We start from the raw sequence: 72,089 nt of genomic DNA on the forward strand, positions 1-72,089 counted from the left end.
CTGCAAACTGGGAGCAGTGACAATTCAACTTCTGTTTGAGGGGGAGGAGAGGGGATATTAGCCTAAATTGTGGTTGTGAGGGAAAAATATTCTGGGTTATGGAGCAAATCAGGAGGAAGATAAGGTTCTCTTCTTCCTATGCAGATGCCAGTCCCTTAATGGAGGTAGTCAAAAGGTGGTAAGCTGGGTGAAAGTGAGGTTTGCAGCAGGAAAGAAAGCATGAGTGTTTGAAAGATAGCATGTTGTTGTGTGTAAGTAAAATAGAGATATTGCATGAGTGAGAGAGTGTGAAAATAAAGGAGACTGTGTGTGAGTTGGTGAGGGGTGTTGAAGAAAGAGGCTGTGTGATTGTGACTATGTGCTATAAGAGAGAGAGAATCAGTGAAAATGTGTGTGTGACAGAGGTGGAGTGTGTGAGAGACACTCTGATTGGGGGATCGAGAGAGTGTGTGAGTGAGAAAGAAAGACATCTTGTTGAGGTTGTTGCAGAGCAAGCTCTTCCTCAAAATATACCAGCGCAAAAGGTACTAAGGCTAGATTGTTGAAGATTCTTTCTCAAAACATGTCTTTAGTCCTAATAGTTCACAGATTCCTACTTCAGTGCAAAATGCTTCGTTAACTATACCCAGCAACTTTGCTGCAATGACCTCTTACTCGTTTTCAGAACCAGAACATCTAATTTAATTTATCCTGGAGTACTTGAGGGCTGCAGCACCAACCATCAGTATGCAAGGAGCAATCATCTATGCAGTGATACAGAGGGCCAATAGAATGAGTGACACTCCAAAACTACACATGTTGCTCTCATAAAGCAATGGAGATTAGCACTTCAGTGCTCTAGTTGTAACTCCATGTGATTGTATGTAAGTCTCCTCAAGCTTGGCTATCAGCAACACAGAGGATTTTACAGAAGAAAGAGATCACATTAAAATAGTAGAACATGCTTTCCTGCTCCTCTGATGCTGCTTGACCTGCTGTGTTCATCCAGCTCTACAATTTGTTACCTCAGATTCTCCAGCGTCGGCAGTTCCTACTATCTCTGAAACCATATTTGCGAAGTGTTATTTTTACTGCAATAATATTGACACCCAACCACCCAAAGTGATTTTGTGCTTCTTTATTCTTTCTTCTCCTATTGCCTTGTATTTAAATCAAGTAAGTCTAAACTTACTCTCTTCTGAACTCCATCGGATAGAAGAATCAACTGCCCTCTTTTCCTTGTGAGACAACTCACTCAATCCACCTATCAATCTGATAAGCAATCTCTGAACCTCTTTGAACACACTTATATCCTTCCTCAAATGGGGAGATTAATAATGTAAACAGAACTCCAGATGTCACCAATGTCTTGTATAACTGAAGAATAACCTCTTTACTTTTGTACTCAATTTTCCTTGGAATAAATAATAACATTCTATGAGTGTTCCTAATTATTTGCTGTAGTTGTGTGCTAACCTTTTGCTAATCATGATAATCAGTTGCCTAGGGTGACTGTCTATTTGAGTTTGCACATTTTCCCCATGTCTACATGAGCTTCCTCCAGGTACTTCAGTTTCCTCCTGAAGTCCAAAGTTGTGTAGTTTAGGTGGATTGGCATGCTAAATTGCCCATAGCGTCCAGGGATGTGCAAGCTAAGTGAACTAGCCTTGGGAAAAGCAGGGTTGCCAGGATGAGGTGGGGGAGTGTGGGTCTGGGTGGGATTCTCTTCAAAGGGTCCCTGTGAACTTGATGGCCTGCCTCTGCACTGTAGGGATTATACGATCCTATGTATTGGAGCACTCATATCCCTTTGTTGCTCAGGACTCTGTGATCTCTCACAATTTAGTTAATATACTTTTTTTTATTCTTCCTGCTGAAATTAATCATTTCCCACATTATCTGCCACTTACCAGACATTTTCCCACTCACTTAACCTATCTATATTCCTTCATAGCTTTCTTACTTCCTATACCCGACTTACTTACTTTCCTGTATACCTTTGTGCCATCAGTAAATTTAGAAACCATGACTTTGTCCCTTTTATCTAAGTCAGTTATGGGAGTCATACATTAGGCTGTAAAGGCATTTGAGGAAGTGCACAAAAGTTTCACATGAATCATTTAAAGGGTTCTTCTTCAATTATAGAGAGAGATTGGAGATGTCTGGACTTTTCTTTCTTGGAGAGGTTTAAGCGAAGATTTGGTAGAGGCATTCAAATTCCTGGGGGAATCTAGACAAAGTAGACAGGGAGAAGATTATCCTATTGATGGAAAGATATAGAACTTGAGGGCAACGTTTAAAGGCAATTTTGGCAAATGAGGTTTTGCATTCAGGAGGAGACACTGTTACATGCAATGAGTGACTGGGATCTGGAATGAGCTGCCTGAGAATGTGGCTGCAAGTTTAATCAATGTTTTTAAGGATTTGGAATAGTAATTGAAAAGGAAGAATGTCTTTGCCTACACATAATGTGCATAGTAATGGAAATAAGTGAAATGCTTTGAGAGGCCATTGGTTTATTTTATGCTGGAATAATAAAGTGGATCTGTGACAAAAACAGAATTTTCTGGAGAAACTCAACAGGTCTGGCATCATCTGTGGAAAGAAAACAGAGTCAATGTTTCGAGTCTGCTGACCCTTCTTCAGAACTGTTGAATCAATGACTGCAAACAAAAAAAAATGCTGGACTCACAATGTGTTGCGCAACATCCATGGAGAGAGCAAGGCTATTTTTTGAGTCTAGATGACTCTTCAAGGCTATGATGAAAACTCACCTAGACTCTAAACATGAGCTTGCTCAGTTCTGAGGAAGGGTCACCAGACCTGAAACGTTAACTCTGATGTTTCCTTCACAATGCTGCCAGGCTTGCTGAGCTTTTCCAGCAACTTCTGTTTTGTTCCACTGTGATTTTTCGCATTTTTTTGTTTTCAGTACAGTTGCCATCATCTGCAGTAATTTGTTCCAAAATTGTGGTGAATCTATGACTCTGTTATGCGCTGTGCGAGTTCCGATCCTAAATTTTGTTAACTTCCACAACAGCAAATGGAATTAAGGGGTTTATCTTAACTTTTCGGTATAGTTCCAGTCATTCCACAGCTCAAGAAGTATTGGCCAATTCCGCCTCAATTATTGAAGTAGTCAATGTCGTGGGTATCTTCCCAGAATGCAAAGCGAAGCAGACAACTTAGTCACGTGAGATAATAAAATGTGAGGCTGGATGAACACAGCAGGCCAAGCAGCATCTCAGGAGCACAAAAGCTGACGTTTCGGGCCTAGACCCTTCGTCAGAGAGGGGGATGGGGAGAGGGAACCACCTCCTTGACCTGTCTGTCTTCCCTGGATCTGCCTCCCTAACCGGTTCTTCCTCTCACCCATCCCTTCCTCCAGCCCCAAGCCGCACCCCCAGCTACCTACTAACCTCATCCCACCTCCTTGACCTGTCCGTCTTCCCTGGACTGACCTATCCCCTCCCTACCTCCCCACCTATACTCTCTCCACCTATCTTCTTTACTCTCCATCTTCGGTCCGCCTCCCCCTCTCTCCCTATTTATTCCAGTTCCCTCTCCCCATCCCCCTCTCTGATGAAGGGTCTAGGCCCGAAACGTCAGCTTTTGTGCTCCTGAGATGCTGCTTGGCCTGCTGTGTTCATCCAGCCTCACATTTTATTATCTTGGAATTCTCCAGCATCTGCAGTTCCCATTATCTCTAACATAGTCACGCGGACTAGAAAGCGGGAGAAACCCCAGTGCGCAAGCGCGTAGAGTTAAGTCGCTGGCCGTCGTTTCTGAAGCGGAGGCGGAGAGAGACTTGGCAGAGGATTAGGAGAATTGGGAATCTGGGCGGTGAGATGGGGTGTTGGGGATCTGCCCAGCGGGATAGGGAGATTCGGAAATGAGGATGATGTCGTTATTTATGCTCCTGTTTTGGCTTTGCGGTGTGAAGAGCCGCGGTTACCTTGGCAACCTGCCGCCATTTTGTTTAAGGCACCAGCGGCGATAGGCTCGGCTCTTCCGAGAACAGCAGCAGCATTGAGTGTTTCCTCTGCCAATGACTATCCTGTCCAGCGTCCGCGGCCCGTATTACTGTTTCTGACTTCCCATGCCCAACGCTTCCGCAATGCGTAGTAGAACTTCGATCCAGGTGAACCCTCCGCCTCTCGGATCATCGGTAGAAGCTAGACCTGCCTCCTATTTGTGGCAGTAACTATCGTATCTTAGTAAGTTAGTTTGTTTACATATCTGAAAGCTGCATTGAAAAATCGCGGAGAAAAGGTAGATAAGATAAATGGATGGGTGTAGGCGGCCGTAGTAAGGTTAGCGGGAGACAAGGTAGATTCACAGGTGATGAGTGTGTTCAAGAATGAGTGAAGAAGAGATGGGGCCAGGTTGGTGAGGGAATAGGATGTCAGATAGAGGAGGGGTAGGGTGTCAAATGAGTAAGGTAGGATACTGTATGAGTTGGAACGAGTGGGGTGGCAGATAGGTGAAGCAGGCCGGATATTAATGGGACACGGGCTAGAGTGTCAGGTGGTTGAAGGTGTACCATGAATCTCAGGGCTGGTTAGGAATGTGTTAAGTCAGGAGTAGTTCATGTTAGTTAGGAGTTTGGTTTTGGAGGATTTTGGGCAGTGGAGGCAGTAAGGTTGTTGCAATACTGTTAGCTGTGAATAGAGTGGTCGATGTTATCAGAGATAATGGGAACTGCAGATGCTGGAGAATCCAAGATAATAAAGCAGGCCAAGCAGCATCTCAGGAGCACAAAAGCTGACATTTCGGGCCTAGACCCTTCATCAGAGATATGGTTGCTGAAGGATTACTGCAAGTGTTAATTGTTTTATATCCCCTGAGTGACTTCAGATAATTTACAACCCTCCATATGTCAGATCTTTAAAATTACACCCCTTTATGGGGTCACTTTTTTAAAATATGAATGTTTGTAAGTTGGATGTTCATAAATTAGGGATCCCTCTAATTGTGGGTAAATTAATCTTCTTCTGGTTTGTGAAAATCAAATTAGCAGAGGGTGACAATGAGGAAAAATTCATACGGTGTATCCTAGAATAAAATGTTGTGAATCTAACCAGGTATTAGGCTGTTTTAAGTCTGGTAATGTGTATAATGAATGATTTGGGTAAAACTTCCCAAGGAAACAGTGATCGCCCTGATAATATGGCAGAATTTAGCGTTCAGTTTAAGTGGTAGAAACTTGGATCAAAAACAACCAAACTTATCTCCACTTATCTGGATTCCATTTTCTCCCCCTTGGTCCAGGAACTCCCTCCTATGTCTGTGACACCAGCCATGCTCTTCACCTCCTCCTGAACTTCCAATTCCCTGGTCCCCAATACCTCATTTTTACTCTGGACATCCAGTCCCTACACACCTGCATTCCCCATGCTGATGGCCTAAAAGCCCTCCACTTCTTCCTGTTCTGCACACCTGATCAGTGCCCCTCCGCTGACGCCCTCAACCGCTTATCCGAACTCGTCTTCACCCTCGACAGCTTCTTCTTTAATTCCTCCCACTTCCTTCAGACAAAGGGGGTGGCCATGGGTACCCGCATGGGCCCAAGCTATGCCTGCCTCTTTGCAGGGTACGTGGAACAATCCCTCTTCCAAAGCTACGCTGGCCCTATCCCCCATGTCTTCCTCCGTTACATTGACTTTCAGTGCCACCTCGTGTTCCCACAAGGAGCTTGAATAGCTCATCTGCTTCACTAACACCTTCCATCCCAACCTTAAGTTTACCTGGACAATCTCTGACACGTCTCGCTCCATCCTGGACCTCTATCTCCATCTCTGGCATCCACCTGGAAATCGATATCCATTTTAAGCCTACCGACTCCCACAACTACCTAGAATATTCCTCCTCTCATCCACCTTCCTGTAAAAAGGCCATCCCCTATTCCCAATTCGTTCACCTCTGCCACATCTGCACCTGAGATGAGACATTTCAGTCCTGAACATTCCAGATGTCCTCTTTTTTTCAAAAACCGCAACTTCCCCTCCACAGTGATTGAAAATGCTCTTGACCGTGTCTCCCGCATTTCCTGCAACTCATCTCTCATACCCGCATCGCAATAATAGCCAAAACATAATCCCCCTCGTCGTCACGTCCCACCCCAACAACCTCCAAATCCAACGCATCATCCTCCGACATCTTCACCATTTGCAATCTAACTCTACGACCAAAGGTATTTTTCCCTCCACACCAGGATGTGCTTTCCGGAGGGACCACTCTCTCAGTGATTCCCTTGTCTGCTCCACACTCCCCTCCATCCCCACCGCCCCCGGCACTTTTCCCTGCAACCAAAGCAAGTGCTGCACCTGCTGCTATACCTCCCCCTCTTCGCCCATCCTAGGCCCTAAGAAGACTTTACACATTAACAGAAACAGGTGAACATCTGTTTAATGTGATATACTGTATCTGCTGTTCCCGTATTGGCTGCCTCTACATCGGGGAAACCAAATGGAGGCTTGGGGACTGCTTTGTGGAACACTTATGCTCAGCTCACAACAAATAACTACACCTCCCAGTCGTGAACCATTTCACCAACCCCCCCCCCCCCCCCCCCCCCCCCCCCCACACCTCCCCCAACTCCTTAGACGACATGTCCATCCTGGGCCTCCTCCAGTGCCACGGTGATGCCACCCGAAAGGTGCAGGAACAGCATCTCCTATTTCGTTTGGGAACCCTGCAGCCCAAGGGTATCAATGTGACTTCACATGCTTCAGAATCTCCCCTTCCCCGACCACACGCCAAAACCAGACCAGCTAGTCCCTGCCTCCCTAAACATTCCTGCCACCTCAAGCCCCAACCCCATTTCCTACCCACTAACCTCATCCTGCCCCCTTGACCTGTCCGTCCTCCCTGGACTGACCTATCCCTTCCCTGACTCCCGACCTACATTCACCTTCACTGGCTCTAACCCTGCCTCTTTGGCATGTCTGTCTCCTCTCACCCTATCTTTTCCTTTATCCTTCTTTAACCCGCCTCCCCCGTCTCCCTATTTATTTCAGAATCCCCTTCCCCTCCCCCATTTCTAAAGAAGAGTCCCGACCCGAAACGTCAAGCTTTCCAGCTCCTCCTAGGGCGGCACAGTGACTCAGTGGTTAGCACTGCAGCCTCATAGCACCAGGGACCCGGGTTTGATTCCACCCTTGGGTAACTGTCTGTGTGGAGTTTGCACATTCTCCCTGTGTCTGCGTGGGTTTCCTCTGGATCCTTCGGTTTCCTCCCACAGTCCAAAGATGTGCAGGCTAGGTGGATCAGCCATGCTAAATTGCCCGTAGTGTTCAGGGGTGTGTGGGTCATGGGGGATGGGTCTGTGTGGAATGCTCCAGGAGGCAGTGTGGACTTGTTGGGCCGAAGGGCCTGTTTCCACCCTGCAGGAAATCTAACCTAATCTCTGCTGCTGCTGCTTGGCTCGCTGTGTTCATCCAGCTTTACACCGTGTTAGTTCAGCTTAAATGAGGTTAATTGCAAAGGAATATGAGGCCAGAAATAGCTAGAGTGAACTGGGAAAGGACTTTATCAGAAAAAGACATTGTTGTGATGTATTTTAATATACTCCATTTTATTTTGCAGCAGCAGAGGGAGCAGTGAGAACGAGGACCAGGGAACTGCCGGGAGTTAAGTTTCCCACTTAAAAACTTATCTCATGCAATCAGTGGCCTCCATTTTTTACAGCAGCAGCAGCGGATGCAGTGACGTTGAGAACCAAGGGGCTGCTGGGAAGGTAAGTTCTTCATTTCGGCAGCAGAGCTGAGTGCGAGCAGTCAAATTGCGATCTCGGAAGGTGAGTGAGCTGATTTATTTGGGCAGTGGCTAAACCCGAGATGCTACATGTGTAGTGACTCCCACCCAACCTCCTCTTCTGACCAAAAATAAAGACCCTTGTGCTTTGATAAGGTAAGTGTTTTTCTTTTCTTTATCATGTGCAGATAAGTAGAGTGATTTGGTACAAATTTTTTTCACTTCATTTATCTATTATTTGATATTATAGTAGGACTAAGTTAAGCTTAAGAGTAAAAATGGCAAGAGATCCCAGACCCATGCTATGCTGCTCTTGCTCAGTGTGGGAGCTCAGGGACATGGCTGATGTCCTGACTCCGACATGTGCAAGAAGTGTGTCCAGCTGCAGCTCTTTTTAGACTGCATTGTGGCTCCAGAGCTGCGGATGGACTCACTTTGGAGCATCCAGGATGCTGAGGAAGTTGTGGATAGCATGTCCAGCAAATTGGCTACTTCACAGATTAAGATTGCTGAGGGAAAGAGGGAATCAGTGATCAAAAGACAGAGAAAAAGCAGGAACGCAGTGTAGGTGTCCCTGTGGTCATCTCCCTCCAAAACAGGTATACCGATTTGGATAGAACATAGAACATTACAGCACAGTACAGGCCCTTTGGCCCTCGATGTTGTGCCGCACTGTCGTACCGATCTGAAGCCCATCTAACCTACATTATTCCATGTACGTCCATATGCTTGTCCAACGATGACTTAAATGTACTTAAAGTTGGCGAATTTTCTACTGTTGCAGGCAAAGCGTTCCATTCCCTTACGACTCTCTGAGTAAAGAAACTACCTCTGACATCTGTCCTATATCTTTCACCCCTCAATTTAAAGCTATGCCCCCTCGTGCTCGCTGTCATCATCCTAGGAAAAAGGTTCTCCCTATCTAACCCTCTGATTATTTTATATGTCTCAGTTAAGTTACCTCTCATCATCTTCTCTGTAACGAAAACAGCCTCAAGTCCCTCAGCCTTTCCTCATAAGACCTTCCCTCCATACCAGGCAACATCTTAGTAAATCTCCTCTGCACCCTTTCCAAAGCTTCCACATCCTTCTTGTAATGTGGTGACCAGAACTGTACGCAATACTCCAAGTGCGGCCGCACCAGAGTTTTGTACAGCTGCAGCATAACCTCTTGGTTCCGGAACTCGATCCCTCTATTAATAAAAGCTAAAACACTGTGTGTCTTCCTAACAGCCCTGTTAACCTGGGTGGCAACTTTCGAGGATCTGTGTACATGGACACCGCGATCTCTCTGCACATCTACACTACCAAGAATCTTACCATTAGCCCAGTACTTTGCCTTCTGGTTACTCCTAGCAAAGTGCCTCACCTCACACTTGTCTGCATTAAACTCCATTTGCCACCTCTCAGCCCAGCTCTGCAGCTTATCTATGTCTCTCTGCAACCTACAGCATCCTTTGTCACTACCCACAACTCCACCAACCTTAGTGTCGTCTGCAAATTTACTAACCCATCCTTTTACGCCCTCATCCAGTCATCTATAAAAATGACAAACAGCCGTGGACCCAACACCGACCCTTGCGGTACGCCACTAGTAACTGGTCTCCAGGATGAACATTTGCCATCAACTACCACCCTCAGTCTTCTTTCAGCAAGCCAATTTCCGATCCAAACTGCTATATCTCCCGCAATCCCATTCCTCCGCATTTTGTACAATAGCGTACTGTGGGGAATCTTATCGAACGCCTTGCTGAAATCCATGTACACCACATCAACCGGTTTACTCTCGTTTACCTGTTTGGTCACCTTCTCAAAGAACTCAATAAGGTTTGTGAGGCACGAGCAACCCTTCACAAAACCGTGCTGACTATCCCTAATCAATTTATTCTTTTCTAGATGATTATAAATCCTATCTCTTATAACCTTTTCCCAACACTTTACCAACAACTGAGGTAAGGCTCACTGGCCTATAATTACCAGGGTTGTCTCGACTCCCCTTCTTGAACAGGGCAGCCACGTTTGCTATCCTCCACTGTTGGGGGAAATGGTTTACCAGGGGAAGGCAGCAGCAGCCAGGTTCATAGCACTGGCTGGCTCTGCTGTACAGAAGGGCAGGAAAAAGAGTGGAAGGGCTCTAGTCATAGGGGATTCGATTGTAAGAGAAGCAGATAGGCGGTTCTGTGGTCAAAAAGAAGACTCCCGAATGGTATGTTGCTTCTCAGGCGCACGGTCAGGGATGTCTCAGATTGACTACAGGACATTCTGAAGGGGGAGGGTGAACAGTCAGCTGTCATGGTGCAGATAGGCACCAATGATAGGGTAAACAAAAAGGGATGAGGTCCTACAAGCAGAATTTAGGGAGTTAGGAGCCAAGGTAAAAAGTAGGACCTCAGAGGTAGTATTCTCAGGATTGCTACCAGAGTCACGTGCTAGTCAGAGTAGAAATGAAAGCATAGGCAAGATAAATGAGTGGCTTGAGAGATGTGCAGGAGGGAGGGATTCAGATTTTTGGGACATTGGGACTGGTTCTGGGGGAGGTGGGACTATTACAAATCGGACGATCTACTCCTGGGCAGTACTGGAACCAATGTCCTCGGGGCTGCTTTTGCTAAAGCTGTTGGGGAGGGTTTAAACTAATGTGGCAGGGGGATGGGAACCAAATGAGGTGGGTAGTGGATGGTAAGGAGGTAGTAACTAAAGCCTGTAAGGAACTAGATAGTGAAGTCAGTGTGTCCAAGGGGAAGAGTAGGCAGAGAGCAGATGATGACTGCAAAGGGACAGGTGGTCTGAGGTGCATTTGTTTTAATGTGAGAAGTGTAGTAGGTAAGGCAGATGAACTTAGGGCTTGCATTAGTACCTGGGAGTATGATGTTATTGCTATTAGTGAGACTTGTTTGAGGGAAGAGTGAGATTGGCAACTAAATGTCCCACGATATCGATGCTTCAGGAGGGATAGAGAGGGAGGTAAAAAGGGTGGAAGAGTTTCATTCCTGGTCCAGAGGATATCACAGCTGTGCTGAATGAGGGCACTAAGAAGGACTCGATCAGTGAGGCAATATGGGCAAAGCACAGAAATAGGAAGGGTGCAGTAACGATGTTGCACCTGTACTACAGGCTTTCCAACAACGAGCATGAGATAGAGGTGCAAATATGTAGACAGATTATGGAAAGATGTAGGAGCAACAGGGTGGTGGTGATGGGAGATTTTAATTTTCCCAACATTGACTGGGATTCACGTGGTGTTAGGGGTTTAGATGGAGCGGAATTTGTTAGGAGCATCCAGGAGGTTTTTCTAGAGCAACATGTAAATAGTCCAACTCGGGAAGTGGCCATACTGGACCTGGTGTTGGGGAATGAGCCTGGCCAGGTGGCTGAAGTTTCATAGGGGATTACCTTGGGAATAGTGATCACAACTCCGTAAGTTTTAGAATACTGATGGATAAAGACGAGAGTGGTCCTAAAGGAAGAGTTTTGAATTGGGGGAAGTCCAATGAGAGCAAAATTTGGCATGTGCTGGGGAATGTGGATTGGGAGCAACTGTTTGAGGATAAATCCACATTTGATATGTGGGAGGTTTTTAAAGAGAGTTTGATTAGAGTGCAGGACAGACATGTACCTGTGAAAATGAGTGATATATAGGGCAAGATTAGGGAACCATGGATGACAAGTGAAATTGTGAGACCAGCAAAGTGGAAAAAGGAAGCATACATAATGTCTAGGTGACTGAAAACGGTCAGGGAATGTAGGACCAATCTGAAACGAGGAATTAAGACGGCTAAAAGTGGTCATGAAATATCTTTAACAAACAGGGTTAAGGAAGATCCCAAAGCCTTTTATTCATAGATAAGGAGCAAGAGGGTAACTAGAGAAAGGGTTGGCCCACTCGAGCAAAGGAGGGAAGTTATGCGAGGATTCAGAGAAAATGAGTGAGATTCTTAATGAGTACTTTGCGTTGGTATTCAGTGAGGAGAGGGACATGACGGATGTTGAGGTTAGGGATAGATGTTTGATCACTGTAGGTCAGGTCGGCATAAGGAGGGGGTGTATTGTTGGGTATTCTAAAAGGCATTGGGGTGGACAGGTCCCCAGTGCAGCTGGGACCTATCCCAGGTTCCTGAGGGAGGTGAGAGAGAAAATAGCTGGGGCCTTAACAGATAATCTTTGCAGCATCCTTGAGCACGAGTTGGGTGCTGGAGGACTGGAGAATTGCTAATGTTGTCCCCTTGTTTAAGAAGGGTAGTAAGGATAATCCAGGTAGTTATAGACTGGTGAGCCTGATGGCAGTCGTGGGGAAGCTCAATCCAGGCAAATGCGAGGTGATGCATTTTGGAAGATCCAAGTCAAGAGTGAACTGTGCAGTAAATGGAAAAGCACTGGGGTAAATTGATGCACAGGGAGATCTGGGTGTTCAGGTCCATTGTACCCTGAAGGTGGCAACGCCAGTCGATAGAGTGGCCAAGAAGCATGCTTTCATTCATCAGGCAGGATATTGAGTTCAAGAGTTGGCAGGTTACAGTTACATAGCTCTTTGGATGAAGCACTTTTGGAATACTGCTTACAGTTCTGGTCACCACATTACCAAAAGGACGTGGATGTTTTGGAGTGGGTGCAGAGAAGGTTCACCAGGATGTTGCCTAGTATGGAGGGTGCTAGCTCTGAAGAGAGGTTGAGTAGACTAGGATTATTTACATTAGAAAGATGGAGGTTGAGGGGGGAACCTGATTGAGGTCTACGAAATTGTGAGAGGTATAGACAGTGTGGATAGCAAAAAGCTTTTCCCCAGATGGGGAACTCAATTACCAGGGGTCACGATTTCAAGGTGAGAGGGGAGATATGTGTGGAAAGTTCTGGTACGCGTTGCCAGTGGAGGTGGTAGAGGCGGGCACAATAGCATCATTTTAAGATGCATCTGGACAAATACGTGGATTGGCTGGTAGCAGAGGGATACAGATCCTTGGAAAATAAGCAACTGGTTTAGATAGAGGATATGGATCGATGTAGGCCTGGAGGCCCGAAGGGCCTATTCCTGTGCTGTAATTTTCTTTGTTCTTTGTTATTTTCCTTCACTTTTCGAATTCAGCTGTTTTATCCTTTTTGAAAAAGGCTGTAATGGGGCTTGGAGCTGAGGGGCACTAATGAAGCCTGAATCAGCTGTCATTGAACAGGTTTTTGCTAATCAAATTAGACCTCCATGATCAATCGTTGCATTAATAACACATTTACATTAGAATATTGGTATCTAATAGTGACGTCTGAAGGTATCAAAACATAAAACATTTGGCTTACAGAACGGTCCAGACTGTGGCAAGCTTCCACCAGTGATCGCAGGAGGAGTTTGGCTTGGCAGGAGTTTTGGATGGGACAGTTGAGCAGTAGGAGATCAGGGCCTGGCATGGCCAGGTTGGGGGTTGGTTAAAGTTGCTCTGATGGATGGTTGTCAGGTGTCCAAAGGTTAGAAGGGATTTGGGGAGCTGAAATGTCATTTTAATGCACCCTCTAGCTTTTCCTGGGTAACCATTAAGCTTAAAGAATTGATGTCCTGCAAATTTCATGGACTTTTTCAATGGTTTCTGAATATAGAGTAATTTCTTATTGGAGTTACCTGTGTTGGGATTGCGCATAGTTCTTACGCATAACTCCAGTCCATTCTAATGTGTCCTGTCATCTTCAATCTACATTTGGGATATTGACTGTTTTTCCCTTTATGATGCTATCAGTCCCTGCCATATTTGGCTAGGACCAGTGTCTTTGGTGAAATCAATTAGTTCTGAAAATGAGATAATTGTTCTTATTTTCCTATCTATTCTTGGAATTGCTTATTTGTGTCTTATTTCTTTAATGCTTTTTTGTATGATCTATGTCAAAATCATTCGTCCAGATCTTCCAGCAGTCAGGTAGCTACAGACCAGGTGTACTCTGACAGATACTTCGGGAGCCTTTGAAAGCCAGTGTCTGTCAGGGTACACCTGGTCTGCAGCTACCTGACTGTTGGAAGATCTGGACTGATGATTTTGACATAGATCATGCAAAAAAAAGTATTAAAGAAATAACGTACAAGTAAGCAATTCTAGGAATAGATAGGAAAATACGAAACAATTATCTAATTGTCAGAACTAATTGATTTTGCCAAAGATACTGGTCCTAGCCAAATGTCGCAAGGACTGTTGGCATCATAAAGGGAAAAACAGTCAATATTCCAAATGTAGAGCAGTTACTGCATTGTTATACTTTCCAGTTTACGTTTCCTATGAACACTTACCCAGCATCTGGAACCGTCTGGCAAGTTACTAGCTTTGAGTTAGATTTGAAGCGTCTGGAAGGTGACCCAGGAAAAGTGGCACCAATAGTCCTGGTTGATCTAGAAGTTTGTATCTTCTCTGACGTTCCTTATTGACCCAGACATGCTAATTCTGGGTCTTTTGAACCTTCCCTGTGTAATTCTTGACTTTTCAATTTTCCATGCAGATTTATGCTTTTTCAATATTTCTGACACACTTTGGATATGAGAAGTAAAATTGGTATATTTTGTGAATGGCAAAATGCAAATGGATGTGCCTACCCAAATTATTAATAGCTAAGCCACACAAATCAGAAATCCACTGGAATTCAGAACTGGCGAAGTTGTGCTTTGTTATACAAAGTCTAGAGAAGCAGCTTTTGACACTTAAACCGAAGGAAGATAAATATGCTTTTTGCAAAGTGCGCACTGTAGATCTGTCAGAATGATTAAGAATTGAGGGTGTTTTGTATAAACATAATTGTTTGCCCTGGTAGTATCTGGAACTCACTCCCATATCTTCCTTTTCACAGGTTGAACCTCTGAGCTGACCATCCAGAATCAGCAATGCCGGTACCAAGCAGCCTGATACCATCCCGGTTTTTGACACTTGTGGCTCATTTAGTCATTGTCATCGACATCTTTTGGTCCAGGGTGAGTAAAGAGAATGGCTGAGGAGCTAAGGGCAGAAATCCACAACTCCCTTTAACCCCATCATCAAAATTAATGAAATGCAGCTCCAGTTGGGTGAGGTGACCTGAGATAGGAAGGGATGTGGCCATAAGTAATTTAAACATGAGGATGAGAATTTTAAATTGGCCCCAGTTCTCTGAAACTTCAGATGTAGGTCACAGAGGACATGATGGATGAGTGGAACTTGATGTAGGATAGGATAGAAGTAATAGTTTGAATAAACAGAAGTTGTTGGAGGCTGCAGGAGAACATTGGAATGTGCAGATAATAAAAGCATGGATGAAAGGTTTAGTAGCAAATGGATTGAAGCAGTGATAGAGATGTCAGCGAACAGTGAGACAAGGGAGGAGACGAATGAGGTCAAAGGAGCAAAGTATGGCTCTTCTGGGAGGAAGGAAGATGGAAGGGAAATCCTAGTTAGCATCTTCAGCTTGCATTGACCACTAGTTCCAGATCCACCTGGCAGTTCAAAGTTGCCTCAAACTCTGTCCTCTGTAGATGTAGTAGGTGGCACCTGAGCAGAAACAGGTAACGGGATAAGTTTTATTTAAGAACTTTTGTTTAATTATAAACGAACGCACATGTAGAGTTGGAGAAGAAAACGTGAAATGCAAAGTATCCTTACATTGCTTTGACCTTAAATGTTTGTGTCTATTTAAGAGCAAACATTCTGTTTCCCTTACTTAAGGAAAATCCCAGAAATTGCTGTGTTGTAGCGAGCCACCAACATCTACTTTATGCCTGCCCAAGACACAATAAAATCTTAGAGCAGGCAAATATTTGTTACTTACGGTGTTGGTGATCCGTAATCTGGCTGTAATGTGAAATCATAAATCATGTGTGAGGGACCTGTAATGTCTGTCTTTCGCCTGCGCTCTCTTCTCCCAACACCCCCTGCCCCCATCCTTTGATCTGTGTTCACAATTGTAATATGTATCAGGCAGTACAAAGGTTTCTGCTGTGAGAAAAATAAGAATGCGTTTTTATTTTAAAACAAGAAGAAATTGGAAAGAAATTGCAGTACAGGTCCTCAAGGGTCATAATCTCTGGATTACTGCCTGAGCCACGTGCCAGTTGGCATAGGGATAAAGTTATGGAAGTGAACGTGGCTAAGGGATTGGTGTGGGAAAGAGGGATTCCATTTCATGGGGCATTGGCATCAGTTTTGGAACTGGGGGTATCTGTACTGTTGGGACGGTCTCCACCTGTACCAATCTGGAACCAGTGTGCTAGCAAAAAGGATAAATAGGGTGGTCACTTGGACTTCAAACTTCTGAGTTGGGGGGAAGGGAAAGCGAAAGTGACAGGGAGTATGGAGTTAAATGGAGAGATAAGCAGCAGGATAGCATGTGTACAGGTGGGTTTAAGCTCGAGGAAGACTAGGAATACAGCAAAAAGGAAGGATAGTTTAAGACATAAATCATAAACCTAAATGCTTGTAGTATTTGTAACAAAGTAGATGAATTAACAACACAAATCATCTTGAAGGATTATGATGTGGTAGGCATCACAAGACATGGTTGCAGGGAATTCAGGACTGGCAGTTCAACATCCAAGGATTTACAACTTAACGAAAAGACAGGGAGGTGGGCAGAGGGGGTGGGGTTGCCTTGTTTGTTAATAATGAAATTAAATCTATGGCACTGAATGACATAGGGTCAGAGGGTGTGGAGTCTGTGTGGGTGGAGTTGAGGAACCACAAAGGCAAGAAAACCATAATGAGAGTTATGTACAGACCTCCTAACAGTGATCAGGACCAGGGGTACAAGATGCACCAGGAAATAGATAGGGCATGTCAGAAAGGCAAGGTCACGGTGATCATGGGGGACTTCAATATGCAGGTGGACCGGGTGAATAATGTTACTGGTGGATTCAAAGAAAGGGAATTCATGGAATGTTTACAGGATGGCTTTTTGGAACAGGTTGTGATGGAGCTCATAAGGGAGCAGACTATTCTGGACTTAGTGCTATGTAATGAGCCTGACTTTATAGAAGGTCTTAAAGTAAGGCAATACTTAGGAGGCAGTGATCATAATATGGAAGAGTTCAGTCTGAAGTTTGAAAGAGAGAAGGCAAAATCGGATGTAATGGTGTTCCAGTTAAATAAAGGTAATTACAAAGGCATGAGAGAGGAATTCACGAAATTCACTGGAAGCAGAGCCTAACAGGGAAGACAGTAAAGCAACAATGGCAGGAGTTTCTGGGTGTAATTGAGGACACAGTACAGAGGTTCATCCCAAAGAAAAGAAAGATTATCCGGCGTGTGATTAGACAGCCATGGCTGACAAAAGAAGTCAGGAAATGTATCAAAGAGAAAGAAACAGACTATAAAGTGGCCAAGAGCACTGGGAAATCAGAAGATTGGGAAGGCTACAAAAATAAACAAAGGTAACAAAGAGAGAAATAAGGAAGGAGAGGGTCAAATATGAAGGTAGGCTAGCTAGTAATATTAGAAATGATAGTAAAAGTTTCTTTCATTACATAAGAACAAATGAGAGGCAAAAGTAGACATTAGGCCGCTCCAAATTGATGCTGGAAGGCTGGTGATCGGAGATAAGGAAATAGCTGAAGAACTTAATAAGTACTTTGCGTCAGTCTTCACAGTGGAAGACTTGAGTAGTATCCCAACAATTAAGGAGAGTCAGGGGGCAGAGTTGAATATGGTAGGCATTACAAAAGAGAAAGTGCTAGAAAAGCTAAAAGGTCTAAAAATTGATATATCTCCTGCCCCCAGTGAGCTACATCCCAGAGTTCTGAGGGAGGTAGCTGAGGAAATAGCGGAGGCTTTGGTTGTGATCTTTCAAAAGTCACTGGAGTCTGGGAAAGTTCCAGATGATTGAAAAATTACCGTTGTAACCCCCTTGTTTAAGAAAGGATCAAGACAAAAGATGGAAAATTTATAGGCCGATTAGCCTAACCTCGGTTGTTGGTAGAATTTTAGACTCCATTGTTAAGGATGAGATTCCTAAATTCTTGGAAGTGCAGGGTCAGATTAGAACAGGTCAGCTTGGATTTAGTAAGGGGAGGTCGTGCCTGATAAACCTGTTAGAATTCTTTGAAGAGGTAACATGTATGTTAGACCAGGGAAACCCAGTGGATGTTATCTATCTAGACTTCCAAAAGACCTTTGATAAGTTGCCTTACGGGAGGCTGCTGAGTAAGGTGAGAGCCCATGGTGTCCGAGGTGAGCTACTGGCTTGTCCGAGGTGAGCTACTGGCTTGGATTAAGGATTGGCTGTCTGACAGAAGGCAGAGAGTTGGGATAAAAAGCTCTTTTTCGGAATGGCAACCGGTGACAAGTGGTGTCCCACAGGGTTCAGTGTTGCAGCCGCAGCTGTTGGCTTTATATATTAATGATCTGGATGAAGGGACAGGGGGCATTCTGACGAAGTTTGCCGATGATTCGAAGATAGGTGGACATACAGGTAGTACTGAGGAGGTGGGGAGGCTGCTGAAGGATTTAGACAGTTTAGGAGAGTGGGCCAGGAAATGGCTGATGAAATTCAACGTGAGCAAATGCAAGGTTTTGCACTTTGGAAAAGAGAACACAGGCATGGACTATTTTCTAAATGGTGAGAAGATTCGTAAAGCAGAAGTACAAGGGGATCTGGGAGTGTTGGTCCAGGATTCTCTAAAAGTTAACTTGCAGGTAGAGTCCGTGATTAAGAAAGCGAATGTAATGTTGTTGTTTATCTCAAGAGGGTTGGAATATAAAAGCAGTGATGTGCTTCTGAGACTTTATAAAGCTCTAGTTAGGCCCCGTTTAGAATACTGTGTCCAATCTTGAGCCCCACACCTCTGGAAGGACATACTGGCCCTGGAGCGTGTCCCGCGGAGATTCACACGAATGATCCCTGGAATGGTAGGTTTAACGTATGATGAGTGGCGAAGGATCCTGGGATTGTATTCATTAGAGTTTAGAAAGTTGAGGGGAGATCTAATAGAAACTTAGAAGATAATATATGGCTTAGAAAGGGTGGACGCTGGGAAGTTGTTTCCGTTAGGTGGGGAGACTAGGACCCGTGGGCACAGCCTTAGAATTAGGGGGGTAAATTTAAAACAGAAATGAGGAGACATTTCTTTAGCTAGAGAGTGGTGGGCCTGTGGAATTCATTGCCACGGAGCGCACTGGAGGCCGGGACGTTAATTATCTTCAAGGCAGAGATTGCTAAATTCTTGATCTCACAAGGAATCAAGGGCTACAGGGAGAGTGCAGAGAAGTGGAGTTGAAATGCCCATCAGCCGTGATTAAAAAGCGGAGTGGACCTGATGGGCCGAATGGCCTTACTTCCACTCCTATGTCTTATGGAAACGATAAAGTATGGGTGGAAAGTGAATTGCAATTAAATTTTGGCTACCGGTTTTAAAGGAGGCAGCATGCAAACTTTCATCATCTACTCACTTACATGATTGCAGCATATAATCAGTGCTGAGTGCATATTTGAATGACTGTACAATTGGGAGAATCCCGGGGCAGGGTTCAAAATTCTGAGACCCATTCACAAATTCATTTACATCTGTGTCTCTTGAAGTAAGCCTACACATTTTAAGGAAAGGTGCAGTTTGGCTGGAACAGGTCCAGGAATTCATTATGCAAGTGACTTAGATCTAACAATGCTACAGGAATAACACGTGGCATACATGAGGCTCCATAGATCTCTGATGCAGCACTGGAGGATTTAATGCAGGATATAAAGAGTTCACTGGGGGCCAGGAACGCCTTCAGAGAAACTCAAAGGCTGTGAAAGCAGATAATTGCTGCAGGTCAATGTCGTGTGATTCTCTTGGATCTGGATACAACAGCAGTTATATTTACATTGTATTTTTTAACATAACGGAAGATCCAAAAGACAACAACTTTATGTAGCAAAATTTGGCACTGAGTTGTAGAAGACAACATTGATACAGAGCAGAAAATGCTCAGTGAATGAGTCAAGTTTTGAGGTGAGTTTTTAAGAGTGTTTTAAAGGAAGAATGAGGGGGTGCAGAGGTGATAAAGTTGAAGGATGATTTCCAGAGACAGAATAATTAACATTGGAAACGCTGTACACCAGCATGGGATGAGCACAGGTATCTTAGAAGATAGCAAACCTGAAGGGACTTACCAAAATAGGAAGGGACAATACCCTGGAAGGACTTTAAAATTTGCATTATTGTTTTAAGGTTGAGATGCTGTTCAGCCAGCAGTCAATACAGGTCAGCATCCACATCAGAAATAGGCAAACAATATTTGGTTTGGGTAAGGACATGGGAGCAAAGTTTTGGATGTAAAATTTTATGAAGGCTAAAATAGCAATCCGGAAATGTTATTGACCAGCCCCATCAATATATTTAGAAGATGATCAGAGGATTAGATAGGGTGGACAGTGAGAGTCTTTTTCCGAGGATGATAACTTCAGCTTGTACAAGGGAGCATAACTACAAATTGAGGGGCAATAGATTTAAGGCAGATGTCAGAGGCAGGTTCTTTACTCAGATAGTGGTAAGGATGTGGAACGCCTGCCTGCCAATGTAATTAAATCAGCTCCATTAGGGGCATTTAAACAGTCCTTGCATTAGCATATGGATGATGATGGGATAGTGTAGGGGGAGGGGCTTAGATTAGTTCACAGGTCAGCACAACATCGAGGGCCGAAGGGCCTGTTCTGCACTGTATTGTTCTATGTTCTAAGATAGTCTAGACCCGAACTATTGTTTTATTTTAAAGGTGCATGTGTGTGCATGAGTAAGAGTAAGAGCGAGGGAGGGAGGGAGGGATGTCAGCCATAGCAAGGAGCGAAGTGGTAGCCTTTGACAACCCCTGCAGCTTCTACTACTGAAATGCGAAAAAAAGTGTCCTGATTCTGTGGGCCAGGCGCCAACTCTCCGACACCTCCACCTACTGACCCCTGGATCATTGCCACGCCCCAGACCACCAAACTATCATCTCCCAAGCCATCCACAACCTCATCACTTCAGGTGACCTCCTACCCACAGCCTCCAACTTCATCGTTCCCCAACCCCGAACCACCCGCTTCTTTCTCCTTATCAAAATCCACAAACCTGACTGCCCTAGTCGACCCATTGTCTCCGCCTGCTCTTACCCCACCGAACTTATCTCCACCTATCTGGATTTCACTTTCTCCCCCTTGGTCCAGGAACTACGTTTGTGACACCACCCATGCTCTCCACCTCCTCCAGAACCTCCAATTCCCTGGTCCCCAACAGCTCATCTTTACCATGGACACCCAGTCCCTAAACACCTGCGTTTCCCATACAGATGGCCTAAGGGCCCTCCGCTTCTTCCTGTCCCGCAGACCCGATCAGTCCCCTTCCACTGAGACACCCATCCACTTAGCCAGACTCGTCCTCACCCTCAACACTTCTCTTTCAATTCCTCCCACTTCCTTCAGACAAAGGGGGTGGCCATGAGTACCTGCATGGGCCAAAGCTATATCTGTCTCTTAGTAGATTACGTGGAACAATCCCTCTTCCAAAGCTACACTGGCTCTATCCCCTATCTCTTCCTCCATTACATTGATGACTATATCGGCACCGCCTTGTGCTCACACGGGGAGCTCGAACAGTTCATCCACTTCACCAACACCTTTCACCCCAACCTTAAGTTCACCTGGACCATCTCCAACACATCCCTCACCTTCCTGGACACCTCTGTCTCCGTCTCCGGCAACCACCTAGAAACTGATATCCATTTCAAGTCCACCAACTCCCACAGCTACTGAGAATACACCTCCTCCCACCCACCTTCCTGCAAAACTGCCATCTCCTATTCCCAATTCCTTCGCCTCCACCACATCTGCCCCCAGGATGAGGCATTCCACTCCTGTTTTTCAAGGACCGTAACTTCTCCCAGTCAGTGGTCGAGAATGCCCTCGACCGTGTCTCCCGCATTTCCCGCAACTCGTCCCTCACACCCCCTCCCCGCAATAAAAACCAAAACAGAATCCCCCTCATCCTCACATTCCACCTCACTGACCTCTGGATCCAATGCATCATCCTCCGACACTTCCGCCGTCTGCAATCCGACCCCACCACCAAAGACATTTTTCCTTCCCCAGCCTTATCTCCTTTCCGGAGGGACCACTCTCTCCGTGACTCCCTTGTCTGCTTCACACTCCCCTCCAGTCCCACCTCACCCGGTACTTTTCCCTACAACAGCAAGAAGTGCTACACCTGCCCCTATTCTTCTCCCCCCTCACCCTCATGCCAGGCTCCAAGAAGACTTTCCACGTCAAGCAGATGTTCACTTTGCGTTGTGGCCTCCTCTATATTGGGGAAACCAAGCAGAGGTTTGGCGACCGCTTTGCACCTACGTCGGTTCACACCAAACAACTACACATCCCAATCATGAACCATTTCAACTGTCCCTCCCATTCCACAGATGACATGTCCATCCTGCGCCTCCTGCAGTGCCACAACGATGCTACCCGAAGGTTGTAGGAACAGCAACTCGTATTCCACTTTGGAACCCTGCAGCCCAATGGTATCAAAGTGGACTTCACAAGCTTCAAAATTTCCCCTTCCCCTACCGCACCCCTAAACTAGCCCAGCTCGTCCCCGCCTCCCTAACCTGTCCTTCCTCCCTCCTATCACCCCCTCCCACCTTAAGCCCCATTCCCATCTCCTACCTACTAACCTCATCCCGCCCCCTTGACCTGTCTGGCCTCTCTCTACCGACCTATCCCCTCTCTACCTCCCCACCTACACTCACCTTTACTGGCTCCATCCCACCCTCTTTGACCTGTTTGTCTCCTCTCCACTAATCTTCTCTATCCATCTCCTATCTGCCTTCCACTCTTTCTTTCAGAATCCCCTCGCCTTCTCCCATTTCTGAAGAAGGGTCTAGGCCCGAAACGTCAGCTTTCCTGCTCCTCTGATGCTGCTTGGCCACACCCATCAAGCTGCTTCTATTGTTCCAAATTTCAAAAAAAAGCACAGGCTGCTTACTATACTGGCTTTCAACTAGACAGCTCATCACCTCTGTCTTAAAGTCTCTTTTTTGTTAAAGAAAAGGACAAAATAACCCCTAAAAGTGACAGTATTGTCACCGTTGTCAAAACCAGAAATGGTAAACAATGAACAAAAACAAAGTCGCTGGAAAAGCTCAGCAGGTCTGGCAACATTTGTGGATGAGAAAACAGAGTTAATGTTTTGGGTCCAGTGACCCTTCCTCAGAACAGAAATGATAACGGTTGGATAAGGTTTCAGCAGCCTTTGAGGTGAGGGAGTTGTGGAATCAGGTGATGTTATGCAAGAGGAAGAAGGCAATCTTAGAAATGTTTGTGAATATGTTGTTTCAGCCTTGTACTGTTGCCAGAGATATTGATGGATTCAGCAACTGAGAAATTGAATTTGTAGTAGGAACCAAAATAACAGCATCAGTTTTTCCAGTGTTGTAATGAAAATAGTCTGATATTTAGCAGTGCTTGAGGTAGTGGTGAGGTAGATGCTACATTTTCAAGCAATGTTGATGAAAGGCAGCATGTGTTTAACTAATAGGAGGAGACAAGGAAACGCTGTTGGCAAACAGCAGAGGTGAGTTCGCGGGTGCAGAAAGAGAATGATAATGCAACCCCACCCAACTGGGCAGTGGTGAGTATTAAAATAGGATGATGTAGCCAGATGTGTCAAAGGCTGCCAACAGGGTCAAAAGGAAATGGAGAAATATTTCACTTTTACTTCCAGTCATATGGGATATCATCTGACTTTGGTTAAGGCCACTTAAGAACTGTGGCCTGGACGAAAACCTGATTGGAGTGATTCCAGTATAAAGGTCTGGAGGAAAATGGAAATGGCAACCATAGGTTCAGGGACTTTGGAGCAGAAAAGAATGTTGGAGTTAGTGATAGTTTGCAAGAATGACAGGGATCTAGGGTTAGATCTTTTAGAGGAGAGGGATAGTGGTGGCAGATTTAAAGGAGTGGCACAGAACTTGAGAAGATAGAACCGTTAACGATAGTGGCTGCCATTTTAGTATGGGGAAGGATAATTATGCTGTGTATATACCATACATAAACACAAACAAAAACAGAAATTGCTGGAGAAGTTCAGCAGTCATTTATATATTACAATTTTTTTACTGTATTCTTTTGATTTCTAATGTAAGGGGACTTTTTTTCTCACATTTTTCTTCTTTCTCTTTGGCAGGAGAACAATGTTTTGGCCAGTCTTCCACCCACGTACACCCTTCATCAATATCAAAGCAGTGACACAGAGTAAGTACCATAACACTGGAGAGGATTTTCACAGTGTCACCGTGTACCTTTCCATACTGGCATCCAGCACATTTAGTGGTGTTGTAAACTGACTGTAAGAGTTCCAAGGATGATTGGACAGAGCTTAAGGTTTTTCCATGGCATGTTATTTTTGTGTTCATTCTGTTTGTTTTTGTAATGACCTGAATGTTAAAACTAGTTTCTAAGAAAGAAATTACTTTTCTGGTCAGAGTGCATCAAAACACACTTTAAAAAATGAGGACAGACTTTGCATTATGTGTATGAAATAAGTCAGTCGCCAACTGGCTGCTTTTTTTAATACCAATGAATTTCAGAGTGTTGAGAGCTGTGAACAGGACTGCCATCTACCCTGGTGTCTTTTGCTATAATTATGAAAGACTTGTATACACTTCATGTCTGCACTCCGTCTGAATCAGTAATTACTCAAGTCACTTATGGCTTGAAACCACAGTGAAAATTCAATGATGTCTAATGGGTAATGTAATCTCAGGTGTTTCTGATGTGCATTTTGCCATTCTGGTGTTCTGTTGTGGTGCAGTGGTAATGTCCCTACACCTGAATCAAGAGACCCAGATTCAAGTCCCAATTGCTCTGGTGGGGTGTAATAATATCTGTAAACAGGTTGATTAGGAAAGTAGGTCTCATGTTCTCCATCTTGTCTTGCTCATTTCCATGGTTACTAGATTGGTCCAGTGTAGTAATATATTGCTGGTATTCTGGTGGGTCTCTCTTCAACCCTAAACAGTTTCTGTTGGATTCCGAGCATGTTAGGGAAAGGTATAAGGGATATGTGCCAGAGGCGGGTACGTGGAGTTAGAGATCATGGCTGATCTGTGGCCTTTGAATGGTGAAACAGGCTTGAGGGACTAAATGGCTGATGCCTGTTACTATGTTCCAGAGTTCCCATGACTTCATCACAATAGGCATTGACCTAGGAACTGGAATGTGCTTGAATTCATTTATAAAGCTCTGTTTAAGCAGTTCTACCCACAACATTTCAGGAAAGATATTTGAGCCTTTGTGAGGATGCTTTAGCCTAATAGTTCCAGGGTTGGCAAATTTATCCACAGGGTTAAGTTGAAGAAGCTAATGGTGTCCATTCTGGAGCAAATATGATGAAAGAAAAATTTGCTACCGGTATATCGGAAGTTTGCTGATGATGTGATGGCTAGGGATACAGATATATGTTTTTGAGCAAATGATGCAGGGGGTGAAAGTCTTCTATGCAGGAAGTTGTAATGGCCTGGAAAACACTGCCTACAAGGATGGTGGTAGTAGAGACCATCAGTGATTTCCAGATTTGTTGAATGGACACTTGAAAGAAATAAATTTGCAGATTAGAATTTGTCAAACAGGACTGCTTAGACTGCTATGTGGAGGTTCTAAGGATTCTGAACAAAACATAATGAACTGCAAATGCTGTAATTCTGCAATGAAAGTCGAAATAACTGGAAAAGTCAGCAGGTATGGCAGCAAGTGCGGAGATAAAGCAGAGTCACCATTTCAGGTTAAATGGAAATATAGAAAATAGGTGTAGGAGCTGGCCATTTGGCCCTTCGAGCTTGCTCCACCACTTAGTACAATCATGCAATCTCAATATCCCACTCCCGCCCTCTCCTCTTACCCCCTTGATCCTCTTCGCCACAAGGGCCACACTCAGCTCCGCCTTGAATATTTCTTCTGAACTGGCCCCGGTAGCTTCCTGTGGGAGAGAATTCCACAGATTCACAACTGAGTGAAGAAACTGTTCCTCATCTCAGTCCTGACTGGCTTATCTCTTTTGCTTAGACTGTGACCCATAATTCTGTACTTGACCAATGTTCCGAATGTTCTTCCCACATCTGGCCTGTCCAGTCCTATCAGAATTTTATATGTTTCTATGATATCCCTACTCATTCTCTAAATTCCTGTGAGTACATGCCCAGTTGATCCAGTCTTTCTTCGAATTTCAGTCGTGCTATCCCTGGAATCGGTTTGGTGAGCCTTTGCTAGACACCCTAAATAGCAAGAACATCCTTCCCCAGACTTGAAGACCAAAGCTGCACTCAATGGTCAAGGTGTGGCTTCACTAAAGCCCTGTACAACTGCAGCAAGACACCCTTACTCTGCTACTCAAATTCTTTCACTGTGAAGGCCGGCATGTCATTAGCTTTCCTCACCATCTGCTGCACCTGCATGCCAACCTTCAGCAACTATTCCACCATGGCATGCAGGTCTCGTTGCACTTCACCTTTTCCTAAGTTGCCACCGTTCAGATAATAATCTGTCATCCTACTTTTGGGGGTGAATTGCATAACCTCGCATTTATTCACATTTATATTGGATTTGTCCATTCAGCCAGTCTGTCCAAGTCACCGTGCAGTCTTTTAGCATCCACCGCCACCCAGCTGAGTGTCATCTGCAAATTTGCAAATATTGCATTCAATTCCTTTGTCTAAATTGTTAATGTATATTGTGAACAGGTGAGGTCTCGGCACTGAACCCTGCGGCATCCCAGTCCTCACTCCCTGCCACTCTTAACGCTCTTGTTTCCTATCTGCCAACCAGTTCTCTTTCCATGTCAAAACATTACCTCCGAACAGGGTTCAGTCATCCTTCTTCACAACTGATTATGGCTAGGAAACTTTTGGTGTATATGCTGAAGGAGGTGGGGGAGGCGGGTGCTAGGGTATTCATTTTTGCCATCAGAATGTAGATGTTATGCAAAGTAGTTGCCCACTCTGCGTTTCATCTCCTCAGTGTAGAGGAGACCAAAATGTGAGCAGCAAGCACAATTGAGTGACATGCAGGTTAATTGCTTCTTCACCTGACAGATGCATCTGAGGTCTTGGATCGTGAAGAGGGAGGAAGTAAATTGGCAATAAACCACCTCCTGTGATTGCTTGGGAAGGTGTTTTGGGGGTGTGGGCATGTTAGTAGTAGAGGAGGAGTAGACCCAGAGAGAACAGACCCTGTGGAAGGCTGAAAAAAGAAGGAAGGAGAAAATATATCTGGTGGTGGAAATGGCAGCTTAATGATTTTTTTTTAAATGTGGATGCTGTTGGGGTGGAAAGTGAGGACCAGGGGACCCTATTAATGTTGTGGGTAGGAAGAGAAGGGGTGAGGGCAGAAGTCCAGGAAATGGATTGTACACAGCTTCGGGTACTGCAAGTTAGAGTAGCAGGAATCCTTGCTTGAGGAAGAAGGTGGCAACATCAGAACAGATATGATGGAGACCTAGAAACTGGGAGAATGGAGTAAAGTCTTTATAGGAAATGGGATGTGGTGATGTATAGGCAGACTGGGTGACTGCTTTATGGAATACCTATAATCTGTTTAAAAACTACCTTGATCTTCTGGGGTTGCCTGCCACTTCAACACATCACAATATGTCTGTCTTAAGCTTGCTGCAGTACACCAGCAAAGCTTAACACAATTTGAAAGAACAACATCTCGTTATCCACTTGGAGTCCCTGCAGCCTTCAGAACTCCTATCGGATTCAACAATTTTAGGGTCTGAGCACTTTATTTCATGTTCTTCCCCCATCCCCACGCAGCAGGCCCTGTTGTTACATGTACTACTTTCACCACAGCTAACACATTTTCACCCACTAATGGTTTCTCTTATCAGCTTTTCTTTCTCTCGGCTCACCATTATCCACTCCTTTGTCTGCCCAATTACTATTCTCTGTCTCCAGGCTCCATGTTCACCTAGTGGTTACTCCAATTCACCACCTCCAACTTCAGTAGATATACCAACCATTTCCATGCTATAATCAATTCTGCTTTGGGTCGAATGACCCTTCTTCATCAACTGTTTTCTGTCCACATATGCTGCCAGACCCTGCTGAATTTCTCCAGCTATTTCAGATTTTGTTCCTGTTAGAACTCTATGGCTTTCTTCTGTGCCATGGCTATGAGTCTGAAGCAGATTAATCCAGTTGTATCATGATTTTGTACATGCTACATTTGCACAAATAGACTGGCAGAAAATCATGATAAATTGGTCTTCCAGCTCAGATGGCACTACTTAGCACTGGATAGTATCCTCAAAATCAGCTCAAAACTTGCAGTAGGCATTGCTTAGGTACGGGCTTTGAGAAGCTGAGAGCGGTCAAGCATCATCCACTTAACTTCTAATATGAGTGGGGAGGAATACCCTTGATCTTCAGTGATTCATATGAAGATGACTTAAACGTGATGCTCACTTTTAAGGTAATAAGATTAGTGGTCAATTGAGTTTCCAAAACTGAATTTTCAGTCTCTGATTTGAATAAACTATTTGAATAAATAGTGTGCAAATCAGCTGTCTGAGAATCACACTGAGTCAACTTAAGCAGCTAGGTCTGTCTCATTGGATCCACATGTGCCATGTTTATGCCTATATGTACCTAAATCTTTGTAGAACAGAAGTAGCATCTACTTTAATATTAAACATTGACTTGACATTCAGTTTTGACATCTCAACTTAGACAGTATATGTGGCTTTTGAAGGTTCAGTGATAGTTCAAAAGGACAATTAGGAGAATGATCGACCTGAGTTATGATAAAATTGGGTAAACTTGGATTAATTTCTCAGCCATATCACATCGCATGATCACATGTCATTGTGGCTTGGTTTAGACAGGGGATAATTCTAAATCACAGGCATAAAGCATTTAGCTTTAATTTTTAGACTAAAAAGGAATAAACTATATTGAAATCCAATACATTGTAATTTGGGGTTTTGCCAGTAATGGTTGACATAATTGCAGATTAAGCATGATATGCAGAATGCGACCCCTCTTCTATATTCTCCTGGTGTAAGGCATTTTGCACATCTAATTCCATTTCTTTTCTCCAGAAGTTTGTACAAAAAATTTATTATTTTTTCTCTCCTGAATATTTGCTGATTGTTATTCTTTGCTTTCTTCCAGATTAATTGTGGCATTGTCAGTGACTCTAGGCATGTTTCTAATCGAGCTGCTGGGCTTCTTCTCTGGCGTCTCCATGTTCAACAGCACCCAGAGCCTCATTTGTATCCTTCAGGCATGTAGGACTAAGATTAAAAGAAAGTGTCCTTGAATGTTTGCAACACTGCCACCTCCTGTCACTTTTCCATTTTTAACTGTACATACTAAGAGGGGTTATAGTGTGAAAATAAGTTGGCTATTTTCTATGCAGTCTAAAGATCTGTGTAATTTATTGTGAGCTTTCATCTTCTGTCAATCAATGAATTTGGAGTTGTCAGTTTTAATTTTATCTTGTGGCTTTCAAAGAGGCCACGTTCTAAAAGGTTCAGACCTGCTGTTTGGACTTGGGCTTATGATCTACCTTTCCACTTTGAGCTCGTCATAATCATGAAGTCAGAGTCTGTTTATGTCATCGATTTTCTACATTGTGTTGGCAAAAAAGTTCCCACAATTGTTTGAGGAAAATGACGAGTATTAATAGTTGGACATTATTTGGCAATATAGGCACAAAGCACCAGTTTGTCAGGGGGACATCTTGTACCAAATCTACAGAGGTATTGCTTTGTCACTGTCTGCCAAATTTTAATGTTTCCGTGGTATAGTTATTGTAGCAGATTCCACAAGTAGCTGATGCACCCTGAGAATCTGAAAACCTCTAATTCAGATTTACTTGACAAATAGTTCACTTCTAAGGAGCGTCTCATGTCTGGTTTGTCCTACATGAGGGGTTAAAAGTTTTGTTTAAAACAGTTTTTGTTGTGAGGTGGAATCAGAGTGAGTGAAGAAATTAGTCCTTGGGCCAGACGTAAATATTCAGCATGAGCTGATGTGCCCCCCGCAGACAGAACAACTAACTCGTTTGGGCTGTTTGGCTGAAAGAGAGTTGTCAGGAGAGAGCTGATTGCTGAGGTTGCTGATTGCCGGAGGTAGGCACACAATGTCTTTGCTCTGCAGAATCATGTTTTAAATTTCACGAGTGTTTTATGGCCAATGCTTGGCCATATCATCATCCTGAAAACTTGTGGATTGGAAATTTTTCAAATGGCTATGGGGTGTTGCATTCCCTACTTGGTCTTTCCAAATATGCTTTGGAAAATTGGCCAGACAGGTGTCTGAGTCCAGGTTTCTCTCTTGTAGGCAGTGTTCTCTATCTGAAAAACATAGGGTTGTCCAGCTGCTTTCAGTGCTGTGTCTGTTGCCATGCACTATCCAACTATTTGTAGCACAAGGTGAATTTCTGCTGTTGCCACTCAATAGCCACCTTCCTATGGGACTGTGCAGCGAGGGATAGGAATTTTATTGGTCGTTTACAGCAAAATAGTAGGCAGGCCCTTAACTAAAGAAATAAAGACATAAAGAAGCTAAGTAGTGAAGAAAATAGAAATTGCTGGAAAAACTGAGCAGGTCTGGCAATATCTGTGGACAGAAATCAGCGTTAACATTTCAGGTCTTGTGACCCTTCAGAACTGTTTTGAAGCTCTGATTACTATTTATCACCGATGCATCAACATATTTGGAAACTTGTAGAGCTACACAACTCTTGAATTTTGAGATTGTCAGGGTTTAATTGAATTCTTAGCTGCATGTGGTACTCTAACAGTCACATCTGATGTATACATTGCAATTAGACTTTATTCAAGTTGAGCTCTTATAGGAATTAACATACTATATTAGAAAGAAGCAACTTTCCTCAGCTTTACATGAAGGATAAGCTCATTGCCTAGCTACAAAACAGACAACAAAAAAGCAGAAACCTGTTGCTATATTGGCACTCCCTTTCTATTGATTCAAGATTTCCTCTGACAATGGCGGGCCACATTTCTTTGTGTCACAGCCATCATGCTGGCAAGGGGAATGTGGGTGTACTGCCTATGTGTGTTGCTGAACTCATAGGGAAGCACTTCAGATGAGTCAACTCCAGCCACTGCAATAGGCCATGGGCTAATGTTTTCACACCACGTCTATTTTGACCAACAAATACTAGAATACACTAGTCCCATTTTCTTGCATTTAGTTGATGGCCTATTGTCTCTGACAATTTAAGTGCTTCTTAAATGTTGTGAGAATACCTGCCTTCACAGCCCTCTCGGGCAGCACGTTCCATATTTCTACCAGTCTCTGTGTGTGGGGGAAAGAAACGTCTGTCAGATCTCCTCTTGAACCATTTACTGCGCACCTTAAACTTGTGCCTTCTGGCCTTAGCCACGTTAGCGAAAGGTGAAACATTTATCACAATTCTACTTTGTTCATGCATCACATAATTCTTTATACTTCATTCACATTCCCCCTCAGCTTTCTGTGTTCCAAGAAGAATAAACTCGACCTGTCTTATCTCACATCAGAACTGAGAAGTTTTTTCCCAGGCAACATTGTGGTGAATCTCCTCTGCACCCTGCCCAGTTCAAACATCATTTCAATTAGCAGAATTCGGATAGTGGAGACGTCATGGATAGAATTAAAGACTGTAATGGGAGTTATGGATAGATCCCCGGTGGTAGCTGTATAGTAGTAGATTGTACTGATGTAACGATTACAGGAGCAAGTAGCAAAGACAATGGTCTTAGCAGACAATATCAACTTAAATTTAGTGTGTGAAGTGTAGACTTGCATGCTGTCAAAAATAGTGAATTTCTTGTGTGTTCATTATTTTTTGTAACAGGGACACAATGGATAATGTCACATTTATTCACATTATACTTTAACTGCCCTGCACCAGGCCACTCAGCCTGTCCAGATCTTTCAATAGAGTGTCTCTGTATCCTCCTCACAGTTCACCCTCCCATTCAGCTTTGTGTTGTCTGCAAACATGGACATATTACATTTAGTTCATTAGTATATCATTAGCATTTATTGCAAATAGTTGCGATCCAAGCACTGATCCCTGTGGGACCCCCATAGTCACTAATGCCACTTGGAAAAAGATCCTTTTGTTTGGACCAAAAGTAAGAACTAGAAACAGGAAAAGGCAATTTAACCCCTTGAACCTGCTCTGCTATTTGATATGATGATGCTGATCTCATCTAAATCTCAACTCCACTTTGCTGCTCGATCTCACTAACATTTCATCTCATTACGAATTAAATATCTGTTTATCTTCCAGTACCCACCAAACTCTGTAGTCGTGAATTCCACACATGCATGACCCTTTGAGAGAATTTTCTCCTCCACTGTTTTAAACATGGTACCATTATCCTAAAACTAAGACCTGTTGTTCTAGAGCTAGTAGGAACTGCTGATGCTGGAGAATCTGAGGTAACACGATGTGAAGCTGGATGAACACAACGGGCCAAGCAGCATCAGAGGAGCAGGAAAGCTTGACATTTCGGGTTGGGACCCTCCTTCACACCTGTTGTTCCAGATTGTTTCTTGTCTGCCAGCTAGTTCTCTATCCATGTCAGTCCATATCTAAATCCTGTACGCTTTAACTTAAATGCTGATCTCTTGTGTTGAGAGGATGTGCATATGTGATGGGAGGCTGTTTGCCTGCAGCATCATCTTATAGAACCTCACTCCTGTGAAAGTATCATTGATGTCAAAGCTATTTGGAATATTTGATTTTGGAACAGTCAAAACAGGTTATTGATATGGTCTTTAACCGCTCAGCCAGTTCGACAAGATGGTGTTGAATTTTAAATTTCATGTTATGTCTTTCTTCAGCAAGTTGTTCCTGGAATGACTACCACACTGAAACTGAGAGAAACTTTATGTACACAATCCCAGGAACCACACATTGTCTTATTTTGAGAACAGTCTGTTAGAGAGAAGAAGGTTAAGAGTTGACTTAATAGAGACATACAAGATGATCAGAGGATTTGATAGGGTGCACAGTGAGAGCCTTTTTCCTCAGATGGTGATGGCTAGCATGCGGGGACATAGGTTTAAATTGAGGGTTGATAGCTATAGGACAGATGTCAGAGGTAGATTCTTTACTCAGAGAATAGTAAGGGTGCGGAATGCCCTGCCTGCAACAGGAGTAGACTCGACAAATTTAAGGGCTTAAATGGTCGTTGGATAAACATATGGATGTTAACGGAATAGTGTAGGTTAGATAGGCTTCAGATTGGTTTCACAGGTCAGCGCAACGTCGAGGGCCGAAGGGCCTGTACAGCGCTGTTTTGTTCAATGTTCTAAGATTGCTTCAACTTTATCTTCTCTAGATGGCGGTGTGCTTACCCCATCACATGTCTCAAGCAGATGACTTTAGTACACTCACATTTCATTTATGTTATCACTAAATCAACTTTTGGTAGTTTTATCAAATAGAGCAGTTAGTTGTTTCATGTGTCCTTCTCTAATGTTGCTGTGAGCCAATAGATCATTGCTATATACAACACACTTGTATAGCCTGGCAACTACTTGTTTGTCAATCTTTAAAAGCTAGCTGGTGTATTCTTCCTTCCACATTGCATTGACGTAAGAGTCTGGAGTTTTGAAAGCAGAAATTGCTTTGGCAAGATCAGTTTGCAGAAATTATCAATAACCTTTTATCTATCTATATCTTGAGGTTGGTTGGCTCATCGAACTGGTTTGTTGTTCCACAGACATTTCGTTACTGTGCTTGGTAACATCCTCAGCGCAGCCTCTGATGAAGCATTAGTGTGTTTTCCTGACTGGTTCTTAAACTCTGGGGTCCGTTGAGAAGGATTGCTTCTCCTCCGGTTTTCCTTCGTAGTGGAATGTATATGGGGTCACCTGAACTAAAGACCCACTCCCCGCCATGGACAGGACCAGTGTCATCTACAAGATCCCCTGCAGAGACTGCGAGAAACACTACATCAGACAAACAGGAAGGAAATTAACAACAAGATGAACATAACTGGCTACAAAAAGACTCGACCAGTACTCCCTCATCTCAATCCACATGCACAGGGAGAACCACCACTTCACCTGGGGCGACACCAAAATCCTGGGACAGACAAGGCCGAGTCAAGCACGAGAATTCCTGGAAGCATGGCACTCCACGAAGCATGCTATTAATAAACGCATTGAATTTGACCCCATATATGTTCCACTGCGAAGGAAAACCAGAAGTGAGGCATTCCATCACAACGGACCCCAGAGTTTAAAAACCAGTTGGGAAAACACACCGATGCTTCATCAGAAGCTGCACTGAGGATGTTACCAAGCATGGTAATGAAATATCTGTAAAACAACAAACCAGCTCGACAAGCCAACCAGCTTCAACACCCACAACCCGAGCTACAGATCTACTACAAAACCTTAGAGTTTTTTACTTTACTCTTATCTAAAAATGGTAAACTTATACCTGATTATCTATTCTAATTATTTGTGTTGTCAATTGATATTCTCAATTTAAAATTTACCAGTAGCTTTCCATTCCACCATGCTCTCTGTTTATCATATGTCACTTTGAGAACAGTTGTTAGTTTCCCGTGTTTGATATGTCTCCTCCCGTGGCTTATTGAATCTCTGCTCTCTTTTATCCTTTGCTGTTGCTGGTAGCTCCAATCAGGTTTATAATCTCGTATTTTGTATTGAGAATCATGAACAGAAAGGAAATAACAATCTGCATTTCTTTTAAACATTTTTTGGTCACCAAATGCCTCTATGCCCTACAGCCAAGCACAGTCAGTGCTGAATAATACAATTCAGCATTCTAGATGCTCACAACGAACCCCCAAGGAAAGCAATGCTAAACTGGCCAGATTAGCTGTTATTTGTGATGTATCGGTGTATTATCCTGTCTACTTGCAACTCTACTTTCAAAGAACCATGAACTTGCAACTTTGATTAGATTCCCTACAGTGTGGAAACAGGCCCTTCGGCCCAACAAGTCATCACTGCCCCTTGAAGAATCCTACCCAGACCCATCCCCCTATAACCCACACAGCCCTGAACACTATGGGCAATTTAGCACGGCCAATCCACCAAACCTGCACATCTTTGGATTGTGGGAGGAAACCAGAGCACCTGGAGGAAACCCATGCAGACACGGAGAGAATGTGCAAACTCCACACAGACAGTTGCCCGAGGTGGGAATTGAACCCGGGTCCCTGGCGCTGTGAGGCTGAAGTGCTAACCACCGAGCCACCGTGCCGCTCCGAGGGTCTCTTCGTTCAGCAACAATCCCCAGGACCTGACTATAAAATTATAAGTCCTGCCCTCATTTGCATTTCCAAAATGCAGTGCCTCACATTTATCTAGATTAAACTCCATCTGCAACTCCTCGGCCTTTTGGCCCATCTGATGAAGGTCCTTTTGGACTCTGAGGTAATGTTCTCTGTCCACGACACCACCAACTTTGGTGTCATCTGCGAACTTACTGATCATACCTCCTATAGAACATAGAACAGTACAGCACAGAACAGGCCCTTCAGCCCACAATGTTGTGCCGACCATTGATCCTCATGTATGCACCCTCAAATTTCTGTGACCATATACATGTCCAGCAGTCTCTTAAATGACCCCAATGACCTTGCTTCCACAACTGCTACTGGCAACGCATTCCATGCTCTCACAACTCTCTGCGTAAAGAACCTACCTCTGACATCCCCTCTATACTTTCCACCAACCAGCTTAAATCTATGACCCCTCGTGCTAGCCATTTCTGCCCTGGGAAATAGTCTCTGGCTATCAACTCTATCTATGCCCCTCATTATCTTGTATACCTCAATTAGGTCCCCTCTCCTCCTCCTTTTCTCCAATGAAAAGAGACCGAGCTCAGTCAACCTCTCTTCATAAGATAAGCCCTCCAGTCCAGGCAGCATCCTGGTAAACCTCCTCTGAACCCTCTCCAAAGCATCCACATCTTTCCTATAATAGGGCGCCCAGAACTGGACGCAGTATTCCAAGTGCGGTCTAACCAAAGTTTTATAGAGCTGCAACAAGATCTCACGACTCTTAAACTCAATCCCCCTGTTAATGAAAGCCAAAACACCATATGCTTTCTTAACAACCCTGTCCACTTGGGTGGCCATTTTAAGGGATCTATGTATCTGCACACCAAGATCCCTCTGTTCCTCCACACTGCCAAGAATCCTATCCTTAATCCTGTACTCAGCTTTCAAATTCGACCTTCCAAAATGCATCACCTCGCATTTATCCAGGTTGAACTCCATCTGCCACCTCTCAGCCCATCTCTGCATCCTGTCAATGTCCCGCTGCAGCCTACAACAGCCCTCTACACTGTCAACGACACCTCCGACCTTTGTGTCATCTGCAAACTTGCTGACCCATCCTTCAATCCCCTCATCCAAGTCATTAATAAAAATTACAAACAGTAGAGGCCCAAGGACAGAGCCCTGTGGAACCCCACTCACCACTGACTTCCAGGCATAATATTTTCCTTCTACTACCACTCGCTGTCTTCTGTTGGCCAGCCAATTCTGTATCCAAGCAGCTAAGTTCCCCTGTATCCCATTCCTCCTGACCTTCTGAATGAGCCTACCATGGGGAACCTTATCAAATGCCTTACTGAAGTCCATATACACCACATCCACAGCTCGACCCTCATCAACTTTTCTAGTCACATCCTCAAAAAACTCTAAGGTTTGTAAGGCATGACCTACCCCTCACAAAGCCGTCTTGACTGTATTTGATCAAGCCATGCTCTTCCAGATGGTCATAAATCTTATCCCTCAGAATCCTTTCTAACACCTTGCAGACGACAGACGTGAGACTTACTGGTCTATAATTGCCGGGGATTTCCCTATTTCCTTTCTTGAAGAGAGGAATTACATTTGCCTCTCTCCAGTCCTCAGGTACAACTCCAGTGGACAGCGAGGATGCAAAGATCTTCGCAAGTGGCGAAGCAATTGCATTTCTCGCTTCCCAAAGCAGCCGAGGACAAATCTGGTCCGGGCCTGGCGACTTGTCAATCTTAATGTTTGACAAAATTTTCAGCACATCAGCTTCGTCTATCTCTATCCATTCCAGCATGCACACCTGCTCTTCAAAGTTTTCATTCACTACAAAGTTCGTTTCTTTCGTAAAGACAGAAGCAAAAAACTCATTTAGGGCTTCCCCGACCTCCTCAGGCTCCACACACAAGTTCCCTATGCTATCCCTGATCGGCCCTACTCTTTCTTTGACCATTCTCTTATTCCTCACATAAGTGTAAAATGCCTTTGTGTTTTCCCGGATTCCTTCTGCCAAGCCTTTCTCGTGCCCCTTCCTTGGCTCTCCTCAGACCATTTTTGAGCTCCTTCCTTGCCTGCATGTAATCCTCTCTAGCTGAACTTGACCCTAGCTTCCTCCACCTTATGTAAGCTACCTTCTTCCTTTTCACAAGAAGCTCCACCGCTCTCGTCATCCAAGGTTCCTTTATCTTACCCCTTCTTGCCTGTCTCAGAGGGACATATTTACTCATCACTCCCAACAACTGTTCCTTAAACAGTCTCCACATGTCTATAGTTCCCTTACCATGGAACAACTGCTCCCAGTCCATGCTTCCTAACTCATGTCTAATCGCATCATAGTTTCTTCTTCCCCAATTAAATATCCTCCCATTTTGCCTAATCCTCTCCTTCTCCATAGCTATGTAGAATGTGAGGCAGTTATGGTCACTATCACCAAAATGCTCTCCCACCACAAGATCTGATACCTGCCCCGGCTCGTTTCCGAGCACCAAGTCTAGAATGGCCTCTCCCCTCGTCGGCCTGTCAACGTACTGCGTTAGGAAACCCTCCTAAACACACCTTACAAAAACAGCTCCATTCAAATCTTCTGCTCGAAGGAGGTTCCAATCAATATTAGGAAAGTTAAAGTCACCCATTACAACAACCCTACTACGTCCACACTTTTCCAAAATTTGTCGACCTATGATTTCTTCAATCTCCCTGCTGCTATTGGGGGGCCTGTAGTAAACCCCTAACGAGGTGACTACTCCCTTGCTGTTCCTAATTTCCACCCATACTGACTCAGTAGGCAGATCTTCCTCGACAAAGGAAGCTTCTGTAGCTGTGATACCCTCCCTGATTAGTAGTGCTACACCCCCTCCTCTTTTTTCCCCCTCCCTATTCTTTTTAAATGTTCTAAACCCTGGAAGATCCAGCAACCATTCCTGCCCATGAGAAACCCATGTCTCTGTTATGGCCACAACATCATAGCACCAGGTACTGATCCATGCTCTAAGTTCATCACTTTTATTCCTGATACTCCTTGCATTAAAGCAAACACACTTTAACCGATCCCTTGGTTCCTTCCCAGGAAAATCCTTCCCACTAGCTGGTCTACCTCTTGCTACTGCCTCACCTGCATCAACGCTCACCTCTGGTATACAGCTCAGGTTCCCACCCCCCTGCCATACTAGTTTAAACCCTCTCGAACTACTCGAGCAAACCTTCCACCCAGGACATTGGTCCCCTTCCAGTTCAGATGCAACCCGTCCGTCTTGTACAGGTCCCACCTTCCCCAGAAGGCATCCCAATTATCTACATATCTGAAGCCCTCCCTCCTACACCAGCTGCGTAGCCACGTGTTCAGCTGCGCCCGCTCCCTGTTCCTCACCTCGCTATCTCGTGGCACCGGTAGTAAACCAGAGAACACTACTCTGTTCGTCCTGCTCTGCAGCTTCCATCCTAACTCCCTGAAATCACTTTTTATATCCTCAATCCTATTTCTGGCTATATCATTTGTGCCAATATGTAACACGATTTCTGGCTGTTCGCCCTCCCCTTTTAGAACCTTATACACCCGATCGGAGACGTCCCGGACCCTGGCACCAGGGAGGCAACATACCTTCCGGGAATCCCGATCTTGACCACAAAATCTCCTGTCTATTCCCCTAACTATCGAGTCCCCTACGACGAGTACTTTTCTATTCTGCCCCCTTCCCTTCTTTGCCACAGTGTCAGGCTCAGTGCCAGAGAACTGACTACTATGGCTTTCCTCTGGTAGGTCATCCCCCCCAGCAGTATCCAAAACGGTATACTTATTGCTGAGGGGAATGCCCACAGGGGATCTCTGCACTGTCTGTCTGTCCCCTTTCCTCCCCCTAACTGTAACCCATCTATCCTCGTCCTGAGCCTTAGGAGTGACCAACTCCCGATAACTCCTCTCAATTACCCCCTCTGCCTCCCGAATGATCCGTAGTTCATCCAGCTCCAGCTCCATTTCCCTAACACAGTTTTCAAGGAGCTGTAGTTGGGTGCACTTCCCGCAGATGTAGCCAGCGGAGACGTGTGCCATGTCTCCCACCTACCACATTCTGCAGGAGGAGCAAGCAACTGCCCTAGCATCCATACCCCACTTATCTGAACACCCACTCAATACTAAAGCAGAAAGCTTACTTCAAGTAATAATAACAGATTAATAACAAACTTATATTCAATAGAGAAAGTTTAGAATGACCTTACCTTCTTAACTAGGTTAGAGGAGGAGGGCGGGTGGGAGACTCTACAGTTGTAGAGTCTCGGGTTTAGCAGCCTTGCTGATATATATGGTCACTGCTTTCCTTCCCGGCTGCCCCTCTGGTCCTCGTCACTTCCTCTGCTGCTCCCGCTCCTTCTCTGAAAGAGGAAAAACACCGCTGCCCGCTACCGGTAAGTAATTTTAAAAATAAACTGCTTTACCTTAGCTGCAGTCTTCCGGGTCCGTCTTACCTCCGCTGCTGCTCGCACTCAAAAAAAAATGTTCACAAGCAAGTAATTTAGAAATGACAAAAAGCAGTGGACCCAGCACAGTTCCTTTGTGGCAAATCATTGGTCACAGGCCTCCAGTCTGAAGAGCAACCCTACCCTGTCTCCTATCTTTGAGCCAGTTCTGTCTCCAAATGACTGGTTCTTCCTGTATTCCGTGTGATCTAAATTTGCTTACCAGTCTACCATGTGGAAACGTTGTCATATGCCTTACTGAAGTCCATATAGGTCACATCCACCGATCTGCCCTCATCAATCCTCTTCGTTACTACTTCAGAAAAGCTCAGTCAAGTTAGTGAGATAATAAAATGTGAGGCTGGATGAACACAGCAGGCCCAGCAGCATCTCAGGAGCACAAAAGCTGACGTTTTGGGCCTAGACCCTTCATCAGAGAGGGGGATGGGGTGAGAGTTCTGGAATAAATAGGGAGAGAGGGGGAGACGAACTGAAGATGGAGAGAAAAGAAGATAGGTGGAGAGGAGAGTATAGGTAGGGAGGGGATGGATCAGTCCAGGGAAGACGGACAGGTCAAGGAGGTGGGATGAGGTTAGTAGGTAGGAGATGGAGGTGCGGCTTGGGGTGGGAGGAAGGGATGGGTGAGAGGAAGAACAGGTTAGGGAGGCAGACACAGGCTGGACTGGTTTTGGGATGCACTGGGTGGAGGGGAAGAGCTGGGCTGGTTGTGTGGCGCAGTGGGGGGAGGGGACGAACTGGGCTGGTTTAGGGATGCGGTGGGGTAGGGGGAGATTTTGAAGCTGGTGAAGTCCACATTGATACCATTGGGCTGCAGGGTTCTCAAGCGGAATATGAGTTGCTGTTCCTGCAACCTTCAGGTGGCATCATTGTGGCACTGCAGGAGGCCCATGATGGACATGTCGTATGAAGAATGGGAGGGGGAGTGGAAATGGTTCGTGACTGGGAGGTGCAGTTGTTTATTGCGAACCGAGCGGAGGTGTTCTGCAAAGCGGTCCCCAAGCCTCCGCTTGGTTTCCCCAATGTAGAGGAAGCCACACCAGGTACAATGGATGCAGTATACCACATTGGCAGATGTGCAGGTGAACCTCTGCTTATTATGGAAAGTCATCTTGGGGCCTGGGATAGGGGTGAGGGAGGAGGTGTGGGGGCAAGTGTAGCATTTCCTGCGGTCGCAGGGGAATGTGCCGGGTGTGGTGGGGTTGGAGGGCAGTGTGGAGCGAACAAGGGAGTCACGGAGAGAGTGGTCTCTCCGGAAAGCAGACATGGGTGGGGATGGAAAAATGTCTTGGGTGGTGGGGTCGGATTGTAGATGGCGCAAGTGTCGGAGGATGATGCGTTGTATCTGGAGGTTGTTGGGGTGGTGTGTGAGACCGAGGGGGATCCTCTTTGGGTGGTTGTGGCGGGGGCGGGGAAATGTGGGAGACGCGGTCAAGGACGTTCTCGACCACTGTGGGGGGAACGTTGCGGTCCTTGAAGAACTTGGACATCTGGGATGTGCGGGAGTGGAATGCCTCATCGTGGGAGCAGATGTAGCGGAGGCGGAGGAATTGGGAATAGGGGATTATTTCCCCCACACAAAGCCATGTTAACGATCCATAATCAGTCCTTGACTTTCTGAATACATGTAGCTCCTGTCGCTCAGCATCCCTTCCCACAACTTGCCCACCAATGAAGTAAGGCTCACCGCCCTATAGTTCTCAGGCTTTTTCTGACCAGTGGCAGCATGTTAGCTAATCTTCAGTCTTGGGGGCACCTCACCTGTGCGATCGATGATCTAAGTATCTCAGCAAGGGGCCCAGCAATCACTTGCCTAGTTTCCCACAAAGTTCTAGGGTATGCCTGATCAGATACAGGGGATTTATCCACCTTTATGCACGTTATGACATCCAGCACCTCCACCTCTGTAATATAGACATTTTTCAAGAAGTTGCTGTTTATTTCCCCAAGTTGTCTAGTTGCCATATCCTTCTCCACAGTAAACAATGATTGAAAATACTCAATACAATACTAGGCAATGGCCTATTGGTATTGCTGGACTGTTAATCCAGACACTTGGATAATGTTCTAGCGACCCGGGTTTGAATCCCACCACGGCAGGTGTTGGAATTTGAATTCAATAAATATCTGGCATTAAGGATCTAATGATGACCATGAATCCATTGTCAGTCGTCAGAAAAACCCATCTGGCTAGCTAATGTCCTTTGGGAAAGGAAACTGCCATCCTTTCCTGGTCTGGCCTACATGTGACTCCAGACCCAAAGCAATGTGGTTGACTCTGAACTGCCCTATGGGCAATTAAGGACGGGCAATAAATGCTGCCTAACCAGTGATGCCCTCGTCCATTAATGAATAGAAAAATAAATACTCATTTAGTATCTTCCCCCATTCTCCATCCGTTGCAGTTTGTTGCAATACAATGGAAAATTATGGAGCAGATTCAGTAGGTAATTTAAATGGAAAATTAGATAATTATTTGAAAGGCAAAAATGTGGTTTTGGGGAAACGTCTAAAGAATAGACCTAATTTTAAATGATCAGAAGACATAAGAGCAGAAGTAGGCATTTTCTCTAGCTTTAGTTTTTGTACTCACCCCCCACCTGACCTCTACCACTTAATTATTTACTAGCTTTAGAATGTTATTGGTGTCTTCTGCAGTGAAGATTGATTCAGCAGTTCTCCGCTGCAATTCCTTGGTTCCCCATTACTTCCCAGCCTTGTTCTCTAAGAGATCTATATTCACTTTTGTCTCTCTCTTCCTTTTTAGTCTTACTGTCTGTTTTGATTAGCTCAGTTGGTGGATGGCAGGTTTGTGATGCAATGACTCCAACAGCATGCATTCAGTTCCCACATCAGCTAAACATCAAAGTCCTGCCTTCTCAACCTCATCCCACACCTGAGGTATGGTGATGTTACAGCTTTATTGCGTGCAGTTCTGGTCGCCCCATTACAGGAAGGATGTGGAAGCATTGGAAAAGTTGCGGAGGAGGTTTACCAGGATGTTGCCTGGTCTGGAGCGCAGGCCCTATGAAGAAAGGCTGAGGGACTTGGGATTGTTCTCATTGGAGAGAAGGAGGCTTAAGAGGGGATTTAATGGAGACATACAAGATGATCAGAGGATTAGATAGGGTGGACAGTTAGAGTCTTTGTCCGAGGATGATGACTTCGGCTTGTACAAGGGGGCATAGCTACAAATTGAGGAGTGATAGATTTAAGACAGATGTCAGAGGCAGGTTCTTTCCTCGCAGAGTGGTAAGCGCGTGGAACGCCCTGCCTGCCAATGTAGTTAACTCAGCCACATTAGGGGCATTTAAACAGTCCTTGGATAAGCATATGGATAATGAAGGAAAAATGTAGGGGGAGGGGCTTAGATTAGTTCACAGGTCGGCGCAACATCGAGGGTCGAAGGGCCTGTTCTGCACTGTGTTGTTATATGCCCTATATTCTAAACTGATTGTCAGTCAATCTCTCTCTCGCGCTCTCTGTCTCTCTCGCGCTCTCTGTCTCTCTCGCACTCTCTGTCTCTCTCGCGCTCTCTGTCTCTCTCTCTCATAAGAGTGCAGCCCCACAGGTCTCTGAACTATGGCGACCTGTTTTATTATTCTTTTACCTTTCATGTTTAACCATGGTTGCCTTATCTCGTTCCTAGAATTCATCTTCCCCACAGAGATATAATTTTGGTCGTGATCCTTAACTAATTTCTTGATATTTCTATCAAAGTGCCCGTGGGGAGACAACTTGCCAAATGGCCTCCTATGCTGTGATACTGTGATAATGAATTTTTAGATCCTTAATGGGCGTAATGAATTTGGCTAATGGTAGCTCGGGGACTCAAGCTGATACCATATCTGAGGAGGTGCTGTTTGGCTCTTTCCTATAAATTGTCTGTCAGCTATTGGAACACATGCCAGTGCCTCAGTCACTCTTCTCTTCTTCCTCTTTGAACAATGGCCGTGCAGTACATACTGGTGGATATTTACTTTCTGCAGGTAGGTCATATACCATGTTGATTGTGTATGTGGAAGATTAACCAGTCTAAGTCAAGTTACAATGACCATACCATCATTGCAGTTAGCTGTTTCTTCTAGTCTTCACTGCATTCCAGTTTCTGAAGCCATTTTTCCCAAAGCTCTACACCGCATTTTTATAAGTACAAACTTTTAAAATCGAAAATTGCAGAAAGTATGATCAGATTCAACTTTTTGCCACATAGGTGTGCCACTCATTGGTGCCTCAGTACAATTACAGTACTCTTGATATTTACAACATACCCTCCATTTCAGGCATGTAACCCAAGGACATAATTGACAACATTTAAAAGGCATCTGGATGGGTATATAATAGGAAGGATTACGAGGGATATGGACCAAATGCTGGCAAATAGAACTAGATTAATGTAGAATATGTGATTGACATTGATAAATTGTACATAAGGGTTTGTTTCCATGCTGTACATCTCTATGACACTAATAAAATACAAAATAAAATAAACAAACACATTGCCATTTAAAGATGAAAATCCAAGTAATCAGTTGGAAAAGAAAGCTGATTATTTCAAAGTGATGAGATGTATCAAGGGAAAATAGATTGGAGTAAAATTAAGGAACAGATGTAGAATGTCAATTGGAAATAAAGTTTTCCCCTTAAAGGTGTATCAGAACATCTGCAAAATTACATGACTGCAGGTGCTGCTCACTGAATTGTACCTAGCCTCTCCTGTGTACAGTGAAAATGAAGAAGGGAGCATCAGCATTTAGTAAGAGGCAGGATAAGAACCACAATCTGCAACGATATATGAGGGTAAAACATTCAACCTGCAGTAAATGTGCCTACTCTGCTTAACGATACTTCGATAATGTCGGGTCCAAAAGGAGAAATGCAACTGGATTCCTAGAGGGACAACTCTGAAGCCCAGATTGAGGACGTAACCAAAAACATCGATCAGGCAGAGTGGTAGATGTTGTCTCCATGAACTTTCGTAAAGCCTTTGACAAAGTACTGCTCAATTTACCATGCTGAAAAGTTAGATCACATGGGATTCGGGGAGAGCTTCTCAATTGCCTTCCAACAGAGGGTGACAGATGTCACTGAGGAGCATTCTGGGAGAAATCAGTTCAGTTACCACAGCTGAACAGCAGATCGGGGACGAACCCAGTGTCAAGGATCAGTAAGGGGGAAGAGAGAAATTGAGAAAGGTTGTCAGAAAATTTGTTGTAGCTTTGAAGGTACTTGGTCTGTTTGTAACACTTGCATTGTAATTTAAGTAACCAGTTAATAGAAGTCACTAACAAAATATTTTGAGAGGGATTGCAGTGTGGTGGAAGTGTTGCTGGTTGGTATAAATGCAAGCTTAAGTGAATATCAGACTGCAGTTAGAAATGGGGGCAATGTAAGATTCTTTTACCGTTCTTAGTCTAAAGGGGTAGAGATGGCAGTTAGGGCAGTGGTGTGCTCCTCCTGCCAGATGTGTGAGTGTCCCTGACGACTATGTTTTCAAGAAGTGTGACCAGCTGTAACTCCACACAGATGACATGCTTCAGTTGGAGAAGCAGTTGGGCACACAGAGGAGCATACAGGAGGCAGAGAGTGTCATCGACAACAGTTACAGGTGATCACACTTCAGGTTCATTCGGGTAGATGGGTGACCGCCAGGAGAGATTAGATTCCCTACTGGAACCAGGCCCTTCAGCCCAACAAGTCCACACTGCCCCTTGATATATCCTACCCAGACCCATCCCCCTATAACCCTCACTTCCCTGAATACTATGGGCAATTTAGCATGGCCAATCCACCTAACCTGCACATTTTTGGACCTTGGGAGGAAACCGAAGCACCCAGAGGAAACCCACGCAGACACGGGGAGAATGTGCAAACTCCACACAAGCAGTCGCCCAAGGGTGGATTTGAACCCAGGTCCCTGATGCTGTGAGACTGCAATGCTAACCACTGAGCCACCGTGCCGCCCCGCAGGCGGCAGGCAGGAAGTGCAGGAGTCTCCTGTGGCTATTCCCCTCTCTAACAGGTATTCAGAGTTCGATAATGTTGGGAGAATAGACTCTCAGGGGACTATAATAGCAGCAACCAGGCCTGTGGACCACAGTTGGCTCTGCTGTAGACCAGATTTGGGCAAAGTCCAAGGGAGCGATAATGCTAGGAGGCTTGGTAGTTAGGGGCACAGACATGTGTGGCCACATTCATAGAACATTCGGCACTCCAGGATGGTGTGTTAGAACATAGAACATAGAACATAGAACAGTACAGCACAGAACAGGCCCTTCAGCCCACAATGTTGTGCCGACCATTGATCCTCATGTATGCACCCTCAAATTTCTGTGACCATATACATGTCCAGCAGTCTCTTAAATGACCCCAATGACCTTGCTTCCACAACTGCTGCTGGCAACGCATTCCATGCTCTCACAACTCTCTGCGTAAAGAACCTGCCTCTGACATCCCCTCTATACTTTCCTCCAACCAGCTTAAAACTATGACCCCTCGTGCTAGCCATTTCTGCCCTGGGAAATAGTCTCTGGCTATCAACTCTATCTATGCCTCTCATTATCTTGTATACCTCAATTAGGTCCCCTCTCCTCCTCCTTTTCTCCAATGAAAAGAGACCGAGCTCAGTCAACCTCTCTTCATAAGATAAGCCCTCCAGTCCAGGCAGCATCCTGGTAAACCTCCTCTGAACCCTCTCCAAAGCATCCACATCTTTCCTATAATAGGGCGCCCAGAACTGGACGCAGTATTCCAAGTACGGTCTAACCAAAGTTTTATAGAGCTGCAACAAGATCTCACGACTCTTAAACTCAATCCCCCTGTTAATGAAAGCCAAAACACCATATGCTTTCTTAACAACCCTGTCCACTTGGGTGGCCATTTTAAGGGATCTATGTATCTGCACACCAAGATCCCTCTGTTCCTCCACACTGCCAAGAATCCTATCCTTAATCCTGTACTCAGCTTTCAAATTCGACCTTCCAAAATGCATCACCTCGCATTTATCCAGGTTGAACTCCATCTGCCACCTCTCGGCCCATCTCTGCATCCTGTCAATGTCCCGCTGCAGCCTACAACAGCCCTCTACACTGTCAACGACACCTCCGACCTTTGTGTCGTCTGCAAACTTGCTGACCCATCCTTCAATTCCCTCGTCCAAGTCATTAATAAAAATTACAAACAGTAGAGGCCCAAGGTCAGAGCCCTGTGGAACTCCACTCACCACTGACTTCCAGGCAGAATATTTTCCTTCTACTACCACTCGCTGTCTTCTGTTGGCCAGCCAATTCTGTATCCAAGCAGCTAAGTTCCCCTGTATCCCATTCCTCCTGACCTTCTGAATGAGCCTACCATGGGGAACCTTATCAAAAGCCTTACTGAAGTCCATATACACCACATCCACAGCTCGACCCTCATCAACCTTTCTAGTCACATCCTCAAAAAACTCGATAAGGTTTGTAAGGCATGACCTACCCCTCACAAAGCCGTGTTGACTGTATTTGATCAAGCCATGCTCTTCCAGATGGTCATAAATCTTATCCCTCAGAATCCTTTCTAACACCTTGCAGACGACAGACGTGAGACTTACCGGTCTATAATTGCCGGGGATTTCCCTATTTCCTTTCTTGAAGAGAGGAATTACATTTGCCTCTCTCCAGTCCTCAGGTACGACTCCAGTGGAGAGCGAGGATGCAAAGATCTTCGCAAGTGGCGAAGCAATTGCATTTCTCGCTTCCCAAAGCAGCCGAGGACAAATCTGATCCGGGCCTGGCGACTTGTCAATCTTGATGTTTGACAAAATTTTCAGCACATCAGCTTCGTCTATCTCTATCCATTCCAGCATGCACACCTGCTCTTCAAAGGTTTCATTCACTACAAAGTTGGTTTCTTTCGTAAAGACAGAAGCAAAAAACTCATTTAGGGCTTCCCCTACCTCCTCAGACTCCACACACAAGTTCCCTATGCTATCCCTGATCGGCCCTACTCTTTCTTTGACCATTCTCTTATTCCTCACGTAAGTGTAAAATGCCTTTGTGTTTTCCCGGATTCCTTCTGCCAAGCCTTTCTCGTGCCCCCTCCTGGCTCTCCTCAGACCATTTTTGAGCTCCTTCCTTGCCTGCATGTAATCCTCTCTAGCTGAACTTGACCCTAGCTTCCTCCACCTTATGTAAGCTACCTTCTTCCTTTTCACTAGAAGCTCCACCGCTCTCGTCATCCAAGGTTCCTTAATCTTACCCCTTCTTGCCTGTCTCAGAGGGACATATTTACTCATCACTCCCAACAACTGTTCCTTAAACCGTCTCCACATGTCTATAGTTCCCTTACCATGGAACAACTGCTCCCAGTCCATGCTTCCTAACTCATGTCTAATCGCATCATAGTTTCCTCTTCCCCAATTAAATATCCTCCCATTCTGCCTAATCCTCTCCTTCTCCATAGCTATGTAGAATGTGAGGCAGTTATGGTCACTATCACCAAAATGCTCTCCCACCACAAGATCTGATACCTACCCCGGCTCGTTTCCGAGCACCAAGTCTAGAATGGCCTCTCCCCTCGTCGGCCTGTCAACGTACTGCGTTAGGAAACCCTCCTGAACACACCTTACAAAAACAGCTCCATTCAAATCTTCTGCTCGAAGGAGGTTCCAATCAATATTAGGAAAGTTAAAGTCACCCATTACAACAACCCTACTACGTCCACACTTTTCCAAAATCTGTCGACCTATGCTTTCTTCAATCTCCCTGCTGCTATTGGGGGGCCTGTAGTAAACATCTTCCTGGTGCCAGGATCAAGGATGTCTCTGAGCAGTTGATTGAAATTCTTAAGGTGGAGGGGGAGGATAGAAACCAGAGATCATTGTGCAAATTGATACCAACAACAGAGGTAGAAAGAGGGATAACATCCTGCAGAGAGTGTAAAGGGATTTATGAAAGAGACTAAAATGTAGGAGCACACAAGGGTAGTAGCCTCTGGGTTACTACCAGTGCCGTGTGCTAGTGAGGCAAGGACTAGGAAGATGGGACAGATGAATGCATGGCTAAGAAGCTGGTACAGGGACAGTTGGATCATTGGGATCTCCTAGGACACTGATCTGTAGAAGAGGAACAGGTTGCACCTAAACTGGAGGGGAACCAATGTCCTTGCAGCAAAGTTGGCTAGTGGTATTCAGGTAGGTCACAAGTGGAGGGTTTGAGAGAAGGGTGGATGTTAGGACCAGTTAGTCAAAAAGACAGGAAATGCAGGGACAGGTAAATGAGCACGATGGTACTAATGAGCTGAAGCGTGTTTATTTCAGTGTGAGGAATATTATAAGTTGGGCAGATGAGCTTAGAGCCTGGATTAGTACGTGGGCCCAAAGTTATGACCATTACACAGACTTGGTTAAGAGAAGGGCAGGACTGGCTGCTCAACTTTCCAGGGTTTTGTTGTTTTAGACGAGATGGAGAGAAAGGTAAAAGAGGTGAAGTAGTTGCATTACTAATGAGGGAGAATGTCACATTTCCACTAAGCAGACATACAGGAAGGTTCATGCATTGAGACAATATGGATACAGCTCAAAAATAAGATGGGTGCAATCACTGATAGGATTATGTTTTAGGCTCCCCAACAGCCACTGAAATATTGAGTTACAAATATGTGGGCAGAATATGGAAAGGTGCAAGACCAACGGGCCTGTCATAGTGGGTATCTTTAACTTGCCCAAGTATTGACTGGAACACCCTTAGATCAAGAAGCTCAGATGGGGCAGAATTTTTAAAATGTATCCAAGAAGGTTTCTTGAAACACTATGTGGATAGTCCAACTGGACCTTGTATTGGCGAATGTGCCTGGCCAATGGGAGAAAATTTTGGGAACAGGGATCACAATTCCTTTGGTTTTAAGATAGCTATGGGTAAGGATAAGAGAGGACCCTGTAGGAGGGTACTAAATTGGGGAAGGGCAAATTACATCAGTATTAGGCAGGAGCTACGGAGCATAAATTAGGAGGTGCTATTAAATGGGCAAGTCCACATTTGATATGTGGGAGTTGCTTAAAGACCTACTGTTCAGAACTGACATGTTCCAGGAAGGAAGAAGGACAATATTGGCAAGGTATGGGACACTTGGATAACCAGGGAGGTTATGAAATTAGTCAAAAGGGAAAAAAAGAAGCATATGTAAAGTTTAGAAAGCTAAACCCGGACAGGGTCCATGAGACATACAAAGAAAGTAGAAAAAAACTCAAGCAGAGAATTAGGAGAGCAAGATGCAGCTAAGAAATGACATCGGTAAGTAAGGTTAAAGAGAATCCCAAGGTATTCTGTACATACCTTCTCCTTAGTTATTCCCTTGTTTTTAATGTAAGACCACTCAAGGGATAAAGGAGGGAACTTCTGCTTGGAGGCAGAGGATGTGGGCAAGATCCTAAATTAATAGTTTGCCTTGGTACATAGGAGAAGAATATGGAATACAGTGTGATTTGTGTGGAGCATCCTATTACACAAGGGCATTTTGAAATCAAGAGAGTGGTGTTGGGTCTTTTAAAGAACATTAAGGCTGGATGAGGCCCCAAGCCCAATGGTATCTATGCCAGGTTATTGAGAGAGGCAAGAGAGGAGATTGCTGGGGCTTTGATGAAGGTATTTGTATCCTTGCTAGCCACTGGAGATGTCCTGGAGGACTAGCGAGTTGCTAATGTTGCCCCTCTGTTTAAGGAGAGAAGTGGGCTAATTCAGTAAACTGTAGACAGATGAATCTCACATCAGTAGTTGGGAAGCTATTGGAGAGAATTCTTAGGGATAGGATTTACATGTGTTTGGGAAAGCATGGCTTGATTAGGGACAGGCAGCATGGCTTTGTGCAGGGCAGGTAATGTCTGACTAACTTAATGAATTTTTTGAAGAAGTAACGAAGGCAGTTCATGAAGGAGCAGGATGTTGTCCATATGGATTTTAGTAAGGCATTCAACAAGGTCCTTCATGGTAGGCCCATCCAGAAGATTAAGATGCATGTGTTCCATGGTGACTTGGCCGCTTGGATTCAGAATTGGCTTGCTCATAGAAGACGGAGGTGATGCGAGAAGGATATTTTTCTGGCTGGAGGTCCGTGGCTAGTGGTGTTCCGCAAAGCTCCACGCTGGGACCTCTGCTGTTTGTGATATATATAAATTACTTGGATGAAAATAAAGATGGGTGTGTTAGTAAGATTGCAGATGACAAAGATCGGTGGAGTTGTGGATAGTGTAGAAGGTTGTCAAAGGATACAGCAAGATACAGATCAGTTGCTGATATGGGTGGAGAAATAACAGATGGAGTTTAATCTGAGTAAGTGTAAGGTGCTGCACTTCAGGAATTCAAATTTTAAGGAAATGTATATGGTTAATGGCAGGACCCTGAACAGCATGGATGCACAGAAAGATCTTGGTGTTCAAATCCATAGGTTCCTGAAATTGACCACGCCAGTAGATAGGGTGGTAAAGAAGTTGTGTGGCATGCTTTATCAGGGAACTGAGTACAAGAGCCAATATAACATGATGTGAAGCTGGATGAACACAGCGGGCCAAGAAGCATCAGAGGAGCAGGAAAGCTTGACATTTTTTTCAGAAATGACAAGAGCAAGCATGTTACGTTCCAGCTTTACAAGATTTTGATTAGGTCTCACGTTCAATTCTGGTTGTCACAATACAGGAAGGATGTGGAGGCTTTGGAGCAGGTGCAGAAGAAGTTTACCAAGATGCTTCTGGGATTAGAGTGAAGGGTTAGGGTTATAAGGAGAGGCTAGAAAAATTCCGGATATCTGGAGTGGCTGAGGCTGAGGGGAGACTTGACAAAAGTACGTAAAATTATGAAATGTATAAATATGGTTAACAGTTACAATGTTTTTCCCAGAGTTGAAATGTCTACTACAATAGGGCATTCATTTGAGGTGAGAGGGGGAAAAGTTTTAAGGGAGTTGTGAGCAGCAAGTTTTTTAAAACACAGGAGTGGTAAGAGTCTGGAATGCTATGCCAGGGTGGTGGTAGAGGTAATTATGATAAGGGTGTTTAAGGGACTTTTTGATGAGCATGCAAATATGCAAGAAATGGAGGGATATGCACCCAGGGCAGGCAGAAGTGATTATTTTATTTTGGTATCATGTTCGGCACAATATTGTGGGCCAAAGGGCCCATTTCTGTTCTGTTATTTGGTAAAAATTGGCTTTCAGACTGCAACCCCTTAACTAGATTCTGCCCATTGGACTGGTGACAACAGAAATCCAGAAAAACTAAGACGTGTAGGGAAAATAAAGGCATAAATAGACAGAAGACAGCATTTATACAGAAAGGATTGTTGAACAGGCAGGTGGAGATTTGGGTTTTCTGAAGAAGGGTCTAGGCCCGAAATGTCACCCTTCCACCCAAGAGTACAAGTTACAGCCATGGCAAACTCCCAAATCAATGACAGAAATGAACAGTTAATCTGTTTATGTGCAGTTAACTGACCTGGAAATGTTGGGAAAGACAGTGAAGGGCATCCCTATTATTCTTTGATGTTGCTCTGGCCTCTGACCAGCACTTGTTCATTGAAAACTGTCGTCATGGTATGCCTTAATTTCTCTGCTCCCCTCATCTGTTCTAACTTATCTTCCTCTGAACTGATAACATTCTTGTTTTCAGTTCTAACTCTGACATTGTAATCAGACCTGCCAACAATAAGAGTTGGTGATGTTATCCTTTGGTGTACTGATCTCTGCGTTGCAGAGGCTGACCAAAGCTGGATACCTCCTCCTATGTGCCCCGGATCATGACCCACGAACAAACAAGGCTGTTGTGTCCACCATTGTCACTGACCTCTTTTCATTTGCCAGCCACAACCTCATAGCTTATAGTCACTTAATCCTTTACAGCCCGCTTCTACCTTCTTTTCCCAAAATTCACAAACAGGTCTGCCTAGGCAGACCCAATGTTTCTGATTTATTCTACTCCAGGAACTTATCTCTTCCTACTTTCACTCAACATTTCCTTCCCTTGTCCAGTCCCTTCCCACAATTGTTCCGATGTTTTAATGTCAGTTCCAAGTTGCCCTCATGAAGCTGTCTGCTTCTTCCTTGAGACACAAGCTGAATCATTCACATCCACCAACAGCTTCTGCTGTCTGGCTGAGCTTGTCCTCACTTTCAACAACTTCTTTAACTTCTTGTTCAGATCAGTGATGTTGTTATGTTTATCCATTTGGGCCTCACTTGTTACACTCAGTTTGTAAGCTATGTGGATAATTCCTCGTTCCAGTTCTACTTCGGCCCTTCCCCAGAACTCTTTCTCTAATACATTGATGACATAATTAGTGCTGCTTCCTCTCTCATTTGGAATTGGCAATATTACCAGATTTTAGTTCCAATTTCCATCATTTCCTCACCTTCACCTAGTCCATCTAACTCCTTCCTTTCCCTTCCTCAACAGCTCTGTTTCTACTTCTGGAGATAGCTGGCTACTGATATCCACTAAAACCTCCTGACTCCCACAGCTACCTTTTGACTGCACATCCTCATGTCCCGTATCCTTTAAGAACTCCATTCAGCTCTCCCAGTTCCTCTGTCTCTGTCACATCTGTTCTGGTGATGCCACCTTCCACAGGTGGGCCTCAGAAATGTCCACTGAGGATTCCTTGCTACCGTGATTAACGTGGCCCTAAGCTGTGTTTGATCCATTTCCCATACTGCTGACCTCACCCTTTCCTTCCCTCCGACCCCAGAACAACAGTAGGGATCCCCATGTCCTCACTTTTTTACCCCACAAACATCCCCTTCCAAAGGATCCAAAGGTTCATGTGAACACCAACTGGCTGCAAAAAGACACGACCAATACTCACTCATCTCAATCAACATGGACAAGGAGAACCACCACTTCGACTGGGACAACACCAAGATCCTGGGACAGGCTAGGCAGAGAGAAGCACGAGAATTCCTGGAAGCATGCCACTCCACAAAGCATGCTATTAATAAACACATTGAACTCGACCCCATATACATTCCACTACGGAGAAAACCTGAAAGTGAGGCAATCCATTGCAACGGACCCCAGAGTTTAAAAACCAGTCAGGAAAACACACTGACAGTTCATCAGAGGCTGCACTGAGTATGTTACCAAGCACGGTAACGAAATGTCTGCGGAACAAACCAGCTTGGCAGGCAAACCAACCAACCTCAAATTCCAGTATTGCTGATGACACAAAACTAGGTGGGACTGTAAATTATGAGGAGGATTCAGGGTATCTTCCAAGGCATTTTTAAATCAGTTGAGCAAATGCATGGCAAGCAAAATTTAATATGGCTAAATGCGAAGTTCATCATGAAAAACAGAAGGGCAGAGTATTATTTAAACGATGATGTGTCAAGAAGTGTGGATGTACAAAGGGACCTGGGTGTCCTTGTATACCAATCAATGAAGGCAGGCACAATAAGCAATTAGTAAGACAAATTATATTTTGGCTTCCATTGCAGATTTGAGTTCAGATGTAGGGGTATCTTACTGTAGTCATTTAGGGTCTTTGTGATATCACACCTGAGTATTGTGTGAAATTTTGGTTTCCCTACCTAAGAAAAGATGTCCTTGCCATAGAGGGAATGTTCACCAGGCTGATACTGGGCTTGGCAGGACTTTACAATGAAGAAATTGGTTTGTATTCACTATAGAAGGATGAGAGGGATCTGATTGAAAAGTGAATATCTAAGAGGGCTGGATTAACTGGATACAGGGAGGATGTTTTCCCTGGCATGTAGTGTCTAGAACCAGGGGACACAGTCTTAAGGTACAGGGTAGACCATTTAAGACTGAGATTGGGAATTTCTACTCTAGAAGGCTAGGGAGGCCAAATCATTAAATATGTTTAAGAAAAAGATGGATCAATTGTTTGATTTTAAGGACACCAAGGAACTGGAGAGAAAGTGGAAATTACTCTTTAACAGCTTTCTGACACTTGTTAGTCATAATTCTTGGAATAATGATTTTACTTCATGATCTTTTGAGACCAAATCTTTCCTTATCACTGTCATCATCTGACTGAATTTGTTAAGACTTGCTCTCATGTCTTGTAAGTTTGCCCCCTTCCCCTTCATTCTTGGAATTCTCAAAACTTCAAAAGATAGTGTTACCTTTGCAACTTCCATTTGGAATGCAGCTTGCATAGGTTCTTGCCATGACGTCCTTGACAACATACTCCCTTCACGAGGTTTTGCACTTTGAAAAAAAAAGAATACAGCAATGGAATATTTTCTAAACGGTGAGAAAATTCGTAAAGCAGAAGTACAAAGGGATCTGGGAGTGTTGGTCCAGGATTCTCTAAAAGTTAACTTGCAGGTAGAGACCGTGATTAAGAAAGCAAATGTACTGTTGTTGTTTATCTCAAGAGGGTTGGAATGTAAAAGCAGTGATGTGCTTCTGAGACTTTATAAAGCTCTGGTTAGGCCCCATTTAGAATACTGCATCCAATTTTGGGCCCCACACCTCAGGAAGGACATACTGGCCCTGGAGCATGTCCAGCGGAGATTCACACGGATGATCCCTGGAATGGTAGATTTAACGTACCATGAACGGCTATGGATCCTGGGACTGTATTCATTAGAGTTTAGAAAGTTGAGGGGAGATCTAATAGAAACTTAGAAGATAATGTATGGCTTAGAGAGGGTGGACGCTGGGAAGTTGCTTCCGTTAGGTGGGGAGACTAAGACCCATGGGCACAGCCTTAGAATTAGGGGGGTAAATTTAAAACGGAAATGAGGAGACATTTCTTTAGCCAGAGAGTGGTGGGCCTGTGGAATTCATTGCCATGGAGTGCAGTGGAGGCCGGGACGTTAGATGCCTTCAAGGCAGAGATCGATAAATTCTTGATCTCTCAAGGAATCAAGGGCTATGGGGAGAGTGCAGGGAAATGGAGTTGAAATGCCCATCAGCCATGATTTAAATGGTGGAGTGGACTTGATGGGCTGAATGGCCTTACTTCCACTCCTATGTCTTATGGTCTTCTGGTCTTCACTCTTTGCATGACCAGAAGGTTACATGCACTGTTCTGCATCCAAGGAGCCAAAGAGGCATTTAACTCTTTCTCCACACTTCCACTTGATTTGTGCAGATTCAAAACTCCAAAGTTGTATGGATAAACAGGGAAAAGGAAAGGGCAGATTGTGCAGCACTAACATTACTACAACCATTTGCATAGTTTTCCTCAAAGGACAGGTTATGAGGGATGATTATCATTGAGAAGAATGGAGAGGAATTTGTACAATAGTGACTCAATACAGTTAGGAAGAATTTAGTAAGTAAGACTGCTCTGTATCTGTATTTGTGTTGGTTCTGACTGCTGCAATTTCTGTGATAATTGTTTTTCCTGAGTTATGCTTCAGCTATTGCAGCACACTGTAGTGCTTGCATCTGTCTTTCCTTCTTTGTCTTTGCGAAATGGGAGTGTTGGACCTACTGGTATATCTTTAGCTTCTGCAGGTATCATTGATACACTTTTGTTTATTTTTTGCCCAGTTTCACGTGTCTGTGAGATGGGTTATGTATTTGGTGATAAATATATTTCAAGCAAATAATGGCACCTTTACCAGGCCAGAGATAAAAACTAAAAATGAATATAGGACACTTCAGTCACATTGGCTACTGTAAGCTCACCACCAATCCAAAAATCGAATCATGATAAACCTAGAAGCAGCTGGTCATGGCTACCAGTCCAAACAGATCAGGTGTTAACACATCAACCATTCAGGCACAAGCACAAAATAGACTCTGCCTATTGACACACAACCATTCAAAACAATACCCCTTATCCAATTCACACAGAATGCAGTTTAATGGCAGAATTTTGTCCGCTTTTCTCTCCAGTCAAAAACTACAAAGACACCATGGCAGAGAAAGCTAGAAGGGCTGAGTAGCCTACACCTATTTCTAAATCCTATGTAATGCACATTGATCTTCCTTTCTCCATCCATGTACTGTTAGGCCTGTATACAAGACAGTGCTTTCTGACAATGCTGAATTTAGTCAATGTTCCAGAAGGACTCTGACCTTTTTTAGTTAAAGCAAACTCTTCTCAGAAGTAACAAACACTCATCTGTCTCTATTTTGAAATCAAAATTCCAATGAAACATAATATATGTAAATTATATGCCTTTCACCATAGCTGACCTTGCTTCCGCACCCAGCAGTGATGCTTAGTTTTAGAAACATTTTGACACAAAAAATAGGTTTGTACTCGGAGGGAGTGCACGGTTTCATATTATGTATTAAACTGAGGTCCTATCTCCTCTTTCTAAGGTCCCTCAGCAGTATTTCAGACAAGAGCAAGCGACATTTTGGTCATCTGGCAAATATTTAACCATCAGTTTCATTAGCCGTTAAGCACTTCGAGACACTGACATTATGAAAAGTGCACTTTAGATGGAATTATTTATTTTATTTCACTAGATCACACGTTGCACATTGTGGGGTACAGTGTACAAACGCACGCTTAAGCACATAGCTCTTGGCGTAGCTGGACTAACACACATCCATCAATCACAGCGTTGAGGACACTCGCACTAAAGTGCACCCAATAATCAGCACTGCGTACAGCTCTGTTAACACGTTATTGTAGATCCCTGTACTAACTCAACAGTGCACAAATTACAAGGTACTCCTTTGACAACAGAATCGTGACTTGGTATTGCTGCACCAGTGCACAGAGTCACAATTTCCTTATTGATAACTCTTGCGTTTTTGTCTAGATTGTGTAACATAAAACACTTGCACATGGAAGAATTTTTAATCTGATATAGTATAGTGATTCTTTTTTCTTCTAGTGCTCTTCCAGCAAGTATTGAAATCGTTCTGATGATTGCAGTTTTTGGGTTGAAGAAGAAGCCATTGTGAATGTACCAAAACCCCTTATTACTGGAATCCACCAGTAAAGTAACAAGAATAGTGGAAGATGTGACCAATTGCAATGGATCCCCACTCAGGATTGTGCTGTGGATACTGGCAACATTTGTGGAACTTTCCAGGACATGTTACAAACCATGAATGTCATTGTCTATATTATATAACCTTGATATCTCCTTCTTCATTATAGATAGTATGGATCTCATTATAAATTGTGTACAATATTGAACATTTTTTAGCATCTCCGGCTTCAATATTATCTATCAGAACCTGCATTATGTGTGTGTACGAGTATCTCCATTTCAGAACATGGATATCACAGTTTATGTTATTGAACATGTTTACTTCTAGGATCTCTGTTCCAGAAGATGTGTAATCAATCTCCATTATAAAAAGTATACATTACTACCTTCTTTAGAGTCCTTTGTGTTTACTAATGTCCTCCTCACAGATCAAACTGTGGAATATCCGGGGAGAAGTTAGTTCTTTTGCAGTTCTGATCATTTGCCTGCTTCTATATACACTGTGACACATATGAGCAGAATACTGTTGGAGTGTGTTAAACTGTCCAACAGATGGGAAGGTTAGATGCAGATCCAGCTTCTTTCTTATTGGATGTTAGTTCACTACCACATTGGTTACTCCTATCAGGGAAGCTGAACTAACTGACCTCAGCTGAGGTGATGTCTGGAACTGACCTTAGTGCCCCTGAGTAAGGGAAAGTGAATATCAACTACAGTTCCCACTTCTGTGATGTATGTAGGAAAGTACATGTTTGTGTGGTTAATTCAGGATTATTCCTGCAATTGAGTAAGCTAGACGCATAAAATATTTGCAGTTTAATGATGAATTAGAAAGGGGTGGATTTCCATGTCTTCATGGGTACAGACGGCCTTAATCGTGATCTTGGGTTCATGTTACCCCATGTAACCCCACCATACTGTTCTGTATCTATAAGATCTTCCTTATTGTTCAGTTTTGACACCATCACCTCTAACTTGTTATGATCTCTCCACCTTAATTAGTTTGTACAGTTTTGGATTACTTGTTACTTTGGTTAAACCCTCAGCCTTCGACTCTCACACCTATTATGTTATTCCAGCCATTTGGTTTGGTTCCATCACCACCCTAGTTTGAATTTTTTTGTAATTATCTCTTAGCCTCAATTAATCGGATTAAAGGTCATCCCTTCACTTGCTGTTCAGCTGTTGACACTTGATTCACATTGTCTGACACTTTTGATCACCTGCAGAGACTTATTATTCATCCAGTCAATACTCCAGCCACACCATTTGTACAATCTTTTGATCTTTCTGCCTACAAATTATATGCCTGTGAGATTCTCTTCATTCCACCTAAGGAGCAGCACTGCAAAAGCTTGCAATTTTAAATAAACCTCTTGGACTATAATCTGGTGTTGTGTGATTTCTGACCCTATCCTTATCTGTTTGCAGACTCATTATGTCCTTTTCACTCTTGGTTGTCTGTGTACCATTAGCAAATTTAGCAGCCAGGAACTCAGTTTTTCCATCCAAGTCATTGATATTGATTGTAAATAGTTGAGAATTCAGTACTAATGCTTGGGGCACTCCGCTCATTAATTCTTGTCAACCTGCAAAAGGCTCATTTATGCCTATTGCCTGCTTGCTTTAACTAACAAATCACTGAACCATGCCTTTCACCTTGAGTTCTTATTTTATACAATAAACTTTGAGATAGCACTGTTTCAAATACTTTTTAGAAAACCAGATATACCACATCTGCAGGTTTCTGCTTCCCCACGTTGCTTATTTCTTCCTTAAAGAACATCAACACATCCAGCTGATTTCTCTTTCACAAACCATCTTGACTTTGCTTGATTACATTTAGACTTTCCAAGTGTCATGACATAACCTTGTTAATAATAGATTCCCAAATTTTCCCTTCAACAGATGTGGAGTCATGAAGTGGTGATGATAGTTCTTTGATCGTGAGATTGGAAAGGTAAGTTTGTCCTTTTATATGGTATATGTAAAGCAATGACTAGCTTTGGTATCCTTGACAATGGGTTAATTTAATCCCTGACACTGGCACCTTTAAAACCAATAAACAAGGACAAAATTAACAATCGTTAGAAGAAATGTAGATAAATAAAGCAGACACATTGCAGATTTGTTAATGAAAAATCATTTTAACTAACTGAGGGAATATAATTGGTTAATATGGGTAATTGCATGCATATTATTTCAAAAATCAGAGCTTTAGCACATTATCAGGCATTTTGGCCCAACCAGACCTTTCCTGTATTTATGGTTTACATCAGTCTCATCACAACCTTGGCTATTCATAGTTACCATTGGAATAACCTATTTCATTCCCTCATTTGCTTTCCACTAAATAACATTAAGGTATTTTAGCATGACTGACCTCTGATTTACTTTTCCTGCACAGATGTTGCCAGACCTGCTGAGCTTTTCCAGCAACTTTTTTTTTGTTTCTGATTTATTAGGTCTGTTAAACTGCTTATGATGTTCATTATAATTTCCGGAAATTATGTATAAATATCAAACTTTTCTACGTCCAATATTCGACCTTTCTTCTATCAGTTAATGACATTTCTATTCTACATAGTCCCTTCACAAATTAAATTTATTCTGATTTTCTACTTGACTACACTCTCTTTGGGATAGATCAGCCAGCTTCCACAGTCTCAACTCCTTTCCTTCACTGAAGCTGGTTGTGTAGTCTCGAGTTTCAAATTGTCAGTTTATAAATCTGATGTCTGAAATGATGGGATCATGTAGGGGTATGGGCTTAGATTAGTTCACAGGTTGGTGCAACATTGAGGGCCGAAGGCCCTGTTCAGCGCTGTATTGTTCTATGTTCTGTGTCAGTTTCATCTGTCCAGGTAAAGGGCTCTTAACTTTGAAGTAAGTGGTACAAAATCAAATTTGCTGGAAAAGCTCAGCAGGCCTGGCAGCATCTGTGAAGGAAAAAACGGAGTTAATGTTTTGGGTCCACTGACCCTTCGTCAGAACTGATAGTGGCTGGGAAAACATCAATTTATATGCAGAAAATAGGGAGGTGGGTGGCCTAGGGAGTAAATGATAGGATAGAGCCTGAAGAGAGAGAAAGACAGTTTGACAGACAAAGGAGTTGCCAACAACCAGGCTGGGAGGGTGAATCGTTGTTAATGAGGGCTGTTAGTGAGTGTTTCATGGCAGGCTATGTGGTGACAAGGCCTGGTGTGTGGGGTGGGGGGCTAGGACATGGGAGAGTTTAGGCCCTAAAATTATTGAACTCAATATTGAGTTTGGAGGGCTGTAGGGTGCCCAAATGGAAAATGTAGTGTTGTTTCTCCAACTTGCCTTGGGCTTCACTGGAACACTAGCAAGTCAGGGACAAAGATGTTGGCCAAGGCGCAGGGTGGTGCATTGAAGTGGCAGGCAACGGGTAGTTCAGGGTCTTTTTCGCGAGTATAATGTAGATGTTCTGCAAAGTGGTCGCCCAGTCTATGCTTCATTTCCCCAATGTAGAGACGACCACATTATGAGCCGTGAATACAGTAGACTTGATTCTTGGAAGTGCAGTTTAAACATACGTAGAAGGTATGTTTGGGCCCTTGGATACTGGGGAGGGAGGAGGTAAATGGGCAGGTGTTGCACCTTCGGTTGCAGGGGAAGGTGCTGTCGGACTGTGGGGAGGTGTTGGGGGTGAAGGAAGTGTGGACCAGAGTGTCCCGGAGGGAATGGTCCCTGCGGAAGTTGGACAAGGGAGGGGAGAGGAATATGTGTCTGGTGGTGGCATCTTGCTGGAGGTGGTGAAATGGTGTCTGAACACCTTCTGGATGTGGATGCTGGTGGGATGGTAGGTAAGGATAAGGGGAACCCTATCGCTGTTGCGGAAGGGAAGAGAAGGGGTGAGGGTGGAACTGCGGGAGATGCGTCAGACCTGGGTGAGGGCACTGTCCACAGTGGAGCTGAGGAAACCTCAGGTTGAGGAAGAAGGTGGACATTTCAGAGGTTCCCTTGTCAAAGCTGGTCTCATCTGAACATATGTGACGGAGGTGGAGGAACTGAGAGAATGGGATGAAGTCTTTACAGGAAGTGGGGTGTGAGAATGTCTAGTCCAGGTGGCTGTAGGAGTCAGTGGGTTGGTAATGGACATTAGTGGCCAGTCTATCCCCAGAAATGTCGAGGAAGGGAAGGGAAGTGAAGAGTCAGTGATAGACCAGGTGAAAGTGAGGGCAGGGTGGAAATTGGAGGTGAAATTGATGGAAGTTTTCCAGTTCCAGACGAGAGAGGGAAGCAGCACCAATAATATCATCAATGTATTGGAAAAAGAGATGTGGGTGGGAGCCTGGAATAGAACAGGCTCAAGGAATGTTCCACATACCCAGTGAAAAGACAGGCATAACTAGGGCCCATGTGGGTACTCGTTGCACCCTCTCTTACCTGAAGAGTTGAAAGAGAAGTTGTTGAGGGGGAGGACAAGCTCAGCCAAGCGGAGGAGGGTGGTGGTGGGTGGGGATGGTTCAGGTCTTTGTTCCAAGAAGAAGCAGAGACCCCCAAGGCCCTCCTGGTGGCGAATGGATGTGTAAAGGTATTGCACATCCATGGTAAAGAGGAGGTGACTGGAGCCGGTAAACTGAAAGTTTTGAAACCAGCGTAAAGAGTCAGATGAATCATGGATGTATGTGGGTTGGGATTGGACCGGGGGGGAGAAGACTGAGTCCAGGTCAGAGGAGATGAGTTCTGTGGGGCAGGAACAGGCTGAAATAATGGGTCTGCCTGGACAGTCCTGTTTGTGGATTTTTAGCAGGAGGTAGAAATGAGCTATGCGGGGTTGGAGAACTATTAGCTTGGAAACGGGTGTGGGGAGATCATTAGATGAAATGAGATCCGTAACCATAGTGGATACAATAGCCTGATGTACCATGGTGGGGTCATTGTCCAGGGGAAGGTAGGAGGAGGTATCTGAGAGCTGGCGTTCAGCCTCTGCAAGGTTGAGGTCAGACCAGAACAGCACCACCCTTACCGGCCGACTTGATGACAAATCAGGGTTAGATTTGAGTGCATGGAGTGCAATCAGTTTGGAGGGAGATAGCTTGCATTTGTTGAGGGGGCAGAGAAGTTGAAGCAATTAATGTCAGGTTGACAGTTCTCAATGAAAAAATCAAGTGCAGGTAAAAGGCTGGAGGGAGGAGTCCAGATGGAGGGAGAGTGCTGGAGTTAGGCAAAGGGGTCTGTGGGACAGGGAGTGGTCTCTTGTCCACTTTTTTTGTGAGGTAGCTGGTGTTTGGTAATGCCTCAGACTTCATGGAGGCTACAGTGTATTGATTGATGAGAATGCAGCAGTAGGTTTCCAAATGGTTATAAGCCAGAGTTCAGATTACATAGAGATGGACAGTGATGGTATTTTTATACCTCCTACTATTAAACTTACAGTGATACGGAATATGATTGCATCTTAGCCTTTCAAGTCAACTATCTCTTATTAGATAATGGTAGATCGGTGTCTTAATCCTCAATATCCTAACTCAACAAACATTTGTTGCTTTCAATTTAGAGATTCTCAATTTTTTCCCAACATTTTGTGGGATGAATTCCAGATTTCCATTGTCCTTTGTCTGAAGAACTGTTCCTGATATTTTCCTGAATGGGCTGGATCTAATTTTAAGTTTCTGGCCGTAAGTTCTGGGTTGCCGACCTAAGGAAAGTGTTTCTATCTATCAATTATTACCCTCTGCTCTCCTTCGATCATCTTAAACACCTCACTTATATGATCCCTTAATCATCAATACAAAACAAAATACAAGTCTAATCTCGACATCCTGGTCTTGTGTTTTAACTGTTCGTGGAATCTTACTGCATTTTCCTCCATTACAATGATGACTGCACCTTGAAAGCACTTTTGTAAGTTATAGATTACTGCTGACTGAGGTAGTGAAAGATGTTTTGTAAATGGAACCTCTATATTTTTACAAAGCTGAAAGGGGCATTTCAATTTTATGAAGACGAAGCCAACAATGTGATAGTGCAAACTATTCACACATCCGTCAAGCACTGAAAACTTGAAGGAAACCTGACCTATGACTAATAATTTCCCGGCTTCTTAAAAGCCTACAATCTGGAGATCAGAATTCCTTTTCCTATTCATGAAAGTGCTTTCTATTCCTCACTGACTCCTCTACTAACCCCACTGTGCTGCATCAGTCTAATCATCTCAATTCAGACGACAAAGGGACTGTTCCTGAGCTGTGGTCTTCGATATACTATGTACCCTTCTTGTCACTGGCTAGATCTGTGTGGGTGTGGATTAAAATTGGAATGAAAAAAGTTACACAACTGTAGATGGATGTTTATGCAATGGATCAGTGTCGGAAACAGCAATTTGTAGCTGATAATTACATTCCCTATAGTATGGAAACAGGCCGTTTGGCCCAACAAGTCCACACTGCCCCTTGAAGCATCCCACCCAGACCCATCCCCCTATAACCCACACACCCCTGAACACTACGGGCAATTTAGTATGGCCGATCCACCTAGTCAGCACATCTTTGGACTGTGGGAGGAAACCGGAGCACCCAGAGGAAACCCACGCAGACGTGGGGAGAATGTGCAAACTCCACACAGTCACCTGAGGCTGGAACCAAACCCGGGTCCCTGGTGCTGTGAGGCTGCAGTGCTAACCACTTAGCCACCGTGCCGCCCTAAATAATGATGGATCAGATTGAGGCTTCAGATAAGAATAGCATGTGACAAGTTTCACATTCTCACCATTCTGTGTGCAGTTAGGTTTCCCTGGAATTCCTTGATGGATGTATTGCTGATTGGTGCATCTTTGTGGTCCCTAATTTTGGATTTTTGGACACAGGTGAAAACATCTTCTCTCACTCTGACCTATCAAACACCCCTATAGAATTTTTGTGGGGGTAGACCATTCAGCCCATCGAGTCCACAACCCTGATCCATCCCCCTCTCTATCCCCGTAACCCTCTATGTCTCATAGTTAATCCACCTAACCTACACATTCCTGGATACTATGGGCATTTTGGAATGGCCAATCCACCTAGACTGCACATCTTTGGACTGTGAGTGGTGATCAGAGCACTCAAAGGAAACCTATGTTGACATGGGGAGAATATACAAGCCCGTTACAAACAGTCATCTGTAGGGTGGAATCAAACCGGGGTCCCTGATGCTGTGATGCAGCAGTGCTAACCACTGAGCCACCATGCTGTTCCAAAAAATAAACAGCAGAAGCTCTGTCTGAGAGGTCTCAAACAACTAACCTTTCAGTTAACAGCCAGATGTGCTGACGAACTGTGCTATGGAGACTGACGAATGAGTTTTTGGACAACTCTGTGGCTTATTCCCTGCTTTTGAAATACAGTGAGAAATACTGTCATGGTGATAAATTAGCAGAATACATAAACTCTCATTTCCTGACCAGGATTTGGACCCTGGCAGCGGTGGTGAAACCACCGAACCCCAACCACTAGGTCACCAAGGAAGGTACAGTTTTATTTGGTTTTCAACAACAAAGGCCAAAGAAAATTTCAGCTCAGGAACAAGCTCTTTGGTCCTCCAAGCCTGCACCGACATGCTGCCATCACAACTAAAACCCCTTACCCTTCCAGGGATCACATCCCTCTATTCACATCCTATTCACTAAAGAGACCCTTTTAAAAGTCACTATTATATCTGCTTTCACTACTTCCCCAGCAGCTAGTTCCAGGCACCCACAACTTCTGTGTAAAAACTTGCCTCCTCTATCACCTTTAAACCTTACCCCTCGCACCTTAAAACTATGATCCCTATTAACTGACTCTTCCACCCTGGGAATGAGCTTCTGAATGTCCCCTCTGTCCATGCCCTTCATAGCGAGTTTTGAGAAGATTTGTAGCTCAGGTTGAGGTTCTGGATGTGAGTTTGCTTAATGAGCTGGAAGGTTTGTTCCCAGATGTTTCGTCACCTTTTTTTTTATTTGAAAAAATATACTTTATTCATAAGATGTACTAAAAATAAAACATATTTATACACCTACCCAGTCATGCAAGCCGCTCTGGGTTACCCAGGGGGTACGTACATCAACTAAAGGAAAAAAACAAAACAAAGAAGAAAAAAAAACAAATCAAAGAAAATACCCCGGCAGTCGTCTCCCCGCACAGTCTCCGTTGGCCACCTGACCAGTTGGGGAAGGCGCCAGCTGGGCCCAGTTACCAGATAGGGCCCTTTTTTCTATTCTGGACGAGGGGTTTCATACGGTGGTCTTTCCCCACCGCGCCTTGGCAGCAGCTGCCCCAAGCTTTAGCACGTCCCTCAGCACGTAGTCCTGGACCTTGGAGTGCGCCAGTCTGCAACACTCGGTCGGGGTCAGTTCTTTCAGCTGGCAGACCAGCAAGTTGCGGGCAGACCAAAGAGCGTGTTTCACCGCATTGATGGTCCTCCAGGCGCAGTTGATGTTGGCCTCGGTATGCGTCCCAGGAAACAGCCTGTAGTGCACGGAGTCCCGCTTCACGGAGCTGCTCGGGACGAACCTCGACAAATACCACTGCATCCCCCTCCAGACCTCCTGCGCATAGGCACACTCCAGAAGGAGGTGATATTACAGTCTCGTACCCCCCGCAGCCGCCTCGAGGGCAGCATGCGGTGGCGCAGAGATTCCGGGCATGCATAAAAGGATCTCACTGGCAGAGCCCCTCTCACCGCCAGCCAAGCAATGTCCTTGTGCTTGTTTGAAAGTTCTGGCGATGAGGCATTCTGCCAAACAACTTTGGTAATCTGCGTGGGGAACCACACGACAGGATCCATCCTCTCCTTTTCCTGAAGGGTCTCGAGGATACTACGTGCTGACCACTGCCTGACAGCCTTGTGGTCAAAGGTGTTTCCCTTCAAAAATTTCTCCGAAGAACAGGTGGTGCGGGACGGTCCAACTACTCGGAGCGTTCCGCAGCAACGAGGCCAGGCCCATCCTTCGCAACACTGGGGACAGGTAGAACCTCAGTAAGTAGTGACACTTGGTGTTTGCATACTGAGGATCTACGCACAGCTTGATGTAGCCACACACAAAGGTAGCCGTCATGGCGAGGGTGGCATTCGGTACGCCCTTTCCCCCATTTTCCAGGTCTTTGTACATGGTGTCCCTGCAGACCCGGTCCATCCTCGACCCCTAAATGAAGTGGAAAATGGCCCGGGTGACTGCAGTGGCGCAGGTCCAGGGAATAGGCCCTCGCTCTTACCCCTATTGACTTTGGCACCCGAGGCCAGTTCAAACTGGCCGCAGATGTCCAAAAGCCTACTCACCGACTGATGATCGGTGCAGAAGATGGCGACGTCGTCCATGTTCAGGTCTTGACCTGAAGGCCTCCACTGCCTGGGATAGCCACACCCTTCAGGCTCACGTCCTTCCTGATGGTTGCGGCGAAGGGCTCCACACAGCACATGAACAAGGCAGGAGAGAGCGGGCAGCCCTGCCTGACTCCAGATCTGATGGGAAAACTGTCCGATTCCCACCCATTGATCGAGACTGCACGAACAATGTTGGTGTAGAGCAGCCAGATCCAATTGCGGATGCCCTCCCCGAACCCCGATTTGGAGAGGACGTCCCTCATGTAAGTATGAGAGACCCTGTCGAAGGCCTTGTCCTCGTCCAGGCTGAGTTCTCCTGGACGAGGCAGGTGTCCACCCTCCTGTCCTGCACGTTGGCGATCGTATCCCTGATGAGCGAGAGGCTCTCAGCGATCTTCCTGCCTGGCGCAGCACTGGTTTGGTCAGGGTGAATCACCGACTCCAGGACAGACCTGACCCGGTTGGCTATGACCTTGGCCAGGATTTTGTAGTCCACGTTCAATAGTGAAATGGGACGACAGTTCTTAATTTCTTCCCTCTCCTCCTTCCTCTTGTAGATGAGGGTGATGATGCCCTTCCTCATGGACTTGCACATTTCCCCTGCCCGAAGCGCACTATCGTACACCTCCAGCAGGTCCTGGCCGACCAGGTCCCACAGAGCAGAATACAGCTTGACCGGTAAGCCGTCGCTCCCGGGAGCCTTATTCCTCTCCAAGGACTTGAGGGTTCTGGTCAGCTCATCCAAGGATATCGGCCGGTCCAGCCACTCCCTCGTGCCGTCGTCGAAGTCCTCCGTGATAGATGACAGGAACGACTCAGAGGCCGTGCTGTCCGTGGGCTTTGCATCGTACAGTCCGGCTTAGAAAGATCTGCTGATCCTCAAAATGTCAGGCTGAGACGACATAACCGAGCCATCGTCCTCCTTCAGCCGGCTAAGCACAGAGCTCTCTTTGTGCACCTTCTGAAAGAAGAAACACGAGCATGTCTCGTCCTGCTCCACAGAGCAGACCCTGGACCAGAAGATTATCCTGTTGGCCTCTGCGGCGAAGAGTGAGGCTTGCTGGCTCCTCACCTCGCGGAGGTCCTCCGTGACATCGGCCCCCATCGACTGCAGAAGGAGCAGGCTCTGCACCCTTTTCTGGAGTCGCGACAGATTTTCCCCACCTCTCTCTCGTCTTTCGAACACCCTTGAGGACAAAGAACCTCTTGATGTTCTCCTTCACCGACTCCCACCAGTTGCCTGGAGACTCAAAGAGGGGTTTCACGGTTCTCCAACCGGCATACTCCCTCTTAGGCTCTTCGACGTTCTCTGGGGTCAACAGAGTCGTGTTGAGCTTCTACGTCCCCTTGCCGGCCTGCTGGTCGTCCTGTAAGTGACAGTCGTCCAGCAGGAGGCAGTGGTCAGAGAAGAACACTGGCTCAACGCTGGTGGACTTGACCGAGAGCGCTCACGACACAAACAGGAAGACTATCCTTGAGTGGATAGACCCGTCTGGCCGCGACCAGGTGTATCTCCGCTGCGCTCCGTCTGCAGGGGTGCTGAAGACGTCGAGCAGCTTGGGGTCCTTCACTGTGCCCATCAGGAATCTGGCCATGACGTCCAGTTGACTCCCCCCACCCGCTGTCCCCATGCCAGATCTTCCATCTGCATCGATGATGCAGTTGAAGTCTCCGCCTAAGATGACCGGCCTGGACGTAGCCAGCAGGGGTGGAAGCCGCTGCAGGACGGCCAACTGCTCACTCCGTACCGCTGGGGCATATATGTTGATCAGCCTCAGGGGACCGTTCCTGTAGGTGACATCAGCCACTAGGAGGCGCCCCCGCCCCACCACCTCCTGAACTTGAGAGATGGTGAAATTGCACCCCAGCAGCAGAACAGCCAGGCCTGAGGACCGACAGTCGTTACCCCCCGACCAGATCGAAGGCCCACAGCTTCAGGCGCCCGACCATTTCCCGTACCTGCTGAGGTGCAGTATCCCGCACTCCTGCAGAAATAGGAGGTCTGCCTTGACAGTGGTCAGGTAGGCCAACGTGGACACACATCTTGCGGTTGACTTGACGCTGTGCACATTAATGCTCGCAACTCGTACCCCCATTGTGGGCAGTGACCGCAGTGCCCTTCCTGAGTCCAAGGTCCAGCCCCTCCATCTGTCCCTTCATGCCCATTACCCGGGCTAACTGCTGGATGCTCTCCGGGCTCAGGAAACCGTCCGTGCTGCCTTCCGGGTGGCATCCCCCATCGGGGGTATGGAGGCAGGATAGTCCGGTTCTGGGTCAGGCTGGGGACACGCTGTTTCCTGCTTCCTGCCTGAAGGTTCCGGGGGGGGCTTCCAGGGCCCCAGTGGCGCGTGGCTGGGTGTCGGAGGGAGCCATAGGACGCCTCCTGTAACCTGGAATCGGGGTGCTGCTTTCCTTCTCCCTTGAGATCTTTAGCTTCTGCTTTGCACGGGCCTCCTCCGAAACCCCCTCGTCCGAGGAGCTCTTATAGCCCCCCCTGTAGCTGCCTCTTCCCGCCTGATGGTTGCAGAGCCGGGGCCCGCCGGCGCGCCTTCCTCCTCGCTTTCCGGACTGTCGTCCACTCCCCTGGATCACCTGTCGCCTCCTCCATCGACTCTGGGTTGTTAGGGGAGGAGCGGAGCCTGCAGGGGCACTTTGCTGGCCTCAGGTCTGCCCTGCAGGGCTGGGCCCTCCTGCACCACCTTGCCCTCTTGCCAATTAGGGGGGTCCTTGCAGGGGCCTGGCGCCTACCTCTCCTCCAGGGGGGCTTGCCCCGCATTGCCCCTGCCGGCGAGCTGGGTGCAGGTGGTCCCCCATCGCGGGCATGCCCTATAGAGGTGGCCCGCTTCCCCGCAAAGGTTGCAGCTTCTTTCTTTTGGGCAATCCTTTGCAAGGTGTCCCTCCTCCCTGCAGTTCCTGCAGATGATGGCTTTGCAATCGGCCGCCACGTGATCTGACCTACCACAGGCATGGCAGACTTTAGGTTGCCCTGTATAGGTCAGGTAGCCCTTGCTCCCGCCGATCGCGAAGCTGGACGTTGGGAGTATGATGTTCCCGTCCACGCCCATCCTCAGCGTCACCCTGACCTGCCTCTTACTGGTCCAGATCCCGAAGGGGTCCACGATGTCAGTTAGGTCTCCTTCCACATTCACGTACCTTCCGAGGAAGGTCAGGACATCAACTGCTGGCACATGCGGGTTGTACATGTGTACAGTCACCATACGACTCCTCTGTACTGGCATCACGAAGAGCGGGACAGCCGTCAGTACAGAAAGGGGGCCCCCACCTCCATTCTCCTTCAAAACCTCCAGGAAGCGCTCGCAAAGCTTGGCACTCCTGAAGGTTACATCATAAAAACCTCCTCCGGGGAAATACTGCAGGCAGTAAATGTCCGCAGCAGTGAACCCACAACAGTCCAACAGGACCCTCTTCACGAACAGGATGTGGTCCACAGGTGCACCTTCATCCACCTTCTTCACAGAAACGCGGTTGGTGTTCCAGACCCCCTGATCCAGGACACGAGCACTCGCCGCAGCCATCGTTGCAGGTTGGCTGCTCCCCTGAACCAGCGTTAGGCCGAAGCCAGCATTAAGATCCACCGGTTGCAAGGGTGCACAGCCAACCCGACGTCTTCCTTCCACCTCCAACACAGTCATGCTCTCCTCCTCTTGGTCGACGAAATAGTGGGTCTTTATTTTGTTCCGGATGTAAGCTGGTTCACTGAGCTGGAAGATTTGTTCCCAGATGTTTCGTCACCTTTTTTTTATTTGAAAAAATATACTTTATTCATAGAATGTACAAAAAATAAAACATATTTATGCACCTACCCAGTCATGCTAGCTGCTCCGGGTTACCCAGGGGGTACGTACATCAACTAAAGGAAAAAAACAAAACACAGAAGAAAAAAACAAAGCAAAAAAAAACCCCGGCAGTCGTCTCCCCGCACAGTCCCCGTTGGCCCCCTGACCAGTTGGGGAAGGCGCCAGCTGGGCCCAGTTACCAGATAGGGCCCTTTTTTCTATTCTGGACGAGGGGTTTCATACTGTGATCTTTCCCCACCGTGCCTTGGCGCGACTGCCCCCAGCTTTAGCTCGTCCTTCAGCATGTAGTCCTGGACCGTGGAGTGCGCCAGTCTGCAACACTCGGTCGGGGTCAGTTCTTTCAGCTGGCAGACCAGCAAGTTGCGGGCAGACCAAAGAGCGTGTTTCACCGCATTGATGGTCCTCCAGGCTCAGTTGATGTTGGTCTTGGTGTGCATCCCGGGAAACAGTCCGTAGAGCACCGAGTCCCTCATCATGGAGGTGCTTGGGATGAACCTCGACAAATGCCACTGCATCCCCCTCCAGACCTCCTGCGCATAGGCACACTCCAGAAGGAGGTGATCGACAGTCTCGTCCACCCCGCGGCAGCCACCTCGAGGGCAGCGTGCGGTGGCGCAGAGATTTCGGGCATGCATAAAGGATCTCACTGGCAGAGCCCCTCTCACCAGCAGCCAAGCAATGTCCTTGTGCTTGTTTGAAAGTTCCGGCAATGAGGCATTCTGCCAAACGACTTTGGCAGTCTGCGTGGGGAACCACACGACGGGATCCACCCTCTCCTTTTCCTGAAGGGTCTCGAGGATACTACGTGCTGACCACGGCTTTGTGTCAAAGGTGTTTCCTTTCAAAAATTTCTCCACGAAGGACAGGTGGTACGGGACGGTCCAACTACTCGGAGCGTTCCGCAGCAACGAGGTCAGGCCCATCCTTCGCAACACCAGGGACAGGTAGAACCTCAGTAAGTAGTGACACTTGGTGTTTGCTTACTGCGGATCTACGCACAGCTTGATGCAGCCGCACACAAAGGTAGCCATCAGGGCGAGGGTGGCGTTCGGTACGCCCTTTCCCCCATTTTCCAGGTCTTTGTACATGGTGTCCCTGCGGACCCGGTCCATCCTCGACCCCCAACTGAAGTGGAAGATGGCCCGGGTGACCGCAGCAGCGCAGGTCCAGGGAATAGGCCAGGCCTGCACCACATACAACAGTACCGAAAGCCCGTTGCACCTGACAACCAGGTTCTTACCTGCGATGGAGAGGGACCGGAGCGTCCACCTTCCCAGCTTCTGCTTCAGTTTGGTGAGACACTCCTGCCAGGTCTTAGTGCACGCCCCAGCTCCACCGAACCAAACTCCCAGCACCTTCAGGTAGTCTGTCCTGACGGTGAAGGGGATGAAGGAGCAGTCGTTCCAGTTCCCGAAAGCGTGATCTCACACTTACCCCTATTGACTTTGGCACCCGAGGCCAGTTCAAACTGGCCGCAGATGTCCAACAGCCTACTCACCAACCGATGGTCGGTGCAGAAGATGGCGACGCCGTCCATGTACAGGGAGGTCTTGACCTGATGGCCTCCGCTGCCTGGGATAGTCACACCCTTCAGGCTCATGTCCTTCCTGATAGATGCGGTGAAG

General features: G+C 45.4%; 1 protein-coding gene across 6 annotated transcripts; it reads left to right on the forward strand.

The window, feature by feature from the left end:
* Window positions 1–3,596: 3,596 nt before the first annotated feature.
* On the forward strand, window positions 3,597–58,724 carry tmem107l (transmembrane protein 107 like). Of its 6 annotated transcripts, none has more exons than XM_048562280.2 (7): window positions 3,597–4,196; window positions 7,567–7,717; window positions 14,545–14,665; window positions 23,852–23,919; window positions 28,836–28,936; window positions 55,799–55,895; window positions 57,236–58,724. In XM_048562280.2, exons 3-7 carry the CDS (start codon window positions 14,579–14,581, stop codon window positions 57,303–57,305), a joined length of 423 nt encoding a protein of 140 aa, XP_048418237.1. In that variant the 5' UTR covers window positions 3,597–4,196; window positions 7,567–7,717; window positions 14,545–14,578; the 3' UTR covers window positions 57,306–58,724. The 6 variants fall into 6 exon arrangements, with proteins under 6 accessions (XP_048418237.1, XP_048418236.1, XP_048418238.1 ...); XM_048562279.2 differs by lacking the exon at window positions 55,799–55,895 and adding an exon at window positions 43,335–43,431 and having other exon boundaries at window positions 3,605–4,196; XM_048562281.2 differs by lacking the exon at window positions 55,799–55,895 and adding an exon at window positions 43,335–43,431 and having other exon boundaries at window positions 3,605–4,196; window positions 7,570–7,717.
* Window positions 58,725–72,089: the final 13,365 nt, after the last annotated feature.

The sequence above is a fragment of the Stegostoma tigrinum genome, chromosome 32 (assembly GCF_030684315.1).
Source record: "Stegostoma tigrinum isolate sSteTig4 chromosome 32, sSteTig4.hap1, whole genome shotgun sequence".
Taxonomy (NCBI): Eukaryota; Metazoa; Chordata; class Chondrichthyes; order Orectolobiformes; family Stegostomatidae; genus Stegostoma; species Stegostoma tigrinum.

What these genes read in the sequence shown, in the direction of transcription:
- tmem107l (XM_048562280.2), top strand. Translation starts at nt 14,579, where the DNA reads ATGCCGGTACCAAGCAGCCTGATACCATCCCGGTTTTTGACACTTGTG. An exon ending in TATCAAAGCAGTGACACAGA is followed by an intron (nt 23,920 to 28,835) that starts GTAAGTACCATA and finishes GCTTTCTTCCAG; the next exon opens with ATTAATTGTGGCATTGTCAG. An exon ending in CAGCACCCAGAGCCTCATTT is followed by an intron (nt 28,937 to 55,798) that starts GTATCCTTCAGG and finishes GTTATGCTTCAG; the next exon opens with CTATTGCAGCACACTGTAGT.